The 72,089-nt window shown below is 36.1% G+C and overlaps 1 protein-coding gene across 1 annotated transcript; it reads left to right on the forward strand.

Annotated features, from left to right (window-relative positions):
- The first annotated feature begins 28,247 nt into the window (after nucleotides 1-28,247).
- LOC131183199 (uncharacterized) lies at nucleotides 28,248-38,545 on the forward strand. Its single transcript, XM_058153464.1, has 2 exons — nucleotides 28,248-28,910; nucleotides 38,420-38,545. Exons 1-2 carry the CDS (start codon nucleotides 28,248-28,250, stop codon nucleotides 38,543-38,545), a joined length of 789 nt encoding a protein of 262 aa, XP_058009447.1.
- Nucleotides 38,546-72,089: the final 33,544 nt, after the last annotated feature.

Below are 72,089 nucleotides of genomic sequence, written 5' to 3' on the forward strand. Positions count from 1 at the left end.
TCGATTATTTTTCTAAATGGGTCGAAGCGACATCATATGCTCACATTACACAGAACACATTTCTCAAATTCCTCAGAAATAATATCATCTGCCGGTATGGCCTCCCCAATGAAATCGTCACTGACAACACTAAGAATTTGAATGGTCCGAAGATTCAGAGATTATGTGATCAATACAAAATCCGACATCTCAATTCCTCACCATACCATCCCCAGATGAATGGAGCAGTGGAAGCTGAAAACAAAAATCTCAAGAGAATAATCCGGAAAATGACAGTCACTTATAAGGATTGGCATGATATGCTTCCCTACGCTCTTCACGCATATCGGACTTATGTAAGAACATCAACTGGGGCAACCCCATACTCACTGGTTTATGGGATGAAAGCTGTATTACCTATTGAGGTAGAAATTCCTTCTCTAAGAATTCTGAAAGAATCAGGGATTGATGAGTCAGAATGGATCCAGTCAAGGTTGGACCAATTAAATTTGCTAGATGAGAAGAGGCTAGCGGCGGCATGTCACGGGCAGTTATACCAAAGAAGAATGGCCAGGGCATTTAACAAAGGTGTTCGCCCATGTGAATTTCAACCAGGGGACCTAGTCCTGAAGAAAGTGCTTTCGAATCAAAACGATCCCCGGGGTAAATGGTCACCAACCTACGAGGGACCCTATGTGGTTAAAAAAGCATTTTCTGGTGGGGCCCTGATCTTGACCCACATTGACAGCGAAGAATTTCCAAGACCTGTGAATGCTGACACCGTCAAAAGATACTATGCCTAAAAAAAAAAAAAAAAGGTAGGGGTGAAAACCCGAAAGGGCGCTCCTAGCAAAATGTGCGAAAGAATGTGAAAACCCTAAAAGGGCGCTTTCTGTAAAATGAGTAAGGGATGAAAACCCGAAAGGGCGTCCTGAAAGAGCGAGCCAAAAAAAAAAAAATCTAGGGGTGAAAACCCGAAAGGGCATCCCAAGAACCAAAAGGGAGAAATAAGGAACGGGGCATGAAACCGATGATGGAAATAAACCGTCATGACATGAGGCTTCAGAATACTTGAAATAATGGCAGTTAAGAGACTTCAAAGCTAACTACAAGAAATATGTGAGATCTATCCTTGTACCCTTTTCTTTGAAACTGTACCTTTGTTTCTTAAAACTATAATAAAGTCATACTTTCTTTGCTTTTATCTTTCCCGTATACTCACTCTTTAATATTGTCCTTCTTCAACCTCTTTATCTAATGGGCTATTAATCAGTTAAATTTTTGCCATAAGATTAGGATTTGAAAATTGATAACCTCACGTACTTTGCTATGAGATTTGCAGGAAATGACCTAAAAAAAAAAATAGAGGTGAAAACCTGGAAGGGCGCTTCTAGTCAAATGGGTGAAAGGAAAGTGAAAACCCGCAAGGGCGCTTTTCGTAAAATAAGAAGAAAGACGAGAACAGAAAAGGGGCATCCGAAGAAATGAGGTCGTAGGTCAAGTCTTGTAACTCGTCCTCCATTAATCATTGGCCTTCGAGATCCTGTTAAGTACACTTCGTCGTGGAGGAACTCCTCGTGTCGATATTAGACTTTCTTTGTAAGTTGATTTTAATTTTCTTGCATTTTAAATTTCCTGTTAATCAACCTCTGGTTCCTTGATCTAAGTTGATGTTAATTTTTTTGCATTTTAAATTTCCTGTCAATCAACCTCTGGTTCCTTGATCTAAGTTGATTTTAATTTTTCTGCATTTTAAATTTCCTGTTAATCAACCTCTGGTTCCTTGATCTAAGTTGATTTTAATTTTTCTGCATTTTAAATTTCCTGTCAATCAACCTCTGGTTCCTTGATCTAAGTTGATTTTAATTTTCCTGTCAATCAACCTCTGGTTCCTTGATCTAATTTGATTTTAATTTTCATGCATTTTAAATTTCCTGTCAATCAACCTCTGGTTCCTTGATCCAAGTTGATTTTAATTTTCCTGCATTTTAAATTTCCTGTCAATCAACCTCTGGTTCCTTGATCCAAGTTGATTTTAATTTTTCTGCATTTTAAATTTCCTGTCAATCAACCTCTGGTTCCTTGATCCAAGTTGATTTTAATTTTTCTGCATTTTAAATTTCCTGTCAATCAACCTCTGGTTCCTTGATCCAAGTTGATTTTAATTTTTCTGCATTTTAAATTTCCTGTCAATCAACCTCTGGTTCCTTGATCCAAGTTGATTTTAATTTTTCTGCATTTTAAATTTCCTGTCAATCAACCTCTGGTTCCTTGATCTAAGTTGATTTTAATTTTCCTGCATTTTAAATTTCCTGTCAATCAACCTCTGGTTCCTTGATCCAAGTTGATTTTAATTTTTCTGCATTTTAAATTTCCTGTTAATCAACCTCTGGTTCCTTGATCTAAGTTGATTTTAATTTTTCTGCATTTTAAATTTCCTGTCAATCAACCTCTGGTTCCTTGATTTAAGTTGATTTTAATTTCCTGTTAATCAACCTCTGGTTCTTTGATCTAAGTTGATTTTAATTTTTCTGCATTTTAAATTTCTTGTTAATCAATCTCTGGTTCCTTGACCCAAGTTGACTTTAATTTTTCAGCATTTAAATTCCTGGTACCAACCTCAACATTTCAATGCCCAATCGTCCAAAATATGGGTCTGAATCTTTACATAATCCCTACACGGAAAATTCTTTCCAGTAGGAATTATGTAAAGAGGGGCAGCTGTCGACACCATATTTTGGCCGATCCCCAAAATTAATAAACTTTGAAAGCCTCACCAATTGTCAAGTCTCCTAACCAGTCAATCACATTTTCGATCTCTCCTCAAAAGGAATCGAATCAATACTAATTACTCATATCATTTAAAGCCTCACCGATCTCTCAAACCAATTATTAAGTCTCCTGACTAGTCAATTACATTTCCGATCTCTCTTGTCAAACGAAATTGAACCAACACTAGATCTTTATGTCACCAGTCTTATTGCCGATCTCCCTATTAAAAGTTTGGGGATAATCGTCTAATAAAGTTAAGGTTCCAATCCGGTTTAATGATAATTCCGATCTTAAGTGTTCAAATTAGATTTCCAATTTTAATCAAGTCCCGTTTAGCGTTTGTTCTCAGCCGATCTCATGCTTACAACGTTTTCCGACCTTTTACACTTGGATTAATAATCACTTTTAGTTATCTTGACATGTTCAGACAATCAAGTGCTTATGCAATTCAGATACTTTCCGATCCCATCCATTCATTGAACAAAAGGGGAGCTTCATTTCATTTCAAATTAAAATTTATACAAGTTATTCAGCTAAAGGATCACCCCCAGCCTGTTCTACATTTTGTTCGCTTCCTCTCTCACCTTCAGCCTCCTCCTCGCTATCCTCAGCTTCGTCCTGAGGAGCCAGATCCACCATCCAAGAGAAGTCCTCCTCGGGAAACCGCTTCTTGAGCTCGGCCAAGAGATCCCCATGAGCGTTTATATAGGCACCGGCCTCCCTCGTCACTGCCTCTTCTTCTTTTGCTTTAAGCTCCTCAGTGAGGCGAGCGACTTCAGCAGCTCGGAGCGCCCGAACCTCCTCAAGAACATGAGCCTGCTCGGCCAGCTTTTCTTTGTAAAATTTCATCTGCCCCTCAATTTCAGATATGTAGTTTTGGGCGGATGAAAGTTGAGATCGGAGGGAAGTAGCTTCCTGACCCACCTTCTCGACATCCTGCCTCAAGCGGTGAGCCTTCTCCCAGATAATATGTTGGTTCACCAGACTCTCCACGCTCAGGCTCATGGTTTGCATCAGGATATCGTTGAGGCTGTTTGGGGTTAGCCTATCCCGATCTTCCCGAAGGCAGATGGAGGACCCCAAGACCTTAGCTGTAGGACGGAGTCCTTTGGCTCGGCAAAGGCCTCTGAAGGCTACTAGGATTCGCCATGAGTTCGGGTGAACTTGGGCTATGCACACTTGGTGAAATTTCAAAACTTCCTTGAAGAAGTCATCAAGAGGGAACCGCAGCCCAGCTTTTAGTTGCTGTTCGTATACCATGATCATATCATTCTCTTCGAAGAAGTGATCGGCTCGAAGATCGCCGTGACACTTAATGAGTTCGTATGAATCTGGCCGAATGTTATACTCTTGGCTGAACGACTGCAGGTCGGTTTCTTGAAGGATTGATGGTAGCTCATCCATGGGAAGGTTTTCTCTCCCTGAAGAATGTGTTTGCCTCGAGGATGCTGCTTGACCACTGGTTGGAATGGAGGTCCTAAGGGGATCAGATCGCCCACTTGTTCCGATTACCTCTACCTCATCTGACGACCACGAGACCTGAACGGAAAGGGGGCTTGCCGCTCTCTGACCCTCGGTGCCACTCAATTTCAAGGAAAAGAGGAAATTTAAACTAAAAGAAAGATCAAAACCCTTACCGGAGTGTGATCGGTGTCGGAAGAACTTGAAAAAATGAGAAGATTTTGGAATCGCTCGTGAAAGGCTAAAAATGACATAAGGGAACAACTGGCGGACTCATCCCCTATTTATACTAGTCTGAGCATTTAATGCTCACGGTGTCCCAAGCGGCACATCGGTTAGCGGGATTCACTAGCTTTTTCTGACACGCCTCACGAATATTCCAGAGATTCCATAATAAGGAGAGATCGGTGAATCGAGATGGATATTTTGAATCGCGGATCGGTTAAGGGTCGTTCAATTAGGAACCGGATCGGATAAACACATCAGAGATCGGAAAATAGTCAATGCAATGATAGTTGTGAAAATAAAATTTTATTTCTGAAAAGGTCAGATTACATCATTTGGGCGATCTCTAGAGATCGGATTACATTAAAAGTCGGATTACATCATTTGGGGCGGTCTCCAGAGATCGGATTACATTAAAGGTCCGATTACATCATAGGGGTGATCTTTAGAGATCGGTGGAACATCCTATCTAATAAAGGCCTATATCAAAACCTAGTCTCGTGGCTGAATCAAAAGATTTGTCTGGCCATAGACAGCGGATAGATGTACAGCTCAGAAGGGGTGATTATGACTCTCATGAGGATGGAGAATCATCTCCACTATCATCGAACATAACCGAGCTGTAGTCAGGACGCCCAATGTGGTGAGGAGCCAAATGAACTTCAAGGGGCAGTCACCGATGTTAAGGGGAATATTAGCAGTCTTCTCATCGGAAATCAGTTTGCCGACTATATTGGTCGAACGATTCGAGATCGACACGATCGAGGTCCTCGATCCAGGTCGGCAAATTAGTTCAGTTCTCTCACTGTCATCAAATGGAGTTATCGTAATTCTTTGATCACCAGGATCATAAATTTTCAGTCGAGGAATCAAAAGGACAATCGAAAAAAGATCAAAAGCAACTATCATGGCCAGGATTATTGCCAGAGCGGTTAGAACAGGAAATGTGAGAAGGAAGAGGAGAAAACCAAATGCAGAGGGGTTTCCCGTTGAAGGTATATATATAGGGAAAGTATGAGCATTTATTACAAGCAGAAAACGAAGCAGATGCCTCGGGAATCGAAGGAATGAATGCTTTGACTGAATCGGACCGGATAAAGGGGAAGACCAGAGTAGGAGAGGTCGGAAGAGGGGAGCCTGGCATGAGAGATCGGAAAAGGATTGTGTTAGAAAGATCGAAAGGGAAGGGTGGTCGAAAAACAAAGGGAATAAGACAACTTCCGCTAACAATTGTCATAATCAGAGCCGAGGTAGTTAAAGCGTCACAAACGAAATCTCTACCGCATGCCTCAGAATCACCCGCATTACTGACATTGTGCCAGAATATGTCATGACAGTGCTGTACATCTCAATCTCCACCATTGATCTTACTTGCAAGGACGAGCTCGGAGCCCTTGGATCAAAGAAGAAGACGACAAGATTGAGGCATTTTACTCCCAGCCCTCGGATCGCCCTGGACAAGAAAATTTGAGCCGTCAGATTAGAAGAGAAAAAGGACAAAAATTTCTGAAAAGGATCTCAGCCATTCATTCTGATTCTCTTTAATTCCCAAGTGTCTGATCATGTCCTTCAAAATCCAAACCTTCCATCTCCCTCAAAATGAATCCTGACCCTTCATGGGGAGCACCCAGTCCCTATAAATACCTGCATGAAAACTGTTCAAAGGAGGGACGAAAAAAAGGGTGGTAATTATAGTGGAAAGGCTCTGAAAATTGATTCAGTCTTGCTACTCTGCTATTTTTAAACTAGAAAGACCTTAGAAACCAGTTTTCTAAAGTATTTTCTTCGAAGAAATATTGGACACTGGAATTCCTGATTTTCAGTTTGTTCATTGCTCTGTGATACCCTTTCTTAAGTTTCAGCTCTGTTTTCACCACCTTTATATCCACTTTTATTTTCCGAAGCTCAATCTTATTCATTATCATTTCGGTTTGATTATATGCTAACTAGGCATTCGTCATTTCAAGGCAAGCATTAGTCTCCAGACCATTAGCCCGAAACTCTGCAACATTCGCTACTCCATAATTAGTTCAATAGGTTCAACTTCCTGCAGGTGAGTGTCCGAACCGTTGCCTTATCCAGTGTTCGCTTTTATTTTCTTTTTGCGCTCGTAATTTTTGTTAAAGTCTGTTTTATGTCAGAAGGTCCCACGTAGGTGGTTATTCTCATGAATTTATCTTTTGATGCAACAGTTCGTGTCATTTATTTATTCTTAGTCTTTTATTATCTCTTAATATAGGTGTTTTATTTACGAATTGCTTGTCTGAGTAGTTTGATAAAACATTGGTAACAGTGTCTTAACATAAAAGTTTTTTTAAAAATAAATGTTCGGATAATAAATCAGAGAGTTATGAAGTTGAATCACTAGACTAGCCCGAGAATATGACTGGGAAAAGGTGGGGGAGGTCGGAGTAAAATTGAGTTTCGGGATAGCAAATGAAATAGAGAAAATGTTGCCTGCCGAAAGGTATTGGTAAGGCGATCACATAGGAGGTCGGTAAAATTCAGTCTGATGTCCCCTATCTAGTCATGAGGTACCAATGAGTTAAAAGAAGCCTCATTCAGGTCCTTGGCATCGTTGGATGCCAGAACCCTTGGTCTTAGGCTCTTATGATGTGTAGCTGTAATCAAATTTCGGGAGGTCGGAAAAGTCCTTATCCGACTCCCATTCAAAATAAAGGAGATCGGAGGAGAGTTCTTATCCGATTCTCAATCAAAAATTTTAATAAATATTCAAAAGAGATCGGAGGAGAGTTCTTATCCTATTCTCAATCAAAAATTTTAATAAATATTTAAAAGAGATCGGAGGAGAGTTCTTATCCGATTCTCACTAAAAATGCTCATAAATATCTAAAAGAGATCGGAGGAGAGTTCTTATCCGATCTCCAATTGAAATTTTAATCTAAAAGAGATCGGAGGAGAGTTCTTATCCGATTCTCACTAAAAATTCTCATAAATATCTAAAAGAGATCGGAGGAGAGTTCTTATCCGATCTCCAATCGAAATTTTAATCTAAAAGAGATCGGATGAGAGTTCTTATCCGATTCTCAAATCGAATTCTAACAAATATGCAAAGTAATTCCACAAACGAAAACCGCAACACAACACCAATTCACTAAGGTTGTCTCATTTACTTATGTATCTGGGTAATCCGAATTAGTGAAAAATCAAATATTCCTTTTTATCAAAAGGATTAACATTTCCATTCGAACCCCCTTAACTATCAATTCTAATTTATAAAGAACGTAAGGTTAAATCTGCTCACCCTCATTGAGGGACGAGGTGGGGTGCCTAACACCTTCTCCACCCGTTTACGGACCCCGAACCTAGAATCTCTGTATTTGAAGTGGTTTCATTTTAATTTGCATTTCACAAATGGTTTTCTTTAATTTCCCTCAAAATTAAAGTGGCGACTCCTCACTCTTTCCCACTTCGGTGAGGGTTCGTCCAGGCGACCGCAAAATACCTTACGACAATTAGTAGAAATGACTTGGGTGGATATTGAAACACTTTAATTATGTGTTTCAGTTGGTAAGGAGCCATCCAGGGAATAAGAAAATGTTGGATCAAGTCAAGACTAATTAAAGAGGTTTGTGCACAACAACTAACTCTCTTTTGTTTTTCAAATTGAATTTGGCATTGAATGAGTTGTGAAAATAGTTATGGCCTTTATTATATTATTGAATACTTTGATTGACAAAAATTATGTGTTGCTAGCCCAATTTTAGAAAATTATTTGAATGAAATAAGATTGTGAATTGATGAATACTTTGATACTTGGAAAATTATTGAAATGGTTTGAAACCACAGTTGTCATGACTATATGTTTGAATTCCTCACTAGCTTGCCTACTGGGATGAATTGGATTGTATTCCCTCTCTGGCTGAAGTGTTGAGGTGTGTGCCAGTTGAAGACGAATTGAATGAGTACTCATATACATGTGCTAGCTAGCCTTTGCATTCTCCATTAGCTTTTGGTTATTGGGACGAATTGGATAATTGTGTCATGATCAAAATTGTGTGACTTTTCAAAATTCTTGTTCTATGATTTATGGAATAAAGTTTGGTTTATTTAAGTAATTTTCTAGCTTTAAAAATAAAGCATGATTTTATATGTGTTAATATTTTAATTGATTTAATTTACAAAATTATGATTATATTAATGTGTAAATTATTATTTCTTTAAGTTGTGCACCACTGAGTCTTTGACTCAATGATAGCTTATTTATACTATCGCAGGTAAAGAGGCAAATAAAGCAGTAGAGTAGACTGCTTGTGATATGGAGTGATCAGCATTTTGGAGTCATTACCGGGTATATAGATTATACCCTTGTAAATTTTCTTTTAATGTATATGTATCTGTGTGTATGTATATAATAGACTTGAGCAGTTGTATAAAGATTTTGGAATTTTTTTTTGGATCAGTGTAAATATTTGTAATGTAAACCTGTTATTTCTTATTAATCAAATGCTTAAGTTTCTTTTTAAAATTTTCAAATAATGAATTGCTTGAAATTGTGTTGTTGAGATTGAATTGTATTGAAAATATTGGAGATGTGGTTAAGACACATATATTGGGAGTGTTTTAACAGGTTTTTGAAGAACTGTTTTCTCAAATTATATATGGCACTCTGCCAAAATTTTTAGTAAAATTTTCGAGATTCCAAATTAATAAAAATTTGGCTCGTGACATAAACCTTAATTAAAGGCTTTTAATAAGTATTCAACATTACCTTACAATTTTAAAATGAATAGAAATTGGTTTAAAATCTCTTTTAGTATATTTAATGGATTGTAGGTAGGCAAAGTTCGGTAATTCATTAGATATACTACGGGATCATGTTATGCCTTACAGAGGGGTAAGGTGTGACAGGAATCCACCCTACATATAGGCCCAAAACAACCTTTTGTATCCCTACGGCCCAATACCAATGGATAGTCTTACCTTTTGGACTAAAAACAACCCCATCTTTATTCCAAAAGGCAATGACGAGAATCTTTGAACCCATTCTCCATAGTGCTCTTATTTATATTGATGATATTCTTTTGTTCTCAAAAGACATCTCGGTGCATAACAACTACTTTCTCAATTCCAGTCTATAGTTCACACTTATGGAATCATGTTATCGAAAAAGAAAAGCTCTTTGGCCCAGATAAATATTAATTTCCTTTGAATGCGATTTTGAGATGGAAAATATCAGCCGGGACCCCACATTGAGGAAGAATTATTGAAATTTCTTGACAAGGACCTCTCAGTCAAACAACTCCAACAATTTCTGAGTATAATCAATTACATCTAGAAATTTATTCCTCATGTTGTGGTCTAAACTAGCCACCTGTCAAAGATGCTGAAAAAGTCAGCCCCTCCTTAGGGATCAGAACAAACAAAAGCAGTAAAGGCCCTAAAACAAGTGGCTCATGAAGGAGCGGAAGTATGAAAAACATAAGTTTATATCATTAAATTCAAAATTTTTCATCTAGGGTCACATGCATCATGCAAGATTCATTTTTATCTATTTACAGCATATTAAAATACTTTTAACATATTTTTGGATCTATATTTGCTATTTAAAATTTTAGAATTAATAGATTAATTCATTAGAACGCTAGATTAAATCAAGAACAAGTGCACTAACCTTTTTGATGCACTGCAGTGTGTTTGGCACCTTTGGGATGCGCCTAGGACACCAGATGTTGTCCCTTTAGCTTGTCCACACTAAGATCACCAATGGCAGCCCCTTGAACAGCTTCTTAAGCCTTTTCAATCAATTAGAAAATTAGGTTTTGCCTTTTGAGAGATTACAAATGTATACAGGACACTAGAAACGATTTCTAGTATTTTTAATTCAAGAGAGTGTTGGCTATTCTCTTTGAATTAATGAGAGATGAAGAAGAAGAGAAGGGAGAGGTGCTTTGGGTGGTGGCACCAATGAGACAAATAGCAGATTGTATTTTTTTTTCTTTTCATCCTTTCCCTTATATAGCTAGGTCACCACTTAAAACCCTTGCCACATGTCACCTTCTTATTGACTCTTAGTTTAATTGACCCAATCACATTGTGCCAAGTGTCAAACTAAGATTTAATCTTGTCTTTGATAATCATACATGATTAAAAAACAATTGGCAAGCTTATGTGTAGTGCCATGTGTCACCATCTCATGGTGCCACGTGTCACCCTGTGAAATAACCAAAATACTCTTATGTCTTAATTTTGAGTTTGCAACCCAAAATAATTATTTCTCTTCTTCTAATCGATTTATATCAAATATAAATTAATTAATTGATCTCTATTAATTAATTTCTCATAATTAAATTCATATTTAAACACTTTAAATATAAATTTAACTTATATTATACATCCAATAACCTAGATTTGGTTTCAAGCCATGCTAGGGACTTTGCAATCTAATTGCAAACCAAACCTATTTAATTAATCAATTAAACTCTTTAATTAATTAATTAAATCATATTTAATTTGGTGATTACTTGTGTATGTGTGTGACTTACTAGGCTTATCACTAATTGACAATGAGACATGATATCAACTCTTAATATTATTAGAATTCTTTTTTACCATAATGATTTCTCTAAATCATTTTATGTAGCTCATAGACTATGGTTAACACCTAGCATCGCATGCCATAGCCACCCAATCAGTAATAAGGTATACCTTAAATGAACCTATAATCATATGTTACCATGCACTAGAATCTCTCTGCTACAAAATCCCAATTCAAGCTAGAGTCATAGTTTATGTCAAACCCTATTTGCTATGAATATTATGTTCTCTTTTAATTCCAGTTCTTGATTAAAAAGATTTTCTCACCAGAAACTCTTTTTTGATTAAATCTGTCTATCCTGGCCAGGAACTTGAAACATCAAGAACAATTAAATGAACATAGGATTTTATCCCTATTTACTTAGGGTAACAGATTCCATCTTGATCAACACCTACCTCCATATATAACTAGTAGGAGCCAACACATGCCCATATACCCATACACTGTACAATTATGAAAGCAGTATCAAACTCAAACCACCTATATACAAGATAACTATGCTATCTCAGGTCTAAAGATTATATGCACTGATATGATTTATGACAATGCATTGACAAGAGTAAACTCCATGTGCTTGTCATAAATATCACTGGTTTGACCTACTTATCATGTATAAGTGCCTCTCATGTTTGTTATATGGAATGAGACTCACCATTCCATCTTATTTACATCTCATATAAATAACTTGGGAACAAATATGATTACAAACTTTCTGGATAAGTCATGTCCTTATTATGAAGTATCCCCGATTGTGAACTAATTTATGATACTTTGTGCTAGAAATACCGTCACTCATATTCTTAACAACTTAAGAATAGAATTTCTAACAAAATATCGATGGACCTTTTCTATTACACATAAATATATTATGTAAACGGAAAAGTAAAAATGCCTTTTATTAATAAAACATGTACAAGATACATACTAAATGATATGCTCTAGGGCATACTACTAACAATCTCCCACTAGCACTAGAGCCATTCATTACAATATCTTAGACCCATCTTCTCAAGATATTAGTCTAGCTGAGTTTGTGACATAGGCTTAGTGAATGGATCAGCTGGATTTTCAGCTGATGCTCTTTTCTGCATGACTATATCGCCTCGCTCAACTATTTCTTTAATAATGTGGTAGCGCCTTTCTATGTGTTTGGATTTCTAGTGAGACTGGGGTTTCTTATATCCAAACATCTTTTTTTGTAGCATCTGATGCAACAATGTACTTAGCCTTTGTAGTGGAATCTGTAGTCGTACTCTGTTTGGAACTCTTTCAACTGACTGCACCTCCATTACAAATGAACACATACCTAGTGGTAGACTTTCTATCATCTATATCTGATTAGAAATCAAAATCATTATAACCATCCAATTGCAAGTCACCACCTCCATATATCAAGAATAAATTCTTAGTTCTTCTCAAGTACTTAAGGATATTCTTGACAGCTATCCAGTGTTCCAAACCTGGATTGGATTGATACCTGCTAGTCAAACTAATAGCATATGCAATATCCGGCCTAGTATACAATATTACATACATCAAACTTCCAATAACCGAAGCATATGGAATCCTAGCCATTTTATCTCTTTCTTCAGGTATCTTTGGAAACATCTCTTTGGAAAGGTGGATACCATGTCTCACGGTAACAATCCTCTCTTGGAATCAAGCATGTTAAACCTCTTTAGCACCTTTTCCAAGTATAAACTTTGGGATAAACCAATTATTCTTTTCACTATATCTCTATATATGTGAATCCCAAGAATATAGGTTGCCTCCCCTAAGTCTTTCGTGGAGAATGTATTTGACAATCATACCTTTACAGTTGTCAACATACCTGTGTCATTACCCATCAACAGAATATCATCCACATATAAGACAAGGAAAGTGATAGCATTATCACTAACCTTCTTATATACAAATGGCTCATCCTCATTTTTGATAAAACCAAATGACTTAATGGCTTCATCAAAACGGATGTTCCAACTCCTCGAAGCTTGTTCCAAAGCATAAATGGATCACTTTAGCTTGCGCACTTTAGAACCATCTTAGGATTCAAAACCCCTAGGTTGTTCCATGAAAATGTTTTCTTCAATGTATCCATTGAGAAAAGTTATTTTGACATTCATTTGTCAAATCTCATAATCATAGTATGCAGCTTTTGCTAATAGAATCCTAATTGATTTATGCATGGCAACAGCTAAGAAAGTCTCCTCATAGTCGATTCCTTGCCTTTGGCAAAACCCCTTCGCTACTAGCCTTGCTTTATAGGTCTCTACCTTTCCATCAGAACCAATTTTCTTCTTGAAAACCCATTTGTTCCCTATAGGTATAATACCTTCAGGTGGGTCAACAAGATCCCAAACTTGATTCTTATACATGGAATCAATCTCGGATTTCACAGCATCATTCCATTTTGAAGAGTCTATATCCGATATAGCTTCTTCATAGGTAAGTGGATCATCTCCATGATCAACTTCTTCATAAGTAGACAACTCTTGTTCCTCTTCATGAAGGAAACCATATCTCACTGGTGGGTGAGATACCCTGGTTGATCTACGAGGAACAGCTGTAGATGTTTCATCAATAGGTGTAGGTTGACTAGATGGATCTATATCCATCTGATCTATTGGTTGGTCAGAATTCTCCAATTCTAACTCTATTTGCCTTCCTTTGCCTCCTTCTTTAACAAACTGTTGTTCAAGAAATGTGACATTTCTACTTACCACAACCTTTTGTGATGTAGGTAAATAAATAATATCCAAAACTATCTTTTGGATATCTAACAAATCAACCCTTTTTTGATCTGGTTATCAATTTATCAGTGTTCAACTTTTTGATATAAACTGAACAACCCCAAATCTTAACATGTTTAAGACTTGATTTTCTCCCATGACATATATCATAAGGTGTGGAAGATACTGATTTAGATGGAATCCTATTCAGAATATACAAAGCTGATTCTAATGCAAATCCCCAAAAGGAGATTGGCATATCAGTATAGCTCATCATACTACATACCATATCTAATAAGGTACGATTTCTCCTTTCAGATACACCATTCAGATGTGGTGTTCCTGGAGGAGTTAGCTGGAAATAATGCCATGCTCTCTCAAGTATTCATCAAATTCAGTACTCAAGTATTCACCTCTACGATTTGATTGAAGAGCTTTAATACTTTTTCCTATTTGATTTTCCACTTCAGATTTAAATTCTTTTAACTTTTCAAAGGATTCATGTTTGTATTTCATCAAATACAAATACCCAAACCTTGATTTATTATCAGTAAAAGTAATAAAATAATGAAAAACATCTCTAGCCATTTCCTTAAATGGACCATATACATCACTATGTATTAGATCCAAAATATTTTTAGCTCTTAGTCCTTGTCTAACAAAGGGTGATCTAGTCATTTTGCCTTGAAGGCAGGATTCACAAGTTGAAGTAGGTCCAAAACCTAATGAGGATAAAATCCTTATTTTCTCTAGCTTTGTAATCCTATCTTCTATAACATGACCTAACCTTAAGTGCCAAATATATTTTGAACTTGAGTTGATTTTCATCATGGCATTGCATTCTATTAGATTGCTTTCATTAGACTTGTATTTAACATTATTATCTAGATAATAGAGTTCATCATGCATATAACCCAAACCAACATATTTATTTCCAAAATAAATATTGCAAACATCATTTATGAACTGAAATTCATAACCATCTCTAGTCAAACTAGATATAGAAATGATGTTCTTAAAAGGCATCAAGTACATGCAAAACCTTATTTAAATACAAAACATGTCCACACATGTATAAAGATTTAGATCCTATGGCTAAGGCTTCAATAGTTGAGCCATTGCCAACCCGAAGTCTAATTGTAACACCCCTTACCCGACTACAGTGTAGCCGAGCGAAGTGTACTACATTCGGTACCGAAGCACCCTATCTTGTCATACTTTATTATTTTAATAATTTGATTTCGTTATATTTTAATATCAATTATTTTTCCAGAGAGAAACCAATGGAGTTTCCCCTATTTTATTATCAGTTGACGTATTTCACTATTCACCTGCTTGAAATTTTCAGTAATATTTTATAATAAAAATATCATTCATGCTCATCATATTCATCTCGCATTCAATTCTTGTAATTCACATACTCAATTGTACAAATCTATTCATACTCAATTCATATGTAAACATTCTCAAATTACATAAGCAAATTTTTCAAATTTCCTTAATTTACATAATTTATAAAATAATTGTATAATTTCATAATTTACATGATCTACAAATTAATTACAGTTCCATTATCTATATTTCAACATACAATTCATAGTTTACATTACAAATAATAACTAATTATAATGTACAAAATACATAATATGATCTATATAGACTCTATCTACATACATTGCTGAGGAGGTGACAACCTTGTACACTTCTGATACTTCCGCAGATCTGGACTCTAAAATCTCCAGTCTAATGTCCACTGGGTTTTTATCTTCAGTACCTGCGCGAGGAAACAAATCCATCGCACTAAGCATTGCTGCTTAGTGGTGCAATAATATGACAAGAAATAATGTATACAAATAAAAATAATTGGAGCATATTTTTTATATTCAAGAATTTTACTGAGTTCATATGAAATTTGCCATACAGTACATTTTTCATCATTTATGTTGCTCTCCAGAATCACTTTTGTCATAAGTTTACAATAATCATTTATATAATGTACAAATAAATCTAAATATTTAGTTTATGTTTATTGTATTATGGAGGATGCATTTCTAATAATTACTTACGTTATGCTTATTTTGCTAGTCTTTCATTTACTCTCTTAATATTTTCTATGTGTTGTGGATCACTTCATAATAATTAAATTCTTAATACTAGTTTAATACCTTTCGGATTTTTTTCACTAATTTATTTAGTTTTTAATATTTTTAACTTATTTCAATAGTTTTTTTTCTCTGCCTAGGTAATCTATGATAGGCTGACTAAACTAGATAATGGGTCGTTGGCACTGGACACCGCGGTGTCTTAGGCCGTCATACCATGGGACACAGAACGTCAACCACGTATGTAGTCAGTATGGCTAAAAAGCCATGATAATACATAATCCGGCATAAAAGCCATGAATGTTGGCATAAAGCCATGAATACGGGCATAAAGCCATGAATACAGGCATAAAGCCTTTCACAGTACTGCTAAAATAATACCCTATTGGCATGCCAATCTATTCAATCTGACACACGTGTCTAGGCAATACATGGGCATATAGTACCATTAAGAGTTTATATGTTTCATCATTTCATTATATTTTTTGTTTATATTTTTATAGCATTCTAATTTTGTTTATAATGGAAACATAATTTCCAAATTCACATTTCTAGGTAATTTATGCATTCATCGTAATATTCATACTAATTACAATTCACATTCATTTAATCTCATATACTATTAACATTCAAAACATCTTTCCTTTCTCTCTTGATGAGAACTTAAATCCCAAATGACACTTTTATCACATTAATTCATTCAATAATATATTCATGTAAAGTACATTTCATACTTCAAGTTGTATTGCCAATATATTATGAACTCCATTGGTGTTAGGAGTATAAGTCTCAACAATCCATCTAGGTTAATTTCATTTCATATTCAAGTGGTATCACTTATGTTTTATTAGACTTACTAGTAATGGGAATACAAATCTTAACTATATACTCACATAACTTTAATGTTCATTAAGTCATTTAGGTGAATTACTATTTCTATTCCAAGTAATCCATGAATGGTTTATTGATTCCAAATTTCATACCTTAATTTCCTCTACCAATTTAGTTCTTATACTTTATGTCTTTGTACTACTATTTACATTACTATTCATTTAAATTATTGACTTTTTAATACATAATAAATTTATTGAACCTAAGTTCTCCAAGATACCACATTTTGCATTTTATTTTTGTTGGTATTGATTTCCAATACCATTTAAAAACTTATCTTATGTTATTCAAAATTTTCAGATTTCACACCCTAGGTTTACTGTTCCATTGGTCATTTGTACAGTAGGAATTTGATAAAATTGTCTTCATGAAAGTTGTTCCTTATTGTGTCTAGTTACATTTATTTTTTTCGAATCACTCCATTTGGAGTTTTGTAGCTCAAGTTATGGTCATTTAACCATAACTGGCTGGATTGACTGCACTGCAATTCTCAGGCAATTTGGTTCTACCAGATTTGGTGACCTAAGTTTAGTTGGCAATTTGACTAGGTTATGGTCAGAATTTGGATTTGTGTTCTTCATGAAAGTTGTAGGGATATGTCTCAAATTTCTGCTGATAAAATTTCAGATCAATTGAACTTTTCTACACTGAGATATGACCATTTGAATAAATACTATACATTTGGTCATTTTCTAGGGACAGCATGTTGGTCACCCAGATTAGAGTAATTTTTAGGTCAACTTGGTTTGGTTTTCTGGGCACAGTTTCTTCACCAATGTTGTACCATTATGTGTCTAGTTTCATATCCAATTGGCCTTGCACCAATTGAACCTATACAACTCCAGTTATAGCTGCCTAAACCTGCTGGACTCACACCCAGTCCTGCAGGTCACCGATGGCAGCATGCCTAAGCTCAACTCCAACATCCTTACTCACTTCAATTCCTCCTCACACACATTTAAATAGTCACTAATTGACCATTACAAGGTTAATATACCATTTCATGAGCAAATCCTAATTTTTTTTCACAAACTCTAATTTCCAAGTGTCCATTTCATGCTATATGCCATCTAACACATCCAACACACATAATCCAACATCTAACTCAAGTTTTCTCATCACAAACCACTTCTAAACAATTCAATTCATACAAATCAAAAAATCTCATCCTTCTCCCATGGCTGCTAATTTTCATACATACTTCAATATAATTATTTTGTTCAATTTTACAATAAATTCTCATCTAATTTGTTTTCCTAACAAAGATTAAAAAGAGAGGGAAGTAAGTATAGGCACTAACCTTTTTGAGCTTCACTTAACCTTGATTAAACCTCCCTAATCTCTTCTTCTTTGGCTGCCAATGGCTTTTTCTAGGTGAAAGATCAAGTTTTTGTGAAAGGACTTAGCAATTTTGGTAAACAAATGGAGAGGAAATTCAAGCTTTTAAGCTTGAAAATAGTGGAATGCAATGGCCATGGAGTTTCGGCTAGGTTGAGGAAGAAGGAGCAGAATAAATTTTTCAATTTTTGGTCCCATTTATCTCTTTTAATTAGTTCATTAATTGCTTGTCTAATAGTGATTGGTAGATAATATTTTAATGACATTATATGATGTCATGATTAGGTATTTGTTTTCATTTTCTTTTTCTTTCTTTTTTACTCATTTCCAATTCAATTTTTAGCAATATTTATTCATATTTTAGATCATAATAGTTATTTACTTAACTGGACAAGTCGGTCAAAAATCATCTCCGAAGATGAAATGACCAAAATGCCCTCCGTTTGGCTTATTGAGCCAAAAATGTCTGTACCGATCGAAAAATTTTTCTAAACCTTTTCTTGGCATTCTAATGCCATAGAAACCTCAATGACTCTTCTCTGGAGTCCCAAAAATTATTTCATGAATTTTCTCCTGGGTTTAGAGCTTCTAGTTGCAAAGACCGCAACTTCCCACTGGGTTACCCATCGCTAGGGCACCGGCTCATTTAACTTGGTTGTATTTTATTTCTAAAATTTTTTTCTAAATTTTTCTTATTAATATTTGAGTTATTTATGACTCCTCACTCTAGTCTAAATATTTTTTTCTAGACGTTCTAGCTGTCTATTTTTGAGGTTATGCATCGATTACCGACAGTTGAATAAAGTGACTGTGAAGAATAAATATCTGTTGCCTAAAATTGACGATCTGTTTGATTAGTTGAAGGGAGCAGGAGTATTTTCTAAAATTGATCTTAGATCAGGGTATCATCAGTTGAGGGTGAATGATGCAGATATGCCAAAGACTGCATTCAGGACCCGGTATGGGCATTATGAGTTTCTGGTGATGCCCTTTAGCCTAACAAATGCACCAGCAGCATTCATGGACCTTATGAACCGTATCTTCCATCCATACTTAGATCGGTTCGTAGTGGTCTTTATTGATGATATTTTGGTGTATTCCAAGATCAGGGAAGAACATGATGAGCATTTGAGGATTATTCTGTAAACCCTGAGAGAAAAGAAGTTGTATGCTAAGTTGTCCAAGTGTGACTTCTGGTTAAATGAGATTGCATTCCTTGGACACATAGTGTCAGCTGATGGGATTAGAGTGGATCCCAAGAAAATAGAAGCAGTGATGGAATGGAAGCCTCCCAGAAATACAATTGAGGTCAGAAGTTTCTTGGGGCTAGCTGGGTATTATAGAAGATTTGTGAAAGGATTTTCTTTAATAGCTGCTCCAATGACCAAGTTGTTACACAAGAATGTCAGATTTGATTGGAATGACAAGTGTCAGGCTAGTTTTGAGAAGTTAAAGGCTATGTTAACAGATGCACCAGTGTTAATACAGCTAGTGTCGGGAAAAAACTTTGTGGTCTACAGTGATGCCTCTCATAATGGGTTAGGGTGTGTATTGATGCAAGAGGGAAAGGTGGTCGCTTATGCTTCCAGGCAGCTGAGGCCACATGAACAGAATTACCCTACCCATGATCTAGAGCTTGCAGCAATTATCTTCGCACTGAAGATATAGAGGCACTACTTATATGTTGAAAAGTGCTACATTTATACAGACCACAAAAGCCTGAAATACTTGCTAACCCAGGAGCTCAACCTTAGACAGAGGTGATGGATTGAGTTCCTGAAGGACTATGATTGTGTGATTGATTACCATCCTGGGAAGGCAAATGCAGTTGCTGATGCTTTAAGCAGAAAATCCATCACAGCTTTGAGATCATTGAATGCCCGTCTATCCTTAGCTCAAGATGGAGCTATTTTGGCTGAGTTGCAAGTGAGGCCAAACCTGCTACAATAGATTTTAGATGGGCAGAAGGTAGATGAGAAGCTAAAAGCTATTTTGAGTAAAATCTCAGACGGGAAAGAAACTGACTATGAGGTGAAAGCATGTGGGTGTCTGTACTATAAAGGAAGAGTATGTGTACCATATGATGGGGAATTGAAAGCCAGTACTCTGAAAGAGGCACATACTAGTGTTTATGCTATGCACCCAGGAAGTACAAAAATGTATCATGATCTGAAGCTTCATTATTGGTGGCCTGGTATGAAGAAGGACATAGCTGACTATATGACTAAATGCTTGGCATGTTAGCAAGTCAAGGTAGAACATCAAGTTCCATCGGGTTTGCTACAGCCTATACACATACCTAAATGGAAATGGGATCGGGTCACCATGGATTTTGTAAGTGGTCTCCTCTCACCCAGAAGAAGCATAATGCAATATGGGTGATAGTAGATAGATTGACGAAGTCAGCACATTTTCTGCTAGTTAAGACTGACTACTCATTGGAGAAGTTAGTAGAATTGTATATCAGTGAGATAGTTAGATTACATGGAATTTCACTTTCCATCATATCTGATCGAGACCCAAGGTTTATAATGAGATTCTAGAAGAAGTTGCATGAATCCTTGGGTACACAACTCCACTTCAGCACAGTTTTCCATCTTCAGACGGATGGGCAATCAGAAAGAGTAATCTAGGTAAACAATTGAAACCAATTGAACTAATACAAATATTGAACCGAAATGATAATACTAACATGAAATATATGTTAGGTCCTTGAGGATATGCTGAGGAGTTGTGTCATTGAGTTTAAGGAAAGTTGGGATAGATACCTCCCACTGGCAAAATTTGCATACAATAATAGCTACCAAGCTAGCATCCAAATGGCCCCATATGAAGCACTGTATGGGAGGAAATGTAGAACTCCAGTGTACTGGACTGAATTGGGTGAAGATAAACTAGTAGGGCCAGACCTGGTGAAACAGACTGAGGAGAAGGTAAAGCTAATCAAAGCCAATCTGAAGGTTGCCTCAGACAGACAAAAATCTTATGCCGACCTAAAGAGAAAAGAAATAGAATATACGGTTGGCGACAAAGTGTTTCTCAAGGTGTCACCGTGGAAGAAGGTACTGAGGTTTGGAAGAGAAGGTAAGTTAAGCCCTAAGTTCATTGGCCCATATGAAGTCATTGAACGTGTGGGTCCAGTGGCCTACAGGCTAGCTTTACCACCAGAGCTGCACAAGATCCATAATGTGTTCCATGTGTCTATGCTAAGAAGATACCGCTCAGATCCTTCACATGTCATCTCCATGGAAGAAATTGAAGTACAACTGGATTTGACATATGAAGAAGAACCCATAAGGATCATGGCTCGGGAAGTGAAAGAGTTGAGGAATAAGCAGATTCCACTGGTGAAAGTGCTTTGGAGGCATCACAACACTGAGGAGGCAACTTAGGAAAGTGAAGAGACGATGAGGCAACAGTTCTCTCAACTGTTTGCATCAGGTAAATTTCGAGGATGAAAATTAAATTAGAAGGGAAGAGTTGTAACATTGTAACTATAGCAATTCCGTACATTCTACTGTTCCAGTGATCGGTGTCTGTCCGGACAGCTAGAATGTATGGAAAAACATTTAAACTAAAGTGAGGAGCCATAATTAACTCAAATATTAATAAGAAAAATTTAGGAAAAATTTTAGAAATAATATACAACCAAGTTAAATGAGCTAGTGCCCTAGCAATGGGTAACCCAGTGGGAAGTTGCGGTTCTCACAACTAGGAGCCCTAGACCTGGGGAAAAATTCATAAAATAATTTTTAAGACTCCAAAGAAGAGTCATTGAGGGTTCTATGGTATTAGAATGCCAAGAAAATGCGTAGAAAAATTTTTCAATCCGTATAGATAATTTTGGTCTATTAAGCCAAACGGAGGGCATTTTGCTCATTTCGATCATTTCACCTTCAGAGGTGATTTTTGGCCGACTTGTCCAGTTAAGTAAATAATTATTATGACATAAAATATGAATAAATATCGCTAAAAATTAAATTGAAAATGAGTAGAGAAGAGAAGAAAAGAAAATGAAAGAAAATGCTAATTATGACATCATATGATGTCATTAAACACTTACTCACCAATCCCCATTAGATAACCACTTAATTAACTAATAAAAGAGGATAAATGAGACCAAAAATGGGAAAAGCAATATGCTCCTTTCTTCCTCAACATTTCAGCCATAACCCATTTTCCCTTTCACCCAAACCTCCATGAAAGCTCTACCAAAGCTTCATAACTCACCAAATCTCACCCCAAAACCCTAAACAGCCTTCACAAAAATTAACCCCTACATCAAGAGCAAGGTTTTGATTATCATAAAGTAAAGAAATTCCAAGGTTTATACAAGCCAATAAAGAGACCAAAGAGGTTAGTGCATGTTAATTACTTAATCTTGTTTATTTCTTAAAATTTAGTTTGAATATGAATAAATAATTAAGAAATTGAGATAAATCATGTGTGAAATTGAGAATGGAATTTTGACCAACTTTATGGGAGTGGTAGTTGATGGTTTTGATGGATTTAAAATGGCTTAGAAATGGTGTTGATGTGTAGACATAAATTTGAAATGGATTACTATGCCTAATTGACATGTGCTGTGTGAACCTTGAATTGGAGCTAGGGTTTGGACACAAAAACTTGGATCTTGTTCATGTGTTGGTGAATGAAAGTTTAAATGGTCAATTAGTGACCATTTGGCTGTGTATGATGAAGAATTGAAGTGAGTTGAGGCTTGGCATTTGTGTATGGGTGAGCTCCCTTAGCTGACCTGCAGCACTAAGCATGAGTCCAGCAGGTTTGGGCAGTTATAAACGGAGTTGTAGAGGTTCAATTGGTGCAAGGCCAATTGAACATGAAAATAGACACATAATGGCACAACTTTGATATAGAACCTTACCCAGAAAACCAAACTAGGTTGACCTAAAAATTGCCCTAATCCAGGTGACCTGCATTCTACCTGGGCAAAATGACTAAATGAACAGTGTTTATTCATTTGGTCATAACTCAGTGTATAAAGGTCCAATTGACTTGATATTTTACCAGAAGAAAGTTGAGACATAGACCTACAACTTGCTTGAAGAACACAAATCCAAATTCTAACCATAATCTAGTCAAATTGCCAACCAAACTTAGGTTACCAAATCTGCCAGAACCAGTTTTGCCCAAAATTTTGGATTCTGTCCAATCCGGCCAATTATGGGGTTTAGGCCATAACTTGAGCTAAAAAACTCAAAATGGAGTGATTCAAAAAAGGAAATGTAACTAGACAAAATAAGGAACAACTTTCATGAAGACAATTTTGCCAAATTCCTACTGTACAAATGACCAATGGAACAGTAAATATGAGGCTTAAAATCTGAAAATTTTGAATACCTAATACTAAGCTTAGAAATGGTATTGGCAATCAATACCAACAATTTTAGAATGCAAAATATGATATGTTGGGAGTATTAGAACCAATGTACCTATTGTCTATGCAAAAGTCAACATTTTAGTTGACTAATGAAATAAATAGTAACACCTAAACTTAAATTTCAAGAATTGTAAAGTTTAAAAGTGTAACATGCCCTAGTACACCTAGCAAGATTAGTTTGGATAGGTTGGCATGCCAATAGGGTTCAGTTAGCAGTACTGCACATGGCATTATGCCATTCTGTGATTTCGTGGCTTTTAGCCATTCTATCATTATGTTGATACTTGGCCTTGTGCCTAATGTTATCTGACTTATTAGGCATTACATTGCACTGGAGATACATATGTGACCGATGGTGTGACGGCCCGAGGTACTTGATACCCAGTGCCAGTTTACCCGTTTATCTAGTCCAGTCATCCAGTATAGGTGACTTGGGCAACCAAAAATGAAAGCGGATAAATTTAATGAAATTATGAATATAACAAATACAAAATAATTAAGATTACCAATAATGAACGAAAAATTGTTTGCATAAGACATCAGAACATGCACTGCATATTTATTTTCTGTTATTTCTTTTCATTTTATTATTGGCACCACTAAGCATTATTGCTTAGCGCATTGCTTTTTGCCACGCGTAGGTTCTGGAGAGACCGACTGAGAGCCCAGTTGACCACAAACTGGGTGAGACCTCCTGCAACTCTGCATAGTGTCTGTGTCACCTCACCGTCATCAGTGCATTGGTAGGACACTAAGTTTTATTTTGATATTTTGTAATTAACTTTTACTTTCTCCTGTGCAATTGAAACTCATGTAATGTATTTTAGTATTGATGTAAATTATGAAAATTGTGTTTATGAATGAACTAGTGAATATTTATTTATGACTTTTATATGAATTTCATATGAAATGAATGAATGAGAATGGGAGTATATATGAGAAATATTGGGATTTTGTTGATGAAATGGAGTTTGGATTGATTGAAAATTTTGGAAGTATTTTTCATAGGTTCCGAAGAACTGTTTTATCCATTTTTAGTCAGCACTCTGCTGGATTTTCTATAAAATTTTCGGAACCTCAAATAAATTATAATTTCAATAAATGACTTAAATGAATTATATTTCATAAATTGTACTTCATAACTATGAAAAAAATAAATTAGGAAGAATAAAAAAATGATTGAATTAAAATAGGGTGTTCCGGTACACTGCGTGGCATATCTTGCTCGACTACACTGTAAACGGGTAAGGGGTGTCACACCCGATGTGAGTATCACGGTGGAGCAGTAGGGCATTCAACTGATAACTGTGGAGCTCCCCAGGGAAGAGTATAGGCCCTGATCATAAATGAGTGGTTAAAAATTAAGGGAAATGGCTCTCTTCCCAACGTCACTTCAAACCCATTGCCTAATCATGGTATAGGCAATGGCGTGAATATGATAGAGCCTTCGGATGAAAGATCAATTTTGGAGGTAGATCAGCTGATTCCTTATTTCGATGAGATCTTTACAATGGTGGTAAGAGAGGGATATTTATGCCCTCAGGCGTCTAAGCCAGAAAGTGATACAGGATGCCCCTACCATGGAGGAGCAACCGATCATGAGGTGTACAACTGTGATGAATTTCGATAGGAAGTTTGAAGATTGTTGTGGCTCAAAACTTTGAGATGTCAGCGGAGGTCAAGGATGGAGGGAAAAGTGAATACCGCCAGATTTGGCCAAGATGCCCCTGCCTCCAACCCAAGATTAATCTTTTCTGCTCCCAACACACCAACACCACCAATAACAATCATCCGAACCCCGCCTCAACTCCCAGTCACCAACACCCATGCAGTGCCTTGGAACTACAACCTCCAAGTATTTACTCAAGGCGCATCCAACAGCACTCTAATTCCTTCCCTCAACCATACCCACACTCAACCCATTACCCCTCCTAAGCCATGCTTTGCTCCTCGCAAGCATTTTAAAATGACCTACACAGGACCCTCCAACAATAATTCTCCCCAACCAAACCCAAAACTTGTTACAACCAGTAACTCCCTCCCACAAGATCAGGAAGTAGAATTTATAACCCAGAGTGGGAGATGTTACGAAAATGATGAGGCTGAAAAGAAGAAGGGGAAAGTAAAAATGGGAGAGCCACAAGAAATTATGGAGGAAAGGGCTGTGAGGGTTGAGAAAGGGGAAGCTGTAGAAAAAAAAGAAGAGGAGGAACTGATACTACAAATAATGAAACAGAGTGAATATGATATCATCGAGCAACTGAGAAAAACCCCCACTCGAATTTCCTTGTTGTCACTAATTTTGTGCTCGAAAGTGCATAGCCATACCTTGCAAAAAGTTCTGAACCAGGCCTTTGTAAACCCCGATGTCACACTGGCGCAATTTGAGAAAATAGTTGGGCAAATTCAGGCGTCCAGTTTTGTCACTTTCTCTGAAGATGAGATAGACCCGGCTGGTTTGAAGCATGCCAAAGCTTTGCATGTGACAGTCAAGTGTAAAGGGTGCATAGTTGCCAAAGTCTTAATTGATAATGGATCTGCCCTCAATGTCTTACCTAATGCCACCTTGGCAAGGCTACCTATTCACCCATCAAACATACTCCAAATAGCCATGGTGGTATGAGCCTTTGACGGTACAAAGAGGGAGGTACTTGGGGACATCAATTTACCGCTTCAGATCAGGGCATGCACTTTCAACGTCACTTTCCAAGTAATGGATATCGAGCTTGCATACACTATATTGTTGGGGAGACCCTGGATCCATTCAGTAAACGCCATTCTTTCGACTTTGAATCAGAGGATCAAGTACATCATGGGCGGCAAAATCATCACAGTGAAAGGGGAGGAAGCTATGCTAGTCACCAAGCCTCAATCGGTTCCTTATGTGGAAACAACCGAAAGATTCTTGGAAAGTTCTTTCCAAGCACTGGAATTACAAGGAACTACCCCGAGGGATGAAGGGGCTGCGGCTATGGTTGCGAAGGTGATGTTAAGAAGCGGCTATGAGAAGGGCAAGGGATTGGGCGCCGCGTTACAGGGGATTGTCAAACCTGTATCGGCTATCCAGAAGATCGGTCGCTTTGGCTTGGGATATGAGGAAGATGCTCTTATGGATGGGAAATTCTAGAGGAGGAAAATGCTCCGAGATCAAAGGTTTGACTGAAAAGTTGGGAAAGTGAAAGTTGTCCCAAAAATCACAAATGTTTTTACCAAACCAATCATTCAGAATCCAGAAGAAAGTGAAGAGTCTCCTGAGGAACCATCCATCGATGTCATACAACTTAACTTCCTGTCCGAGGTACTGATTTCACCAATCGCTGAGGGGTAAGAGCTTGATAATTGGGAATCAGAATATACCCCATGCTTAATCTCGAGTAAAGTGCATTTTGTTATCAACACTTGATCATTCTGTCCATGGTGACAAATGTAATCCTGTAAATGGACCCTTTTTTTTATGATAAAAGTATTAATGAATTAATAGAGCATTTTGTGTCCAATTCACTTTTCCTTTCACCATTAAAATCAATTTTTTTAACATACTTCACTTTCATTTCTTCAGGACCATTGACCAATTCACACCTAATAATTTAATTGACTCAGAAGTTCCTTATGTTAACTTTAAAACTCCCATAACTGCTATTGGTTCAAGTGATTCTGAAGAAGAACCTGTTGAAGAATGGGGTGAAAGAGATGAACCTTCCCTGGTGCCTTGTGGGGATGAAACACACACCATAAATCTGGGGACTGAGGAAATAAAGAGGGAACTTAAGGTCATGAATAACAGAGAATTAGAGAGTATGGTCAGTTTGCTCAAGGAATTCCTGGATGTATTCTCGTGGAGCTATGATGACATGCCCGGATTGGATCCTAAGATAGTAATGCACAAGATCCCCCTGATTCCTGGGACGATTCCAGTGAAACAGAAGTTAAGAAGCATGAAGCCCAACACATCGCTCAAGGTTAGGGATGAAGTCAAAAAGCAGTATGATGCTGGATTCCTGGAAATGGTCAAATACCCTCAGTGGATAGCTAATGTTGTCCCAGTAATGAAGAAGGATGGAAGAGTCAGGGTATGTGTTGATTACAGGGATCTCAATAAGGCAAGCTTGAAGGATGATTTTCCTCTCCCACATATAGATGTGCTGGTAGATAATGCTGCAGGGCTGGGATGATGTTCATGTATCGACAGGACATCGGGGTATAACCAAATCCCCATGGATGAAGAGGACAAAGACAAAACTACTTTTATCACCCAGTGGGGGGTATTTTGCTATCGGGTCATGCCCTTTGGGTTAAAGAATGCCGGAGCTACCTATCAACACGCCATGGTCACATTATTCCATGACATGATGCACAAGGAAGTGGAAGTGTATGTGGATGATATGATTATCAAATCCAGAGAGGGAGAAAGTCATGTATAGGTGTTGAGAAAGGTGTTCAAAAGGCTCAGGAAGAATCAACTGAAGCTGAACCCAGCTAAGTGGGTGTTTGGGGCCAGGTCTGGTAAGCTATTGGGATTCATAGTAAGCGAGAAGGGAATAAAAGTGGATCCAGACAAAGTTCAAGCCATTCAAGAAATGCCATCCCCAAAGACAGAAAGGGAGGTGCATAGTTTCCTGGGAAAGCTGAACTACATCTCCAGGTTTATCTCCAACCTCACTGCTAAAGCTAAGCCCATTTTTAAACTGCTCAAGAAGAATAACACCACTCAGTGGGATCAAGTTTGTTAACAGGCTTTTGAAAAGATTAAATAGTACCTGTCAAATCCGCTGATATTGGTTCCTTCGGTGATGGGAAAGTCATTGATTCTGTACATAGGGGTTCAGCAGAGCTCGATGGGTTGTGTTTTGGGGCAGCACGATGACACAGGGCGAAAGGAAAGAGCCATTTACTATTTGAGTAAGAAATTCAACGATTACGAGTCGAAGTACTCATTCCTAGAGAAAACTTATTGCGCATTGGCCTGGACGGTAAATCGACTCAAGCACTACATGTTGGATCATAAGACATGGCTTATTTCCAGGATGGACCTAATCAAGTATGTATTTCAAAATCCATTCGTGCCAGGGAGGATAGCAAAATGGCAGATCATACACTCTCATTATGACATTGTCTACATGACCAAGAAGGCAGTGAAAGAAAGCATGATTGCTGATCTCCTAGTGGAAAACCCTATCCAGGATTATGAAGCCCTAGATTTTGAATTCCCCGATGAGTATGTTAATGAAGTCGACAACGATGACAAAGAACCAACTGACATATGGGAAATGTATTTCGACGGAGCGATCAAATTGTCCGGTAATGGGATTGGAGCAGTTTTGGCATCCCCAGATAGAAAACACTTCCCAATAGCTATCAAGCTGAGGTTCGACTGCACCAATAACATTGCAGAGTATGAAGCCTATATGATGGGTTTACAGGCTGCCATCGAGATGAAGATCAAGAAGTTAGAGGTGTACGGAGATTCAGCCTTGATCATTTACCAAGTCAAAGGAGAATGGCAAACTAAAGACCTGAAACTGATCCCGTATCAAAAGTTGTTAGTAGTATGCCCTATAGCATATCATTTAGTATGTATCTTATACATATTTTTATTAATAAAAGGCATTTCCACTTTTCTGTTTACATAATATATTTATGTGTAATAGAAAAGGTCCATTGATATTTTGTTAGAAATTTTATTCTTAAGTTGTTAAGAATATGAGTGACAGTATTTCTAGTACAAAGTATCATAAATAGGTTCACAATCGAGGATACTTCATAATAAGGACATGACTTATCTAGAAAGATTGTATTCATGTTTGTTACCAAGTTATTTATATGAGATATAAATAAGATAGAATGGTGAGTCTCATGCCATATAGCAAACATGATAGGCACTTATAAATGATAAGTAGGCCGAACCAGTGACACTTATGACAAGCACATGGAGTTTACTCTTGTCAATGTTTTGTCATAAATCATATCAGTGCATATAATCTTTAGACCTGAGATAGCACAGTTATCTTGTATATAGGTAGTTTGAGTTTGATACTGCTTTCATACTTGTACTGTGTATGGCTATATGGGCATGTGTTGGCTCCTACTAGTTATATATGGAGGTAGGTGTTGATCAAGATGGAATCTGTTCCTCTAAGTAAAAAGAGATAAAATCCTATGGTCATTTAATTGTTCTTGATGTTTCAAGTTCCTGGCCAGGACAGATAGATTTAATCAGAAAAGAGTTTCTGAAGAGAAAATCTTTTTAATCAAGAACTGGAATTAAAAGAGAATATAATATTCATAGCAAATGGAGTTTGAAATAAACCATAACTCCAGCTTTAGTTGGGATTTTGTAACAGAGAGATTCTAGTGCATGATAACATATGATTATAGGTTCATTTAAGGTAAACCTTATTACTAATTGGGTGTTCATGGCATGCTATGCTAGGTGTTAACCATATTCTATGAGGTGCATAAAATGATTTAGAGAAATCATTTATGGTAAAAAAGAGTTCTGATGATATTAAGAGTTGATATCATGTCTCATTGCCAATTAGTGATGAGCCTAGTAAGTCACACACATACACAAGTTATCACCTATTTAAATATGATTTAATTAATTAATTAAAGAGTTTAATTGATTAATTAAATAGGTTTGGTTTGCAATTAGATTGCAAAGTCCTTTGCATGACTTGAAACCAAATCTAGATTATTGGATGTATAGTATAAGTTAAATTTATATTTAAAGTATTTAAATATGAATTTAATTAATGAGAAATTAATTAATAGAGATTAATTAATTAATTTATATTTGATATAAATTAATTAGAAGAAGAGAAATAATTATTTTGGGTTAAGAACTCAAAATTAAGACATAGGGGCATTTTGGTCATTTCGCAGTGTGACACGTGACACCATGAAATGGTGACACATGGCATTACACATAAGCTTGCCAAATGTCTTTTAATCATGTAAGATGATTAAAATTAAGATTAAATATAGGTTTGACACTTGGCACAATGTGATTGGGTCACTTAAACCTAGAGCTAATCAAAGGGTGACATGTGGCAAGGGTTTAATGTGTTAACCTAGCTATATAAGTGCTGTTATGAGAAAATAAAATACAACCAGCAGCCACACTCCTTTGTCATGCCATTTTGAAGCTCTGCCTCTCTTCCTCTTCATCTCTCATCAATTCAAAGAGATTAGCCATCAATCTCTTGAATTAAAAATACTAGAAATTGTTTCTACTGTCCTGTTTACATCTCTAATCTCTTAAAAGGCAGAACTTGAATTTATAATTTATAGAAAAAGCTTTAGAAGCTATTCAAGGGCTGCCATAGGTGTTCTTGGTGTAGACAAGCTAGAGGGACAACATCTGGTGTCCTAAAGACGAATCTCAAAGGCACAGACACGCTGCAGTGCATCAAAAGATTGGTGTAATCGTTCTTGATTTAATCTAGGGTTCTAAAATTATTTTGATTAATTTAAAAATCTTAAATGGCAAATACAGATCCAAAAACATATTAAAAGAGTTTTAATATGTTGTTTATCATTGAAATCAAATAGATAAAAATAAATCTTGCATGATGCATGTGACCCTAGGTGAAAATTTTGAATTCAATGGCATAAACTTGTGTTTTTCACGCTTCCGTTCCTTCAAAAGTATCTCCTAGAACTAATCAAGAAATTTTAAGAGATTTCCTTCACTCACCTCAACCATGACAAGAACCAATTCACCGATGCCTTAGCCACTCTAGTTGTCATGGCTCATATGGAAGAGGGACAGACAATGCTGGTGTTATAGATCAAAGTAAGGAGTGAGCCGGCGTACTGCTGTATGATCGAAGAAGAAACAAATGATAAAACCTGGTATCATGACATCTAGCTCTACATCAAAACCAGGGTATATCCTCTCGGGGTAAGCAGAAATGAAAGAAGGATGATCAGGAGATTAGCACTGGGATACTTCCCCAGTAGGGAAATTTTTTACAAAAGGAGCTCCAATGGTGAATTGTTGAGATGCATGAATGCAAAAGAAGCAAGGAGGATCCTTTTTGGAACTCATGAGGGGAATTGTGCTACTCACTCCAATGGGCATATGATGGCTAAGCAAATCATGAGACGGGGTTACTTCTGGTCTACTTTGGAAAAAAACTACATTGAGTACTTTCGGAAGTGTCATAAATGTCAAATCTATGCTGATCCGATAAATGTCCCACCTCATTAGCTTTTTAATCTTGTCTCGCCTTGGCCTTTTGCAACGTGGGGCATCGACATAATTGGTCCTATTAATCCCAAGGCATCTAATGGGCACAGGTTTATCTTGGTGGCTATTGACTACTTTTCCAAATGGGTTAAGGCAACGTCATATGCTCATATCATGCAAAATACATTCCTCAAATTTTTTAAGAATAATATCATCTATCGATACAACCTTCCCAGTAAAATTGTCACTGACAATGCCAAGAATTTAAATGGCCGAAAGATTTGAAATTTGTGTGACCAGTATAAAATCCGGCATCTCAATTCTTCACCATACCATCCCTAAATGAACGGAATGGTAGAAGCCATTAACAAAAACCTCAAGAAAATAATCAAGAAAATGACCGTCACTTATAGAGATTGGCATGATATGCTTCCCTTCGCCCTTCATGCTTATCGAACCTCCATGAGAACATTAACTGGGGCAACTCCATACTCATTGGTCTACGAGATGGAAGCTGTTTTACCTATAGAAGTGGAGATTCCCTCCCTGAGAATTCTGAAAGAGTTAGGAATCGACGAGTCAGAATGGATTTAATCGAGGTTAGATCAGCTGACTCTAATAAATGAGAAAAGACTAGCGGCAGTATGCCATGGACAATTGTACCAAAGGAGAATGGCTAGAGCATTTAATAAGGACGTTCGCCCGTGCGAATTCTAATTGGGAGATCTAGTTTTGAAAAAATCCTGCTAAATTAAAATGATCCTCGGGGCAAATGGTCACCAACTTATGAGGGACCCTATGTGGTTAAAAAGGCATTTTCTGGCAGTGCACTGATCTTGACTCATGTGGACGGCGAAGAATTCCCAAGGCCCGTGAATGTAGATTCTGTCAAAAGATATTATGCCTAAAAAAAAAGTGTAGGAGTGAAAACCTGTAATACCCTCACTGTAGCAATTCCGTGCATTCTATTGTTCCAGTGACCGGTGTCAATCCGGACAGCTAGAACATCTAGAAAAATATTTAGACTAGAGTGAGGAATCATAAATAACTCAAATAATAATAAGAAAAATTTAGGAAAAATTTTTGAAATAAAATACAACAAAGTTAAATGAGCTGGTGCCTGGTGATGGGTAACCCAGTGGAAAGTTGCGGTCTTCGCAACTAGAAGCCCTAAACCTGGGAGAAAATTCATGAAATAATTTTTAGGACTCCAGAGAAGAGTCATTGAGGTTTCTATTGCATTAGAATGCCAAGAAAAGGTTTAGGGAAATTTTTCGATTGGTACAGACGATTTTGGCTCAATAAGCCAAACGGAGGGCATTTTGGTCATTTGGGTCATTTCGTCTTCTGAGATGATTTTTGACTGACTTGTCCAGTTAAGTAAATAATTATTATGATCTAAAATATGAATAAATATTGCTAAAAATTAAATTGAAAATGAGTAGAAAAGAAAGAAAAAGAAAATGAAAACAAATACCTAATTATGACATCATATGATATCATTAAAAACTTATCCACCAATCACCATTCAACAAGCTTACATAAAATAAATTAAAAGAGATAAAAGAGACCAAAAATTGATAAACAATCTATATCTTCAACCTTTGGGCAGCCAAAAACGTAGAGAGAGAGGAAAAAAAACTCCATGGAAGCTTGATCAAGCTTGAGCTAACCCACCCAAATCACCCCAAAACCCTAGCTTCCCTTCACAAATATTTACCCTTACACCTAGAGCAAGTCTTTGGCAGCAAAAAGAAAGAGAAAAAGAAGAGTTCTAAAGCTTTGGAAATTAGCTAAATCAAGGTTAGTGCCTATACTTACTTCTCTCTCTTTTTAATCTTTGTTAGGAAGACAAATTAAATGAGAATTTATTGTAGAATTGAACAAAACAATTGTATTGAAGTATGTATGAGAATTGGTAGCCATGGGAGAAGGATGAGATTTTTTTATTTGTATGAATTAAATTGTTTAGAAGTAGTTTGTGATGAGAAAACTTGAGCTAGATGTTGAATTATGTGTGTTGGATGTGTTAGATGGCATGGATAGCATGAAATGGACACTTTGGAAATTAGGGTTTGTGAAAAATTATGTAATGGTATATTAACATTGTAATGGTCAACTAGTGACCATTTGAATATGTGTGAGGAGGAATTGAAGTGAGTAAGGATAATAGAGTTGAGCTTAGGCAAGCTGCCCTTGGTGACCTGCAGGACTGGGTGTGAGTCCAACGGGTTTTGGCAGCTATAACTAGAGTTGTATAGGTTCAATTGGTGCAAAGCTCATTGTACATGAAACTAGACACATAATGGCACAACTTTGGTGAAGAAACCCTGCTCAGAAAACCAAACCAAGTTGACCTTAAAATTACCCTAATCTAGGTGACCAACATGTTGTCCCTGGAAAATGACCAAATGAACAATATTTGTTCAAATGGTCATAACTCAGTGTAGAAAAGTTTAATTGATCTGATATTTTACCAGTAGAAAGCTGAGACATAGCCCTACAACTTTCATGAAGAATGAAAATTCAAATTCTAACCATAACCTAGTCAAATTGCTAACCAAACTTAGGTTACCAAATCTGACAAAACCAAATTGCCCAGAAATTCTGGGTATAGGTCAATCCAGCCAGTTATGGTAAAATGACCATAACTTAAGTTACAAAACTCCAAATAGAGTGATTCAAAAAAAGAAATGTAGCTAGACACAATAAGGAACAACTTTCATGAAGAAAATTTTGTCAAATTCCTGCTGTACAAATAACCAATGGAATAGTAAACCTAGGATATGAAATCTAAAAATTTTGAATAATATAAGATAAGCTTTGAAATGGTATTGAAAATCAATACCAACAAAAATAAAATGCAAAATGTGGTATCTTGGTGAACTTAGGTTGAATAAATTTATTATGTATTAAAAAGTCAACAATTTGAGTGAATAGTAATATGAATAGTAATACAAAGACACAAAGTGTAAGAACTAAATTGGTAGAAGAAATTAAAGTATGAAATTTGGAATTCATAAAATGTTCATGGATTACTTGGAATAAAAATAGTAATTTACCTAAATGACTTAATGAACATTTAAGTTATGTGAGTATATAGTTAAGATTTGTATTTCCATTACTAGTAAGTCTAATAAAATATAAGTGATACCACTTGAATATAAAATGAAATTAACCTAGATGGATTGTTGAGACTTATACTCCCAACACCAATGGAGTTCATAATATATTAGCAATATAACTTGAAGTATGAAATGTACTTTGCATGAATAGATTATTGAATGAATAAATATGATAAAAGTGTCATTTGGGATTTAGGTTCCCATCAAGAGAGAAAGGAAAGATATTTTGAATGTGAATGGTACATGAGATTAAATGAATGTGAATTGTAATTAGTATAAATATTACGATGAATGCATAAATTACCTAGAAATGTGAATTTGGAAATTATGTTTCCATTATAAACAAAATTAGAATGTTATAAAAATATAAACAAAAAATATAATGAAATAATGAAACATACAAACTCTTAATGGTACTATGTGCCCATGTATTACCTAGACACGTGTGTCAGATTGGATAGATTGTCATGCCAATAGAGTATTATTTTAGCAGTACTGTGAAAGGCTTTATGCTTGTATTCATGGCTTTATGCCCACACTCATGGCTTTATGCCCGCATTCATGGCTTTATGCCCGCACTCATGGCTTTTATGCCCAATTATGTGTTATTATGGCTTTTTAGTCATACTGACTGCATACGTGGTTGACGTTCTGCGTCCCATGGTATAACGGCCCGAGGCACCGCGGTGTCTAGTGCCAATGACCTGTTATCCAGTTTAGTCAGCCTGTCATAGGTTACCTGGGCAGAGAAAAAAATTTATTGAAATAAGTTAAAAATATTAGAAACCAAATAAATCAGTGAGAAAAATCCGAAAGGTATTAAACTAGTATTAAGAATTTAATTATTATGAAATGATCCACAATACAGAGAAAATATTAAGAGAGTAAATGAAAGACTAGCAAAATAAGCATAACGTAAGTAATTATTAGAAATGCATCCTCCATAATAATATAAACATAAACTAAATATTTAGATTTATTTGTACATTATATAAATGATTATTATAAACTTATGACAGAAGAGATTCTAGAGAGCAACATAAATGACGAAAAATATACTGTATGACAAATTTCATATGAACCCAATAAAATTCTTGAGTATAAAAAATATGCTCCAATTATTTTTATTTGTATACATTATTTCTTGTTATATTATTGCACCACTAAGCAACAATTCTTAGCGCGATGGATTTGTTTCCTCGCGCAGGTACTGAAGTTAAAGCCCAGGGAATACTAAATAGAGATTTTGGAGTCTGATCTGCAGAGTATTCAAGGTTGTCACCTCCTCAGCAATGCATGTGGATAGGGCCCATATAGATCATATTATGTATTTTGTACATTATAATTAATTATTATTTATAATGTAAACTATGAATTGTATGTTGAAATATAGATTATGGAACTGTAATTAATTTGTAGATCATATAAATTATGAAATTATGTAATTATTTTGTAAAATATGCATATTAAGGAAATTTAAAAATTTTGCTTATGTAATTTGAGAATGTTTACATATGAATTGAGTATGAATAGATTTGTACAAATGAGTATGTGAATTACAAGAATTGAATGTGAGATGAATATGATGAGCATGAATGATATTTTTATTGTAAAATATTATTGAAAATTTCAAGTAGGTGAATAGTAAAATACGTCAACTGATAATAAAATAGGAAAAACTCCTCTGGTTTCTCCGTAGAAAAATAATTGATATTAAAATATAACGAGATCAAATTATTAAAATAATAAAGTAAGACAAGATAGGGTGCTCCGGCACCGAATGTAGCACGCCTTGCTCGGCTACACTGTAGTCGGGTGTGGGGTATTACAAAACCCGAAAGGGCGCTCCCAACAAAATGTGTGAAAGAGAGTGAAAACCCGCAATGGCACTTTTCTGCAAAATAAGTGAGGAGCCAAAACCCGAAAGGGCATTTCAGAAAAGTGAGTGAAAAGAGGAAATTGTAGGCCAAGCCTTGGGACTCATTCTAACCCTCTTTATTTATCATCTATCTTTGGGACCGTGTTAAGTACATTCTGATTGGAGGAACATCTTGTGTCAAATTTGCTTTGTTTTGTCAAGTTTAATTTCCTGTTATCAACCTCTGGTTCCTTGATCCAAGTTAATTTTAATTTTCAGCATTTTAATTTCATATCATCAACCTCTGGTTCCTTGATCTAAGTTAATTTTAATCTTCAGCATTTAAATTTCCTGTTATCAACCTCTGGTTCCTTGATCCAAGTTGATTTTAATTTTCAGCATTTAATTTCATGTCATCAACCTCTGGTTCCTTGATCCAAGTTGATTTTAATCTTCAGCATTTAAATTTCCTGTTATCAACCTTTGGTTCCTTGATCCAAGTTGATTTTAATTTCCAGCATTTAATTTCATGTCATCAACCTCTAGTTCCTTGATCCAAGTTGATTTTAATCTTCAGCATTTAAATTTCCTGTTATCAACCTCTAGTTCCTTGATCCAAGTTGATTTTAATTTCCAGCATTTAATTTCATGTCATCAACCACTGGTTCCTTGATCCAAGTTGATTTTAATCTTCAGCATTTAAATTTCCTGTTATCAAACTCTGGTTCCTTGATCCAAGTTGATTTTAATTTCTAGCATTTAATTTCATGTCATCAACCACTAGTTCCTTGATCTAAGTTGATTTTAATCTTCAGCATTTAAATTTCTTGTTATCAACCTCTGGTTCCTTGATCCAAGTTTATTTTAATTTCTAGTATTTAATTTCATGTCATCAACCTCTGGTTCATTGATCCAAGTTGATTTTAATCTTCAGCATTTAAATTTCCTATTATCAACCTCTAGTTCCTTGGTCCAAGTTGATTTTAATTTTTAGCATTTAATTTCATGTCATAAACCTCTGGTTCCTTGATCTAAGTTGATTTTAATCTTCAGTATTTTAATTTCCTGTTATCAACCTCTGGTTCCTTGATCCAAGTTGATTTTAATTTCTAGCATTTAATTTCATGTCATCAACCTTTGGTTCCTTGATCTAAGTTTATTTTAATTTTCAACATTTTAATTTCCTGTTATCAACCTCTGGTTCCTTGATCCAAGTTGATTTTAATTTTTAGCATTTTAATTTCATGTCATCAACCTCTGGTTCCTTGATCCAAGTTGATTTTAATTTTTAGCATTTTAATTTCCTGTTATCAACCTCTGGTTCCTTGATCCAAGTTGATTTTAATTTTCAGCATTTTAATTTCATGTCATCAACCTCTTGTTCCTAGATCCAAGTTGATTTTAATTTTCAGTATTTAAATTTCTGGGTTTAAGATCCAAGTTGATTTTACTTTTCGGCATTTTAATTTTCATCATTTAATTTTCGTCATTGATCTCTGGTTCTAATATCCCAACCGCCTAAAATATGGGTCCAAATCTTTACATAATTCCTATACAAGAGAATTTCATTCTCTTTAATAGAAATTATGTAAAGAGGGGCAGCTGTAAACACCATATTCTAGCTGACCTCCTAAGTCAAGGAACTTTTAAACTTTTAACTTTATTATCCACTCTCAATCGATGTCCCCAATCACAAATAGCTTTTTCAGACTCACCGATTGCTCGTCCCTGGAACAAACCAATCTCATGCTTAAGTTAGATGGCTTTCTGATCTCTTGGTCTTTGCAGATGAGTTCGAGACAATATCGGGTCTCCAGACCATCCAATCTAGCCTACCAATGTTTGCCAATCTTTCTGTGTACAAATATCGCAGAGCTTCACTTGACTAATGTCGTGGTTGGGCTTCTCGCATGAATGTCCCCAATATTCCTTAAAATGAAATTAAGGTTTTTATCTGGTCTAATAATGGTTCCGTTCCGATCTTAAAAGTTCAAGTCAATGTCAAATCTCTGTAATTCTAATATTTTAAGGTTTCATTCGGTATTTGGTCATGACTTAGTCTGATCTTATGTTCACGTATAATGTTTTTCCGATCTCTTATCTTCTGATTAATAGTCGCTTTCAAGTTTATGTTCAAACTACATTCAATCAAATAAATACTCAGGTAATGTGGTTTGCACGCTTTCCGATCTCATCAAGAAATTGAGCAAACAAAAAACTTCTATTCATTTCAAGATAAAATGTACAAGTCATTCAGCAGGAGGGTTTCCCCCAGCCTACTCCCCGGGTACATTATCATTTCTCTCATCCTCTCCCTCTCTCTCGGGCTCCTCCTTGCTCTCCTCCTCACCCCTTGGGATAAGATCCACCATCTAGGAGAAGTCTTCCTCAGGATAGGGCCTCTTGAGCTCGGCCAGAAGATCGCCATGAGCATTCATATAAGCACCTGCTTCCCTCGTCACGGCCTCTTCTTCCTTCACTCTGATATCCTCGGTAAGGCGAGTGACATCGGCAATTCAGAGGGCCTGAGCTTCTTCGAGTTCCCACTCCAGTTCGGCTATCTTATCCTCATAAGATTTCATCCGACCCTCAACCTTGGCAATGTAGTCCTGAGCAGACGATAGTTGGGATTTGGTGGAAGCCGCGTCTTGGACTGCCTTCAGAATTTCCTGCCTTAAGACATGAGCCTTTTCTCTAATTATATGTTGATTCACAAGGCTCTCTATGCTCAAGCTCATTGTCTAAGCTAGGAGATCATCAATGCTATCCGGGGTCAGCCTGTTCCGATCGTCCTAGAAGCAGATGATGGCACCCAAAACTTTAGCCAGGCCAGGATTCCCCCGAACTGAGCGGTTCTTCTCTAGGGAATGAATGAGGACCTGGGTGCTATGAGAGAGGGTCCTCACAGCAGGTTAGGAAGACCCTCCTTCCTCGCTTGAAGAAATTGGCGGAGGTAGCGGTTCATTTTATCGAGGAAGGGGAGGAGCGATCTCTATTTTTGGGATCGGCTGTCCTGAAGGTCGAGACGAAGAGCCTGGCACTTCTGCCGAGTCTAGCCCTGGCGTCTGGGATACCGCAGTAATCTTCATTTCTCTCACCTTTTAGGCAACCTCTCTTTTTTGCTTGTGGCTCTCCTTTGCGCCCTCGCCTTCAGCCATACTTGTACGGAAAATAAGTTAGTGAGATCACCTAAGTCAGGAGGCTAAAGATTCAAGTTATACCGATCCTAGGTCCGAGGTCAAAGAGCTACAGTTCATAGTCTTCATTGGTGATCATCTACATTAGCCACCACTTCAGTTCGGCCATAACGGCATCCAGACATGAATACTTGTGAGTGGCCACCTGATCCTTCAATTCCTTTACCATGATGTCCTCGTCTCTATTTAGGGTGATCTTCTTGGGAATTAAAGGGACCAGGTACTGCCAACTCCATGGGATACCCTCGAAGCCATTCGGAATCTTGCTTCTCAATATAAAGAACCGGTTCTTCCAATTCTTTAATGAAGAAGGGAGATCGGTAAAAAGCCCACAGTGTGGCTTGGCTTGGAAAAACCAGTACTCATTGTCCTTTCGATGAGTGAGCCTATGCAACTCAGCAAAAACCTTTGCTATAGGCTCGAGCTTTTTGGCTCAGTATAAATGTTTAAAAGCCACCAGAATCTGCTATGAGTTCGGGTGTACTTGGGCTACACATACATAGAATTCGTCTAAGGGAAACCGAAGCCCAGCTTTCAATTGTTCTTCATAAACCATGATCACGTCGTTTTCGTCAAAGAAATGATCAGCTTGGAGATCGGCATGACATCTAATAAGCTCGAAGGAGTCAGTCCGAAGGTTGTACTCTTGACTGATGGACTGCATATCAGTTTCTTGGAGGACCGATGGTAAATCATCTATGGAAAGATTTTCTTTCCTTGAAGAAGATGCCTGTTTTGATTGGGTCGCTCGACCGTGGGCTAAGGCAGAGGTTGTAGTAGGTTCAGGTCACCCACTCGGCCTGACCACCTCAACTTCATCTGACGTCCACGAGATATGAACGGAAGGCGGGCTCGTAGCTCTCTAACCGTTGGTACAGCTCATTTTCAGAAAAAAAAAAAAAAAAAAAAAAAAAAAGAAATCAACCGAGAAAAGATTGAAACCCTTATCGGAGTATAAATTGGTGCCTGAAAACTTTAGAAATTGAGAGGAAATGCTGAAATAGCTTGGGTAAGCTCTGAAACGACATAAGGAAACAAATGACTCACCTCTCGCCTATTTATACTCATCTGAGCATTAAATGCTCATGAAGTCCCAAGTGACGCATCAATTAGCGGAACCAAGCCGCCACCTTGACACATCGCAAGAAGGTTCCAGAAACATAATAAAAAATTGGATAAATGAGATCAGTTAACTAAGGTCATCAAATTGAATAAATTTCCAAACTTACTGATAGTCGAATGGCGATTCGTCTAGGGATCAGATCGGATACAATTATTAGAGATCGGAAAAATAACTAATGAAATAACAAAACAAAAAAATTTAAATAAAAATTTCATTTTATTTTCAAAAGATCGAATTACATCATTTGGGCTATCTCAAAAGATCGGATTATATCATTTGGGCGATCTCTCAAAATCAGTACTACATTCTACTAAGCTTAAGACTACTCCGAGGCCTAGAATGCAGGCCTATGTCAAAGCCTAGTCTTGTGACTTAATCAAAAGATGTGTTTGATCAGAAAGCCAGCCATAAATGTTGGATAGATGTGCAGCTCAGATAGGGTGACTATGACTCTCATGATATTGAGCGGAGTCATCACTGATGTCATGGACCAGAATCGAGCTGCAGTCGGGACGCCCGATATGGTTGGGAGCCAAATGAACTTCAAAAAGCAGTCACCGATATCAAGATTGAAATTAGCAGTCCTCTTGTTCGAGATCGGTCTACTGATTATACCGATAGATCGATTTGAGATCGACACGGCCGTCATTTTCAATCTTGATCAGTAAATTAGTCTGGTTTCCTCACTGTCATTAGATGACATTCTCATAGCTCTCCGATCGCCGGGGTCATAAATTTTTAGGTGAGGGACGAAGGAAATAGTCGGAAAAAGATCAAAATGGCCATTATAATTAGAATTATCACCGAAAAAGCTAGAATTGGGGAAGGGCTGCATTGAAAATAAACTGAAAATGGAAAAGTGAGGTGTGAAGACGATTTCCCATTACTACATATATATAGGGCCTTGGCATTTATTGCAGACAAAACCCAAAGCGGATGTATCGGTAACTAGAGAATTTATTGCTTTGACCAATGCAAAGCTAGATAGAGGGAAAGACCAGGAATGAGACAGATCAGGAAATAGGAAGGGACTCGATGCAAGAGATAGAGATCGGAAAAGGTGATGGTCGTAACGGGAAGATTGGAAGAAACAGGAGATGACCTATAGAGATCGGGGAACGTAGAGGGGTTAAATAACTTCCAATTGACTCTCTTCATCGTTAGATCCGAGTTAGTTAAAGCATTTGCAGACATGATCAGATCCTTACCACGCATTTGATTTGCAAGGACGCCCTCCTAGCCGCTAGATGCCAAAGTAGTTAAAGCAGCCCCGTACATCCCTATCTCCACCGTTGAACATAATCGTAAGGATGAATCTGGAGCCCTCGGATCAAAAGCAAATGATAGATTCAGCACCTTTTATTCCCAGCCTTTGGATCCATTTTGTAAGGCAGGACCCTGAGCCGTTGGATTACGAGGAGAGAGGACGGATATTCTGAACGGAATCTCGACCCTCCATTTTAATTCTCTTTAATTCTCAGACATTAGATTATGTCCTTTTGAATCTGAGCCCTTCGTCTCCCCTTGGTAAGATCCTAACCCTTCATCATGGGTGCCCGTTCCCTATAAATACTTGCATGCAATACTGTAGAGGAGTGTAACACCCTCACTGTAGCAACTCCGTACATTCTATCGTCTGACCTGTCGGTCGGTCCGACAAACTAAAACATCCGAAAAATATTTAAACTAAAGTCAGGAACCATAATTAACTCAAATATTAATAAGAAAAATTTAGTAAAAATTTTAGAAATAAAATGCAACTAAGTCAAATGAGCCTGTGCCTGCGATGGGTAACTGAGGTAAGTTGCGGTTCTGCAACGAGAGCCCTAGACCGGAAAAATTCATAAAATAATTTTTGGGACTCCAGAGAAGGGTCATTGAGGTTCCTATGGCATTAGAATGCCAAGAAAATATTTAGAAAAATTTTTCAATCGGTACAGACAATTTTAACCCGTTAAGCCAAACGGAGGGCATTTTGGTCATTTCGCCTTCAGAGACGATTTTTGGCCGACTTGTCCAGTTGAGTAAATAATTATTATGACATAAAATATGAATTAATGTTGATGAAAAATTAATTTGAAGTTAGTAGAAGAGAAAAGAAAAGAAAATACAATAAAATGCCAATTATGACATATTATGAGGTCATTTAAAATTGCCTACCAATCACAATTAAGTAACCATCAAATTAAATAATAAAAAGAGTCAAAAGAGACCAAAGAATTAAAAAGCAAACAGCAGCCCTTCTTCTCCTTCAAAAACGTTTTTGACCTCCTCCCTCACTCCTCCATTAACAAACTTTCTAAAGCTTCAATTTCCATGCTTTCCTCACCCCAAAACCCTAAGTCCCTTCACTAAAAACTGGTCTCTACCTCTTGGGAAGTGTTTGGCAGCCTAGAAAGAGAAAGAAAGTGAAGATTAACTTGGGAAAATTCTGCCCTACAAGAGGTTAGTGCACATATAAACTTAAAACTCTTTAATCCCATGCTAGAGACTTGAAACAAGTATGAATTTGTAACTTAAATGAATAAAAGTTATGTATATGTCCACCATGATTTTTGGCAGCCCTAAAGAAGGAACATGATTGAGTGTCTTGATGGACTTAGAGTGAACTAGAGAGTATGTTTAAATATATATATATATATATATATATATATGTAAGGAATGAAAGTGATTAATTAAGGTAGTTGTGAAAATTTATAATGGAAATTAGGGTTTTGAGGTGTGAAACTTGGATTTAGCTTATGAAATTGTGAAAGAACATTATAAGGGTCAATTAGTGACCATTTGAGGTAAGTTGACCATAATTTGAAGTGCATTAGAGGGATGCAAACTGAATTGGTAGGCTGCCTAGGGTAACCAGTAGGGAGGCTGTGATTCTAACCCACTTGGACTGCCATATCTTTGGCTGTGTGGGTTCAATTGGTGATTGGCCAATTGGACATTAAACTAGGCTTATAATGGCACATTTTTTCTGAAGAAACCATGCCCAAAAGACCAAAGCAAGAGGACCAAAAGTTGGCCCCAATCCGGATACCCTGCAACAGCACCTGCAGAAATGACCAAATGAACAGTAACTGTTCATTTGGCCATAACTCACTGTAGATATGAACAATTGACCTGAAATATTTACAGCAACAAGATATGATATAGACAAACAACTTTCATGAAGAACATCACCCGAAATTATGCCATTAACCCATTCAAATTATTGAACAAAGTTGAGTTATCAAACCTGCAACTCTGCAGATTTACATTTGAACAGTAATGTTTGGATGGCTATAACTCTCTCTAGAAAACTTGGATTTAGGCGATTCTTGAACCGATGGAAACCTAAGGCATGTTAGAACATTTCATATGAAGAAAGTTAGACCAAATTATGAACTTAACTTGGTCAAATTACTGACCAAAGTTGGACCAAAATCTGCCAAAACCCAAAATTTCAGCAGAATGAGACTGTGAACAGTAAACTTATTTTGGCCATAACTTGAGCTACAAAACTCCAAATGGAGTGATTCAAAAAAAGAAATTCAACAAGACAAAATAAGAAACAACTTTCATGTTTACCATTTCCTCAAATTCCCACTATAACAGTGCTTAATGGAATAGTAAAGTTAAGCTTCAAAAACTGAAAATTTTGTTTCCCTTGGTTTAAGCCTAGAAATGATAATGGTGATCACTTCCAACAAGTTTTAAATGAAAAATGTGGTATGTTTGAAGTGCCAAAGTCAATGTACCTACTTTCTATGCAAAAGTCAACTTTCTTGTTGACCAATGAAATGAATAGTGACACCAAAAGTTGAAATTCAAAGATTGAAGAATTTTAAAGTATCAAATGCCCTAGTATACCTAACAAGATTGGTTTGGATAGTTTGGCATGCCAATAGGGTATTGTTTTAGCAGTACTGCGAAAGGCTTTATGCCTGTATTCATGGCTTTATACCCGTATTCATGGCTTTTATGCCCGTATTCATGGCTTTTATGCCCGATTATGTGATATCATGGCCTTTTAGCCATACTGACTGCATACGTGGTAGACGTTCTGTGTCCCATGGTATGACGGCCCGAGGCACCGCGGTGTCCAGTGCCAACGACCCGTTATCGATCCGATCGTCGAAGATAGGTTACTTGGGCATGGAAAAGTATAACTGTAATTGAACTAATTGTTAAAGAAAATACGAAAATTAAATATCAGGAATGATTATGATAGAATACAAAGAAACTCAAGATCATGAAGAAAATAATTAACAAAAGGCATGAAGAAGTTAATATCATAAAACGTAATTAGCCCTCGACTAAACATTAAGTTGGTAATTATTCATTTCTTATGAACACAATAGCAAGGAAATTATTATTTTTATTTGCATATTATATTTTCTTGTATTATTGGCACCACTAAGCTTTATGCTTAGCGCATCGCTTTTGCAACGCGTAGGTACTGAAGATTTGGACAGAGGGCCCGGTAGACCACAGATTGGGTAAGGCCATTCACAGTTCTGCATATCGTCCGTGTCATCTCAACTTCCACAGTGCATTGGTAGGACACTAGGTGTCATTTTGGTATTTTGTAACTAAATTTTCATTTTCTCATATGTAGTTAAACTTATGAAATGTATTTTGATGATTATGTAAATAATGAGAATTGTGTTTGTAAAGGGAAAAGTGAATGTTTATATGAATGGTTGAGAAATGAATGGTTGAAAAATGTTGACATTTTGATAAATGGAATTGAGATGATTGAATATGAATATAGGAAGTGTTTTTCACAGGTTCCGAAGAACGGTTTTCTCCATTTTTAGCCGGTATTTTGTCGAATTTTCTATAAAATTCTCGGAACCTCAAATAAATTATAATTTCGATAAATGGCTTAAATAAATTATATTTCACAAGTTATATTCAAAAGGAAGAATAAAAATGAATTAAGATAAAATAGAGTGCTCGGCACACTGAGTGGCATAACTTGCTCGGCTACACTGTAGTCGGGTAAGGGATGTCACAAGGAGGACGAAAATGAGAAGGTGGTGATTATAGTGGAAAGACTTTGAAATTTGATTCAGTCTTTCTACTTGCCATTCTGAGCTTTCGAAGTGTTGAGAAACTTTAGAAACCATTTTTCTTAAGTATTTCACTAAAAGGAGCTCTAAGTTCTGAAACTTCCATTTTCAGTTTCTGTGCAACCATCTTTACTTCACCTCATTCCCACCGCTCTAGTATCTAGCATTGCCTTCCGAGTTGAACTTCATTCTGACCTATTCCCATTACTTCGGGCAAGTTCGAGTCCTTCGGCCATCAGCTTTCATCTCTACAAGATTTGTGGATTCCGGAGTCAGCTCATCTGTCTCCTCAACTTCCCACAGGTAAGCGTCCAAATTGTCATTTTGTCGAACATCCTTGTTTTGTTTTCTCCAATTTTCTTTTGAAATTTCTTTTATATCCAGTCGCACTAAATCTCAAAATAGATTATATAGGCCAATAGTTATTTTCTGTGTCTTCTTTTATTTCATTCACAAATTCCATTTGTAGTCATTTAGTTTCCATTTCCTTCGAAAGTAGACGTTCAAGTCACAGGAAACTTGTAAATACTCAAAAGAATATAGGCAGGGGTGTTTCGACATAAGAGTTTTCGGTCTAAAAAAAAATAAAAATGACAAAGGAAGATAGGTTTAGCATAGGTCGGATAGGTTAGAAATAAGAATAGGTCAAATAAACAAGTTATGAGATCGGGCCTCGGAATGAACCCGGGCAATAAGACAATAGATTGGAAATTAGGATAAATTGGGATCCTGGGAGAGTGATTAAAAAGAGATTGAATATCGCAAATCAAAGAGTTCGGATAAAGCGATCTTGTGGGAGATAGGCAAGTAGTTTGGTCTTCTATCCACCATCTGGTCGTAAGGTCCCATAGGCTAAGAAAAGCTTTACATGGGTCTCTTGTGTCTTCGATACTTTATTCCCATAAAAGGGGTCAAGAAGGACCCTTTACCAGAATCCTTAGTTCAAAGTTCTTACAAAACGCAATTCTAATAAACACATCAAGAGTTCGAGGGAAGAGTTCTTACACGAACTCAGTCTAATTTTTAATGTAATACATTAAGAGATCAGGGAAGAGTTCTTACCCAAGCTCGGCTTAATTTTTAAACATAATATATTAAGAGATAGGGGGAGAGTTCTTACCCGAGCTCAGTTTAAATGCAATAAATTAAAGAAATCGGGGGAGAGTTCTTACTCGAGTTCTCAACTTAAATTCTTAAATACACTAAGAGACTGGGGGAGAGTTCTTATTTGAATTCTTGGCCAAAAATATTAATAAAATATGTGGAGATCGGAGGAGAGTTCTTATCCGAAATCTCCCGCTTAAATTTTTAACCGAATACACTAAGAGATCGGGGGAGAGTTCTTACCAAAATTCTTGACCAAAAATCTTAATAAAATATATGGAGATCGGAGAAGAGTTTTTATCCGAAATCTCCTGCTTAAATTTTTAAATGAATATATTAAGAGATCGAAAGAGAGTTTTCTTAACTTAAATCCAAATTAAAACATCACAACATCAATATGCGAATTAATCCCCAACAAAAAATCCATTACATAATAACTATTCACTGAAGGGTCATCTCATGTACTTGTGTTATTGGGCAATCCTAAATAGTGAAATATCAAATATTCCTTTTATTCATATAAAGGATTAACATCGTCATTATAACCCCTAATTATCAATTTTAATTTATAAAGAGCATAATATTAAATCTACTTACCCTCGTTGACGGACGAGGTGGGGTGCCTAACACTTTCCCCACCCGTATACGGACCCCGAACCTAGAATCTCTATTTTCAAAGTGGTTTTTAATTTATTTTTAAAAATGGTTTTCTTTAATTTCCCTTAAAGTTAAAGTGGCGACTCCTCACTTTTCTCACTTCGGTGAGAATTCATCCGGCGACCTCAAAAACCCTTGCGACAAGTGGAAACACTTTCCTTTGCCTTTTTCAACTTTAGCCTTTATTTTCTGTTTGGCTATCTTCTTAGAAGATCTTGGAACTTGAGGTTTCTTTTTCTTATTGCCCTTCTTCTTGTTGGACTTTCCAACAGAGGAAGATGTAATCAAAGCTACCTCTTTTCCTTTATTGCCCGGCATATTATTTTGGGCAATAACTAGCATATTGAGTAAACTAGCTAAGGTGCATTCCTGTTTAGTCATATGAAAATTTATCACAAAATTCCCAAATGACTCAAGAAGGAACTGAAGGATCAAATTCGTCTGCAGTTGGAAATCCATGTTAAAGTCAAGATGTTCCAGCTGCTCAATCAGCCGAATCATCTTGTAGATATGATCCCCAACATTCTGTCCCTCAGACATCCTCATGCGGAACAACTGTCTAGATATCTCATACCTAGCATTCCTGCTGTGCTCACCATACAACTCTTATAGGTGAAGGAGGATCTCACTCACACTTTGCATGTTCTCATGCTGCTTCTATAACTCATTACTCATAGAAGCAAGCATGTAACACTTGGCTCTCATATCGTGCTCCTTCTACTTGTCCAAAGTTTCATGTTCCTTATGAGTGGCCTCTAGAGGTAAGGAACCAGGAACATTTGAGTTTAGAACATATCCGATATGTTCAAGGTTCAAGACAAGTTTCAAATTTCTTAGCCATTCAGAGAGATTAGGTCTTGTTAACCTATTGCGATCAAGTATGCTTGCAAGGATATTGGATGGTGGTGGTTGTGGTGTGCTCATTATTATCAGAAAATTAACTGCAGAAAATAACCAGATTAATTAGTAAATGTAACATGTATTTAACCAAAATGATTGTGGTCTTTTAATCAAATTGGTCCTCCTACTAATTTAACGAATCCTACGCTTCCAAAGTAGAAAACGGAAATCCTAGTTGGATGGATTTCTAGTGGGTGATTGAATTTTTATAATTCTATTGATCATCCTCGGGCACATCCATTATTGGAATTACAATAAACTATAAGTGAGCAACTCCTTGCCCATCACATCTCATGTGAGGTTCAATCCTTTAACCTAGCCCCTAATGCTCAAAATCTGAGGCACATCCATTATTGACTTATCTTGCATTAGTTAAGTTGATCCCATTGAGCTAGTAAATATGTAAATAATTTTAATGTCCTTAGGCACATCCATTATTGGCCACCAAACCATTTGCATATTTACAACATCTAATGCTTAATAATTATTCTTAAGAAAATCTCTTAAATTAATTGCATCATATGCAAGTATTTAAAATTTCTTAAAATAATTGCCTCAATGGAGGGCCCATGTTATAATTACATTAATTATACCATTTCCAACTTAATCATTTGTTTGGAAGATTTTGTGGCCATCCTAATTACTGTCCACCTTACCCCTCTGTAAGGCATGACATGTTCTCGTAGACTACCTAATGAACTACCGAACTTCACCTACCGATAACTCATTAAGTACCCTACAAGGGATTTTAAAACAATTTTCTTACATTTTAGATGTGGTGAGCATTTTGATAGGAATTAAAATTATTTATTCAAAGCTTAATTACTAGTAAAAATTTTTGTTCATTTTAATTTTGTCGCAAATTTTATAAAAATTTTGCGACAAAATTAAAATGTATAAAAATTTCGCAAATTTTATAAAAATTTTGACAAAGTTTCGTCTATATTTTAAGAAAAAAATTCTTCAAATACCTGAGAAAAACACTTCCAATAAATTTTTCACAATTCCCAACCTCCAAATAATCTCAAGTCAACTTAATTCAATCCACTTCAAAATAATTTCACAATCCAATCAAAGTTTATCATCTCAAAATATTTCATTACTTCATTCACAATGCATAAAGTATGAAATTCACAAGTACAAATCTTAATTTACAAAAAGAAGTTCCAAAAATAATATTATTATAATTTATTATACAACTGCTCAACTTTACATCGATACATAAAACATTGCAATATTTACATCAAAATAACTACAAGGGTATAAAACAATACCCGTACAAAAATATCAGTGTAGTCCTTAATATCAGTAGTAGCTCACTCTGCTGCCTTCTCCTTGCTCTTATCTGCGACAGCAAAATAAGCTATCGCTGAGTATAAAAATACTCAGTGGTGCACAATAAAAATTTTAAATACAATACATAAACCATTCATTAACAAAACACAATTTAAATATTTCTCAACCACATTTCACAAATTATCAAAACTCATAATATCATAATTTAGTCAAATAATTTAATAAATAGAGTGTTGCCAAGTCATACACAACTTAAGCCATGACACAAAATTTTCGATCAATGCCGTGTTGTACACCACGACAAAGCAATCTACAAACCCATTAATCGAAATCAATACGGGAGGTGGCTAGCTAACTAATGAGTACTCATTCGATCTACAACCTCAACTGGTAAACCAAAGAGGGAGGAAAATAATCGTTCTCACCCCATAAATGGAGGAGGAATAATAAGGCATTGTCATGCTAAGTGTGAATAAAAAATCTATTTCAAACATTTTATTCAAATAATTCATAAGGAATCCGATAGATTTCCAAAGTCATAGTTTCATTCACAAAGTGGCAACACAATTCATTATTAACACAAAATTTTCATAAATCATACCAAATCAATTTTTCAATGACAAAATACTCAAATAAGGTTTATTGTGCACAAACCTGACGTGAGTCATCTCTAGGCCTTGACTCTGTCTCTCAGACCTTCTAAGTCTTTTTCAGCTGAAACACACAGTTTCACAGTGTTTCAGTACCATAACTTAACACAAATCCAAAAATAAATTCAATTTCACTTTTATCTAGCTTATATCTGTTAAACTCGATGTTCTTGAAATTCTTATGTTTTGGGTTACTATTCACTATACTATTCAAGTCAAATTATTGACTTTCTAAGGCTTAATAGGTATGGGAACTCCAACTTTACCCACATACCACATTTTGGTCATCAAACTTGTTGGTTTTGGTCATTTTCTCAAAACTTAAGTCTTTTAGGCAAAATTGCCAATTTCCAGTTTTGGTGCCTTAGGTTGTACTGTTCCATTAGTCACTTTACTGTTAGAATTTGGCAAAACTTTCTTCATAGAAGATGTTCCCTAATGTCTTAAGTTTATTCTCCTTCTTGAATCACCCCAATTGGAGTTTTGTAGCTCAAGTTATAGCCATTTGAACCATGGCTATCGGATAGGATTCAACCCAGAATTCTGGGCAATTTTTAGTGCTGGCAGTTTTGGGTCACCAACTTGGGGTGGCCAAATGACTTGGTTAATGTCATAATTTGAGTTTATGTTCTTCATAAAAGTTTTAGTTCTATAAAAATTTCAGGTCATTTAGACCTGCCTACCTCAAGTTATGACCAAATGAACAAACACTATTCATTTGGTCAGTTTGTACAGGGCAAACTGCAATTTTCCAACTTTGGTCAATTTGTTCACTAGGTTTTAGTCACTTTTTGGGCATGCTTCCTAAATGAAAATTGTGTCATTTAGTGTCTATTTTCATTCCTAATTGGTCTTATACCAATTGGACTTGTAAAATTTCAGTTTTGGTCCTTTAAAGAAAACCTAGTCATGCTGCTAGTAGCATGACCACACTCAATCCGAATTTGGCTTTGATTCAAACACTTTTAACACACTTAATTAGGTCACAAATGACCATTTCTCACTTCACATTAAGTCAAAGACATCATTTACAAGTTTCTCACATTTTTGTCTCAAACCCTAAGTGTCCCAAAACCCTAACTTACTAACTTGTTGCATTTAACCACATTTAAGCATACCAATCTCATTAGCACATCCATACAAACTTGCCTACCATTTAATTTCAATCAAAACTCAAATATATGCATAGTAATCCAAGCTGGCTGAAATTTAATTTAGTCCCTCAACAAATTTTTCTTTTCATTTTAAGTTTATTTCTATGTTCTTGATGCTATACACACACTAATTAAACTAAAAATTTGAAGTTTGCATTACTAACCTTAGGTGAAGTCTTTGATCTTCACTTCCTCTCAATTTTCTTCAATTCTTCTCCTTCTAATCTTCCTTCCAAGATTTGCTAATAATTTTTCTTCAAGAAAATTAAAGGATTTATGGTGGAATTAATGTCTAGAAAGCTTAAAAATAAGCTTTCACGGAGGAAAATTTTGAGAGAGAACTTGGGAGAGAGAGAGGCGGCAACACTAGGAAAGAAGATGACCTTGTTTTTTTTTTTTTTTTTCTTTTCTTTTATCTTTTTATGTCTTAGGAAGACCCAAAAATCCATTTAATCAAATTATTAATTATGGGATTTATGGCATCATGCATGATGTCATATCCCTACACCTTTTTCATTTTCTCTTCTTTTTTTTATTTATTTTTCTATTAGTTCTTTAATTTAATTCTCGATTCTAAAATTTTCCTTTCTCCGATTTTATTTGACAGTTAGGTCAGGAGTCAGCTCTCGAGGTCAATTGACCAAATTGCCCCTCGTTGGTTCAACCCGGTTTGTAAATATTTCAATATCTCTCTAACTTTATTATTTGACTGGCTTAACAGTTCTTTTTCATGATTTTCTCTTTTCCACTGTGTTCGTAATGGTCCTAAGGACCGCGGCGTCACATTTTACGGTTCGAAATTTGAGTTTAAAATGACTTCGCAGTCCTTCCTTAGAATGTCACCCATCACTGTGACTCTCGGCTTGTTTAACTTCTTATGTTCTGTTTTTCTTGTTTATACTTAACTAATTGGCAATTACTAATTATTTGTGTTTATGGCTTATTTAGTTGTCTTAGATGTGGTTCTAATCCCCTTAATTGTCTGGACCGATACCGATCACCGGAACAGTGAGATCTACCAGGCTATGCAAACGAGGGTGTTACAATTCTCCCCCCCCCCCCCCCTAAATAAATTTCGTCTCAAAATTTTACCTGGCATCAATCTCTGAACAGCTGTGGGTGTTGTCTGTTCATGTCCTCTTCTCGTTCCCAAGTAGCCTCCTGGCCCGAATGATGGTTCCACAGCACTTTTACCAACGGTATTTGCTTGTTCCGTAGCTGCTTCACCTCATAAGCCAGAATCTCTATGGGTTCCTCCTCATATGTGAGGTCTGGATTCACTTTAATTTCCTTTACTGGTAGTACATGAGATGGGTCAGATCGATACCTCCTCAACATAGACACATGGAAGACATTATGTATCTTCTCCAACTCTGGAGGTAGTGCCAAATGATATGCCAAAGGACCCACTCTTTCCAGAACCTCATATGGCCCAATGAAGCGAGAACTCAGTTTCCCCTTTCTGCCGAATCTCATAATTCTCTTCTAAGGAGAAACTTTGAGGAAAACTTTCTCACCCACTGCATACTCAATATCCCTTCTTTTCAAATCAATGTAGGACTTCTGACGGTCTGATGCACCGTCAGAAGTCGATCTCTGATCACCCTGATTTTCTCTTCAGTCTGCTGAACAATTTCGAATCCAATCATCTTTCTTTCACCCACGTCATCCCAACACAACGGGGTTTTACATTTTCTGCCATACAAAGCTTCATATGGAGGCATCCCAATGCTTGATTGGTAGCTGTAGTTGTAAGCAAACTCAATCAAAGGCAAGTGTGTATCCCAACTGCCCTCAAACTCAATCACACAAGCCCATAGCATGTCCTCCAAGATTTGAATTACCCTCTCAGACTGGCCATCTGTCTGTGGGTGGAATGCAGTACTGAAGTTCAATCTAGTTCCTAGGGCTCTCTGAAGACTACCCCAGAATCTAGAAGTGAACTTAGGATCTCTGTCTGATACAATGGATACTGGCACTCCATGAAGTCTCACAATCTCATCGATATACAACCTGGCCAATCTGTCTAAACTGTAGCCCATTCGAACTGGCAGAAAATGAGCAGACTTAGTCAGTCTGTTGACAATGACCCATACTGCATCATGACTCTTCTATGTCTTTGGAAGTCCCATCACAAAATCCATCGTTATTCTTTCCCATTTCCATTCTAGTACTGGTAGTGGATGTAATAATCCAGTGGGTACTTAATGCTCTGCCTTTACTTGCTGACAAGTTAGGCATTTAGAAACAAACTCTGCCACATCTCTTTTCATACCCATCCACCAGTAATGCTCCTTTAGCCCTCTATACATTTTTGTACCACCAGGGTGCATTGCAAAAGGAGACTCATGTGCTTCTTTCAAAATGATCTGTCTCAAATCAACATCATTAGGAACACACATTATGCCCTGGTGTAGCAGTAAACCATCATCTCTGATTGAGAATTCTGGTTTCTTTCCCTGCCAAACTTCTTCCAATAGCTTCTGATACCTTTCATCATTCTGAGCAGCCATTCTGATCTGATCAATCAACACTGGCTGTACATGCCATGCAACTGCTGTCTATCCCTCATAATTAATCTCTAAGCTGGCATGCAATGATCTTAACTCATGTACCAAAGACAAAGGAATAACCCGTAGACTTGCCATAGTCTTGCGACTTAGGGCATCAGCCACAACATTAGCTTTCCCTAGCTGATAGTCTATCAGACAATCATAGTCTTTTATTAGCTCTAACCATCTCCTCTGTCTCAAATTCAACTCTTTCTGGGTGCCCAAATACTTCAAACTCTTATGATCTTTGTAGATGTAGCACTTCTCCCCATACAAATAATGTCTCCAGATCTCAAGAGCGGACACAATGGCTGCAAGCTCCAAATCATGTGTCGAATAATTCCTCTCATACAGTTTCAGCTAGCGTGATGCATAGGCAATGACATTCCGATCTTGTATCAACACACAACCTAGCCCATTATGAGAAGTATCGCTATAAACTGTATATTCTTTACCCGGTGTAGGTAAAGTCAGGACTGGAGCCTCATTCAAACATCTCTTCAATTCATCAAAATTCTATTGGCATTTGTTCATCCACTGAAATTTCACATCCTTTCTAAGCAGCTTGGTCAATGGAGATGCCAACATGGAGAATCCCTTCACAAATCTACGGTAGTATCCAGCTAAACCCAGAAAACTGTGAATCTCTGTGACATTTCTGGGTGGTCTCCAATTAAGGACAGCTTCTATCTTACTTGGATCTACCTTGATACCCTCTTCCGATACTACATGCCCCAAGAAAGATATTTTGTTCAGCCAAAATTCACACTTCGACAATTTGGCATATAGCTGTTTCTCCCTCAAAGTCTACAGTACAATCCACAGATGTCTATCATGCTCTTCTGCGTTCCTCGAATAGACCAATATATCATCAATAAATACCACAACAAACTGGTCGATGGTCTGAAGATAGTGTTCATCAGATCCATAAAAGCAGTCGAAGCATTAGTTAACCCGAATGGCATGACCAAGAACTCATAATGGCCATAGCGGGTTCTAAAGGCAGTTTTAGAAATTCTCTGCTCTTGTACTTTCAGCTAATAATAACCTGATCTCAGGTCAATTTTGGAGAACACAGCTGCACCCCTCAACTGATCAAACAAGTCATCAATATGGGGCAAAGGATATATGTTCTTTATTGTCACCTTATTCAACTGCTGATAGTCAATGCATAACCGGAGAATGCCATCCTTCTTCTTTACAAATAACACTGGCGCTCCCCAAGGTGACACACTAGGGTGGATAAAGCCCTTGTCAAGCAGCTCTTGCAACTACACTTTTAATTCTATTAGTTCTGCTGATGCCATTCTGTATGGCGTTATGGAGATTGGGTCCACACCAGGCATAACATCAATTTCAAACTGCACTTCTCTTTCTGGAGGTAATCCTGGCAATTCATCAGGAAATACATCCGGAAAGTCACATACAGTAGGAATGTCCCTCAGTGCTGGACTCCCCACTTGGGTGTCTATCACATGTGCTAAGTACGCCTCACACCCTTTCCTAATCATTTTTCTGGCCAGTGCAGCTGAAATGATGTTTGAAGGTAATAACTGCCTCTCCCCATGTATTACTACATCACCATATTGAGGAAGACCAAAAGTGACTGTCTTTAGTCTACAGTCAATCATCGCATGATGCCTGGCTAACCAATCCATGCCCAAGATAATGTCATAATCTCTGAAGGGCATTTCAATCAAATCAGACAAAAAAGTGTGTCCTTGGATCACCAAAGGACAATCCCTATATAATTTATTTACCCTGACCTCCTGGCCTAATGGACTGAAGGGACGGAAGCGTGAAAAACACAAGTTTATACCATTGAATTCAAAAATTTTTCACCTAAGGTCACATGCATCATGCAAGATTTATTTTTATCTATTTGATTTCAATGATAAACAACATATTAAAACTCTTTTAATATGTTTTTGGATCTGTATTTGCCATTTAAGATTTTAAAATTAATCAGATTAATTTTAGAACCCTAGATTAAATCAAGAACGATTACACTAACCTCTTGATGCAACTGCGGCGTGCCTTTGTGATTCGTCTTGAGACACGGATGTTGTCCCTCTAGCTTGTCCACACCAAGAACACCTATGGCAGCCCTTGAACAGCTTCTAAAGCCTTTTCTATTAATTAGAAATTCAAGTTTTGCCTTTTAAGAGATTAGAGATATAAACAGGACACTAGAAACAATTTCTAGCGTTCTTAGTTCAAGAGATTGATGGCTAATCTCTTTGAATTGATGAGAGATGAAGAAGAATAGAGGGAGGGCTGCAAAATGGAGTGACCAAGGAGTGTGGCTGCTGGTTGTATTTTATTTTCTCATAACAACACTTAAATAGCTAGGTTAACACATTAAACCCTTGCCACATGTCACCCTTTGATTAGCTCTAGGTTTAAGTGACCCAATCACATTGTGCCAAGTGTCAAACCTATATTTAATCTTGATTTTAATCATCTTACATGATTAAAAAAAAAAAGGCAAGCTTATGTGTTATGCCATGTGTCACCATCTCATGGTGCCACGTGTCACACTGCAAAATGACCAAAATGCCCCTGTGTCTTAATTTTGAGTTCTCAACCCAAAATAATTATTTTTCTTCTTCTAATTAGTTTATATCAAATATAAATTAATTAATTAATCTCTATAAATTAATTTCTCATTAATTAAATTCATATTTAAACACTTTAAATATAAATTTAACTTATATTATACATCCAACAATCTAGATTTGGTTTCAAGTCATGCTAGGGACTTTGCAAACTAATTGCAAACCAAACCTATTTAATTAATCAATTAAACTCTTTAATTAATTAATTAAATCATATTTAATTAGGTGATAACTTGTGTATGTGTGTGACTTACTAGCCTCATCACTAATTGGCAATGAGACATGATATCAACTCTTAATATCATCAGAACTCTTTCTTACCATAAATGATTTCTCTAAATCATTTTATGAACCTCATAGACCATGGTTAACACCTAGCATAGCATGCCATGGCCACCCAATTAGTAATAAGGTTTACCTTAAATGAACCTATTAGTGATGAGGCATGCTATGCTAGGTGTTAACCATGGTCTATGAGGTTCATAAAATGATTTAGAGAAATCATTTATGGTAAGAAAGAGTTCTGATGATATTAAGAGTTGATATCATGTCTCATTGCCAATTAGTGATGAGCTTAGTAAGTCACACACATACACAAGTTATCACCTATTTAATATGATTTAATTAATTAATTAAAGAGTTTAATTGATTAATTAAATAGGTTTGGTTTGCAATTAAATTGCAAAGTCCCTAGCATGACTTGAAACCAAATCTAGATTATTGGATGTATAGTATAAGTTAAATTTATATTTAAAGTGTTTGAATATGAATTTAATTAATGAGAAATTAATTAATAGAGATTAATTAATTAATTTATATTTGATATAAATTAATTAGAAGAAGAAAAATAATTATTTTGGGTTGAGAACTCAAAATTAAGACACAGGGGCATTTTGGTCATTTTGCAAAGGTGACACGTGGCAACATGATATGGTGACACATTGCATAACACATAATCTTGCATATTGTTTTTTTATCTTGTAAGTTGATTAAAATCAAGATTACATATAGGTTTGACACTTGGCACAATGTGATTGGGTCACTTAAACCTAGAGCTAATCAAAGGGTGACATGTGGCAAGGGTTTAATGTGTTAACCTAGCTATTTAAGTGTTGTTATGAGAAAACAAAATACAACCAGCAGCCACACTCCTTTGTCACGCCATTTTGCAGCCCTCCCTCTATTCTTCTTCATCTCTCATCAATTCAAAGAGATTAGCCATCAATCTCTTGAATTAAGAACGCTAGAAATTGTTTCTAGTGTCCTGTTTACATCTCTAATCTCTTAAAAGGCAGAACTTGAATTTCTAATTAATAGAAAAGGCTTTAGAAGCTGTTCAAGGGCTGCCATAGGTGTTCTTGGTGTGGACAAGCTAGAGGGACAACATCCGTGTCCTCAAGACGATCTCAAAGCGCAGACACGCCGCAAAGGCATCAAGAGGTTAGTGTAATCGTTCTTGATTTAATCTAGGGTTCTAAAATTAATCTAATTAATTTTAAAATCTTAAATGGCAAATACAGATCCAAAAACATATTAAAAGAGTTTTAATATGCTGTTTATTATTGAATTCAAATTGATAAAAATAAATCTTGCATGATGCATGTGACCCTAGGTGAAAATTTTTGAATTCAATGGTATAAACTTGTGTTTTTCACGCTTTCATTCCTTCAATTGGTATCAGAGCCCCTATATTTGCCATTTAGATTGTTGATTAAATAATTTAATTGTGTGTTTGATCATGAGATCAAAAGATTATTGCTGGTTGCAAAGCAAGGAGTGGCGGCATGCTTGATGAACTCCAACATGGTGCGCATGGCTTGGGAAGATCATGGTGCGCATGGTTGTTATTGAATTCTGCAATTGTTGCATGATGAATGGTTCATCATATGACTAATTAAAATGTTTAATTAGAATTTTAACCACACAATTAAATTATGATTCAAATCAGAATTTTAAAAATTGTTTGAATGTGATTCAAATCTGAATTTTAAAAGTTGTTTGAATGTGATTCAAATCTGAATTTTTAAAGTTGTTTGAATCATATTTAAATCTGATTTTTTAAAATTGTTTGAATAAAATTCAGATCTGATTTTTTAAAAAATGTTTGAATATGATTCAAATCTGATTTTTTAAAAAATGATTGAATGTGATTCAAATCTGAATTTTTAAAGTTGTTTGAATGTGATTCAAATCTGAATTTTTAAATTTGTTTGAATGAGATTCAAATCTGAATTTTTAAATTTATTTGAATCATATTCAAATCTGGATTTTTAAGTTAAATATGAGATATTCAATTTAATTTAAGTATGTATGTTTTATTTAATTGTTAAATAGTGATATGCATGATGGATGATCATGGACTATAAAAGACCAATGTGATTGGATTTATTTCTTTTATGTTTCTTTGGGATTGTAAATTAATTAATTTATTTTAATTTATTTTGGGCATGTATTATTAAGTTTGTAATAATTTTTGAGTTGTAATTTCATTTATTTAAGTTCTTGTAAATTCGCCTTGGTATGCCAAGGATTACTATGTAATATTGGATTGCAAGAAGTTCAAGGAGCTCAAGAGCATTGGTGGGACCAGTGGGAGGAATTCAAGATCAAGTGTTGATTATGTACTCCTTCAGCAACTCTTGAAAAATGAATGAATGAAATGCACCTAGGAATGCCCTGATTCAATTCTTGGTGGCTCAGAATTGAATCCCTTAGAAAGTCCATGATCATACCATATTTACTGCTTATCCATGAATACATGAGATGTATGGGAATGTATGCAATTATATGATATATGCATGCTAAATGGATAATGTGCAAAGTGAGACCTTAATAGTAATTAGAATGACTATAAAATCTTCCAAACAAATGATTAGGTTGGAAATGCTATAATTAAAGTAATTATAACATAGGCCCTCCATTGGGGTAATTATTTTAAGAAATTTTAAATAGTTGCATGAGATGCAATTAATTTAAGAGATTTTCTTAAGAATAATTATTAAGCATGAGATGTTGTAAATATGTAAATGGTTTAGTGACCAATATTGGATGTACCTGAGGACATTAAAATTATTTACATAATTACTGGCTCAATGGGATCAACTTAACTAATGCAAGATAAGTCAATAATGGATGTACCTGAGATTTTGAGCATTAGGGGCTAGGTAAAGGATTGAACCTCACATGAGATGTGATGGGCAAGGAGTTGCTCACTTATAGTTTATTGTAATTCCAATAACGGATGTACCTGAGGATGATCAATAGAATTATAAGAATTCAATCACCCACTAGAAATCCATCCAACTAGGATTTCCGTTTTCTACTTTGGAAGTGTAGGATTCGCTAAGTTAGTGGGAGGACCAATTTGATTAAAAGACCATAATCATTTTGGTTAATTACATGATACATTTACTAATTAATCTGGTTATTTTCCGCAGTTAATTTTCTGATAAAAATGAGCACAAAACAACCACCACCATCCAATATCCTTGCAAGCATGCTTGATCACAATAGGTTGACAGGACCAAATCTGTCTGATTGGCTAAGAAATTTGAAGCTTGTCCTGAACCTTGAACATATAGGATATGTTCTAGATTCAAATGTTCCTGGTCCCTTACCTCCAGAGGCCGCACAAGAGGAACATGAAACTTTGGACAAGTGGAAGGAGCATGATATGAGAGCTAAGTGTTACATGCTTGCTTCCATGAGTAATGAGTTACAGAAGCAACATGAGAACATGCAGAGTGCGAGTGAGATCCTCCTTCACCTATAAGAGTTGTATGGTGAGCACAGCAGGAATACTAGGTATGAGATATCTAGACAGCTATTCCGTATGAGGATGTCTGAGGGACAGAATGTTGGGGATCATGTCCACAAGATGATTCGGCTGATTGAGCAGTTGGAACATCTTGACTTCAACATGGATTTCCAACTACAAACGGATTTGATCTTTCAGTCCCTTCCTGAGCCTTTTGGGAATTTTGTGACAAATTTCCATATGACTAAACAGGAATGCACCTTAGCTGGTTTACTCAACATGCTGGTTATTGCCCAAAAGAATATGCCGGCAATAAAGGAAAAGAGGTAGCTTTGATTGCATCTTCTTCTGCTGGAAAGTCCAACAAGAAGGAGGGCAATAAGAATAAGAAACCTCAAATTCCTGGTCCTTCCAAGAAAATAACTAAACAGAAAAGGACGACTAAAGCTGATGGAGGCAAAGGAAAGTGCTTCCACTGCCAACAAAAAAAAAAAAATATTTCCATTACCAACAGGAAAGTGTTTCCATTGCCAATAAGAAAGTGTTTCTACTGGACAGAGTATAGCAATCTAAATGAATGCAATGCCATGGTGAAAACCAACTCAAGTTCAAAATATTTTTGGCACTTAAGGTTATGTCATGTTGCAGAAGATAGGATTGCAAAACTGGAGAAAATGGGGATTCTATCCTCATTGGGCTCTGAGCCTACTTCAACTTGTGAATCTTGCCTTCAGGGTAAAATGACTAGATCACCCTTTGTTGGACAAGGGCTAAGAGCTGAAAATATTTTGGAGCTAATACATAGTGATGTATGTGATCCATTTAAAGAAATGGCTAGAGGGGGTTTTCATTATTTTATTACCTTTACTGATGATAAATCAAGGTTTGGGTATTTGTATTTGATGAAATACAAACATGAATCTTTTGAAAAGTTCAAAGAATTTAAATCTGAAATAGAAAATCAAACAAGAAAGAATATTAAAGCTCTTCGATCAGATCGTGGAGGTGAATATTTGAGTACTGAATTTGATGAATACTTGAGAGAGCATGGCATTGTTTCTCAGCTGACTCCTCCAGGAACGCCACAGCTGAATGGTGTATCTGAAAGGAGAAATCGTACCCTATTGGATATGGTACGTAGTATGATGAGCTATACTGATATGCCAATCTTCTTTTGGGGATTTGCATTAGAATCATCTTTGTATATTCTGAATAGGATTCCATCAAAATCAGTTTCTTCCACACCTTATGAGATATGGCATGGAAGAAAACCAAGTCTTAAGCATGTTAAGATTTGGGGTTGTCCAGCTTATATCAAAAACCTGAACACTGATAAATTGGAGACCAGATCAGAAAAATGTCGATTTGTTGGATATCCAAAAGATAATTTTGTATATTATTTTTATTTGCCCACTTCACAAAAGGTTGTGATAAAAAGAGATGCCTCATTTCTTGAACAACAGTTTGTTCAAGAAGGAGGCAAAGGAAGGCAAATAGAGTTAGAATTGGAGAATTCTGACCAACCAACAGATCAGATGGATATAGATCCATCTAGTCAACCAATACCCGTTGATGAAACATCTACAGCTGTTCCTCGTAGAACAACCAGGGTATCTCACCCACCAGTGAGATATGGTTTTCTTCATGAAGAAGAACAAGAGTTGTCTACTCATGAAGAAGTAGGTCATGGAGATGATCCACTTACCTATGAAGAAACTATATCAGATATAGACTCTTTAAAATGGATTGATGCTATGAAATCCGAGATTGATTCCATGTATAAGAATCAAGTTTGGGATCTTGTTGACCCACCTGAAGGTATTATACCTATAGGGAACAAATGGGTTTTCAAGAAGAAAATTGGTTCTGATGGAAAGGTGGAGACCTATAAGGCAAGGCTAGTAGCGAAAGGGTTTCGCCAAAGGCAAGGAATCGACTATGAGGAGACTTTCTCGCCTGTTGCCATGCTTCAATCAATTAGGATTTTACTAGCAATAGCTGCATACTATGATTATGAGATTTGGCAGATGGATGTCAAAACAGCTTTTCTCAATGGATACATTGAAGAAAACATTTTCATGGAACAACCTAGGGGATTTGAATCCCAAGATGGTTCCAAGATATGCAAGCTAAAGGGATCCATTTATGGGTTGAAACAAGCTTCGAGGAGTTGGAACATCCGTTTTGATGAAGCCATTAAATCCTTTGGTTTTATCAAAAATGAGGATGAGACCATGTGTGTATAAGAAGGTTAGTGACAGTGCTATCACTTTCCTTGTCTTATATGTGGATGACATACTGTTGATGGGTAATGACACAGGTATGTTGACGACTATAAAGGTATGGTTGTCAAATACATTCTCCATGAAAGACTTAGGGGAGGCAACCTATATTCTTGGGATTCGCATCTATAGAGATAGAGCGAAAAGAATAATTGGTTTATCCCAAAGTCTATACTTTGAAAAGGTGTTAAAGAGGTTTAACATGCTTGATTCCAAGAGAGGATTGTTACCAGTGAGACATGGTATCCATCTTACCAAAAAGATGTCTCCAAAGACACCTGAAGAAAGAGATAAGATGGCCAGGATTCCATATGCTTCGGCTATTGGAAGTTTAATGTATGCAATGTTGTGTACTAGGCCGGATATCGCATATCTTTATTAGTTTGACTAGCGGTATCAATCCAATCGAGTTTGGAACCTTTGGATAGGTCAAGAATATTCTTAAATAATTTAGAAGAAAAAAGTATTTATTCTTGATTTAATGAGTTGGATACTTGCAATAGGATGGTTATACTGATAATTATTTAAAATAATATATCGATGATAGAAAGTCTACCTCTGGATATGTGTTCATTTGTAATAGAGGTGCAGTCAGTTGGAAGAGTTCCAAACAGAGCACGACTGCAGATTCCACTACAGAGGCTGAGTATATTGCTGCATCAGATGCTCCAAAAGAAGCTGTTTGGATAAAAAAGTTCGTGATAGAACTTACAGTAGTTCCTTCCATTGAGTCAGCAGTTCCACTACACTGTGACAATAATGGAACAGTCATACAGGCTAAGGAACTAAGGTCTCACCAGAAATCCAAACACATAGAAAGGCGCTACCACATTATCAGAGAAATAGTTGGGCGAGGCGATGTAGCCATGCAGAAAATAGCATCAGCCGAAAATCCAGCTGATCCATTCACTAAGCCTATGTCACGACTCGATTAGACCGACATCTTGAGAAGATAGGTCTAAGATATTGTAATGAATGGCTCTAGTGCTAGTGGGAGATTGTTAGTAGTATGCCCTAGAGCATATCATTTAGTATGTATCTTGTACATATTTTTATTAATAAAAGGCATTTCAACTTTTCCGTTTACATAATATATTTATGTGTAATAGAAAAGGTCCATTGATATTTTGTTAGAAATATTATTCTTAAGTTGTTAAGAATATGAGTGACAATATTTCTAGCACGAAGTATCATAAATAAGTTCATAATCGAGGATACTTCATAATAAGGACATGACTTATCCAGAAAGATTGTATTCATGTTTGTTCCCAAGTTATTTATATGAGATATAAATAAGATGGAATGGTGAGTCTCATGCCATATAACAAACATGATAGGCACTTATAAATGATAAATAGGCCGAACCAGTGACACTTATGACAAGCACATGGAGTTTACTCTTGTCAATGTTTTGTCATAAATCATATCAGTGCATATAATCTTTAGACCTGAGATAGCACAGTTATCTTGTATATAGGTAGTTTGAGTTTTATACTGCTTTCATACTTGTACTGTGTATGGGTATATGGGCATGTGTTGGCTCCTACTAGTTATATATGGAGGTAGGTGTTGATCAAGATGGAATCTGTTCCTCTAAGTAAATAGAGATAAAATCCTATGTTCATTTAATTGTTCTTGATGTTTCAAGTTCTTGGCAGAGACAGATAGATTTATTCAGAAAAGAGTTTCTGATGAGAAAATCTTTTTAATCAAGAACTGGAATTAAAAGAGAACATAATATTCATAGCAAATGGAGTTTGACATAAGCCATGACTCCAGCTTGAGTTGGGATTTTATAACAGAGAGATTCTAGTGCATGGTAACATATGATTATAGGTTCATTTAAGGTAAACCTTATTACTAATTGGGTGGCCATGGCATGCTATGCTAGGTGTTAACCATGGTCCATGAGGTTCATAAAATGATTTAGAGAAATCATTTATGGTAAGAAAGAGTTCTGATGATATTAAGAGTTGATATCATGTCTCATTGCCAATTAGTGATGAGCCTAGTAAGTCACACACATACACAAGTTATCACCTATTTAAATATGATTTAATTAATTAATTAAAGAGTTTAATTGATTAATTAAATAGGTTTGGTTTGCAATTAAATTGCAAAGTCCCTAGCATGACTTGAAACCAAATCTAGATTATTGGATGTATAGTACAAGTTAAATTTATATTTAAAGTGTTTAAATATGAATTTAATTAATGAGAAATTAATTAATAGAGATTAATTAATTAATTTATATTTGATATAAATTAATTAGAAGAAGAAAAATAATTATTTTGAGTTGAGAACTCAAAATTATGACACAGGGGCATTTTGGTCATTTTACAGTGTGACATGTGGCACCATGAGATGGTGACACATGGCATAACACATAAGCTTTCCAAATGTTTTTTTAATCATGTAAGATGATTAAAATCAAGATTACATATAGGTTTGACACTTGGCACAATGTGATTGGGTCACTTAAACCTAGAACTAATCAAAGGGTGACATGTGGCAAGGGTTTAATGTGTTAACCTAGCTATTTAAGTGTTGTTATGAGAAAACAAAATACAACCAGCAGCCACACTCCTTTGTCACGCCATTTTGCAGCCCTCCCTCTATTCTTCTTCATCTCTCATCAATTCAAAGAGATTAGCCATCAATCTCTTGAATTAAGAACGCTAGAAATTGTTTCTAGTGTCCTGTTTACATCTCTAATCTCTTAAAAGGCAGAACTTGAATTTCTAATTAATAGAAAAGGCTTTAGAAGCTGTTCAAGGGCTGCCATAGGTGTTCTTGGTGTGGACAAGCTAGAGGGACAACATCTGGTGTCCTGAAGACGAATCTCAAAGGCAGACACTGCGATTGCATCAAGAGGTTAGTGTAATCGTTCTTGATTTAATCTAGGGTTCTAAAATTAATCTGATTAATTTTAAAATCTTAAATGGCAAATACAGATCCAAAAACATATTAAAAGAGTTTTAATATGTTGTTTATCATTGAAATCAAATAGATAAAAATAAATCTTGCATGATGCATGTGACCCTAGGTGAAAATTTATGAATTCAATGGTATAAACTTGTGTTTTTTACGCTTCCGTTCCTTCACTCAGGTGCTTGTCCAGTAGTCTTTTCAGTTTTCTCTTTCTCTTGTGTACCCTTCTTCACTGCCCCTTCTGATTCTATCCTTTCTTATTCCAGGGTCTGTGAGATCAACTCAGAGAAATTCTGATGTCGGAAACCCACAACTTGCATTCTTAGATTCGACCTTAACCTAGCCTCAAACCTCTTACATCTATCTTTGGGGGTGGAAACTAAGCTTCCAGTGTAGTGGCTCAGTCGAGAGAAGTCTCTCTCATATTCTGCTATGGTTCTGTCTCCTTGTTTCAAACTAAAAAATTCTTATAACTTCATATCCACATATGCATCGGGGACCCACTTCTGTTGAAACTCCCTCAAAAAGTCTGACCAAGTAAGGACTAGAGGTTCTACCAGGCTGTGGGGGATGGTCTTCCACCATTCATACGCATCCCCTTACAACAAGGAAACAGAATACTTGAACTTTAGCTCTTGTGCACACTATAGCTTCCTAAAAACCCATTCCATTCGCTCTAACCACTGTTCTGCCCCCAGTGGATCCACAGTGCCCTTAAACTCGGTGGCCCCAAATTTCATCAATTTTTGATATTGCCGAGCTGAGGGCTGTGATTGTGCTATAGGTTCTTGCATCTGAGCTTGGGGTGGCACATTTCCCGCCATTTGCTGGAAAAACGCAGCCATCTGCTGTACAAACTAAGTAGGAAACTGCGTTGCTGGAGTAGGAGCTGGAGTGGCTGACCCACTCACGTTCTGGAGTGCTGGGGCTTCCCCTTGAACCTCAGCCTCAACAGATTGTTCCACGGAATGATCTCCTTCTTCCATTCCATTTTCCCAAAATTTCTACTTCCTAAGATCAAACACAAGGAGGTTGACCTCCGTTAGTGCATATTTATGATGTAAATATATCATATGTATCAATTAAACACACTTGAGCAGTTGTACTTATCAAAGAAATATTCATACACATAGTCAAAATTTATTGAAAAACCATGCTCTGATACCACTAAAACATGTTACACCTTACCCCTCTGTAAGGCATGACAAGTTCCCATAGACTACCTAATGAACTACCGAACTTCACCTACCGATAACTCATTAAGTACCCTACAAGGGATTTTAAAACAATTTTCTTACATTTTGAATGTGGTGAGCATTTTGGTAGGAATTAAAATTATTTATTCAAAGCTTAATTACTAGTAAAAATTTTTGTCCATTTTAATTTTTCCACAAATTTTATAAAAATTTTGACAGAGTTCCGTCTATATTTTGAGAAAATAGTTCTTCAAATACCTGAGAAAAATACTTCCAATAAATTTTTCACAATTCCCAACCTCCAAATAATCTCAAGTCAACTCAATTCAATCCACTTCAAAATAATTTCACAATCCAATCAAAATTTATCATCTCAAAATATTTCATTACTTCATTCACAATGCATAAAGTATGAAATTCACAAGTACAAATCTTAATTTACAAAAAGAAGTTCAAAAAATAATATTATTACAATTTATTATACAACTGCTCAACTTTACATCGATACATAAAACAATGCAATATTTACATCAAAATAACTATAAGGTATAAAAAAATACCCGTACAAAAATATCAGTGTAGTTCTCAATATCAGTAGCAGCTCACTCTGCTGCCTTCTCCTTGCTCTTATCTGCGACAGCAAAATAAGCTATCGCTGAGTATAAAAATACTCAGTGGTGCACAATAAAAATTTTAAATACAATACATAAACCATTCATTAACAAAACACAATTTAAATATTTCTCAACCACATTTCACAAATTATCAAAACTGATAATATCATAATTTAGTCAAATAATTTAATAAATACAGTGTTTCCAAGTCATACACAACTTAAGTCATGACACAAAATTTCCAATCAATGCCGTGTTGTACACCACAACAAAGCAATCTACAACCCCACTAATCGAAATCAATGAGGGAGGTGGCTAGCTAGTTAATGAGTACTCATTCGATCTACAACCTCAACTGGTAAACCAGAGAGGGAGGAAAATAATCGATCTCACCCCATAAATGGAGGAGGAATAATAAGGCACTGTCATGCTAAGTGTGAATAAAAAATCTATTTCAAACATTTTATTCAAATAATTCATAAGGAATCCGATAGATTTCCAAAGTCATAGTTTCATTCACAAAGTGGCAACACAATTCATTATTAACACAAAATTTTCATAAATCATACCAAATCAATTTTTCAATGACAAAATACTCAAATAAGGTTTATTGTGCACAAATCTAACGTGAGTCGCCTTAGGCCTTGACTCAGTCTCTCAGACCTTCCAAGTCTTTTTCAGCTGAAACACACAGTTTCACAGTGTTTCAATACCATAACTTAGCACAAATCCAAAAATAAATTCAATTTCACTTTTATCTAGCTTATATCTGTTAAACTCGACGTTCTTAAAATTTTTATGTTTCGAGTTACTATTCACTATACTATTCAAGTCAAATTGTTGACTTTCTAAGGCTTAATAGGTATGGGAACTCCAACTTTACTCACATACCACATTTTGGTCATCAAACTTGTTGGTTTTGGTCATTTTCTCAAAACTTAAGTCTTTTAGACAAAATTTCCAATTTTCAGTTTTGGTGCCTTAGGTTGTACTGTTATATTAGTCACTTTACTGTTAGAATTTGATAAAACTTTCTTCATAGAAGATGTTCCCTAATGTCTTAAGTTTATTCTTCTTTTTGAATCACCCCAATTGGAGTTTTTTAGCTCAAGTTATAGCCATTTGAACTTCAACCCAGAATTCTGGGCAATTTTTGGTGCTGGCAGTTTTGGGTCACCAACTTGGGGTGGTCAAATGACTTGGTTAATGGCATAATTTGGGTTTGTGTTCTTCATGAAAGTTTTAGGTATATATCTCATCTAATCACTGGTAAAATGTCAGGTCATTTAGACCTTCCTAGCTCAAGTTATGAATGAACGAACACTTTTTATTTGGTCAGTTTGTACAGGGCAGACTGCAATTTTCCAACTTTGGTCAATTTGTTCACTAGGTTTTAGTTACTTTTTGGGCATGCTTCCTAAATGAAAATTGTGTCATTTAGTGTCTATTTTTATTCCCAATTGGTCTCATACCAATTGGACTTGTAAAATTTCATTTTTGGTCCTTCAAAGATAACCTGGTCATGCTACTAGCAGCATGACCACACTCAATCCGAATTTGGCTTTGATTCAAACACTTCTAACACACTTAATTAGGTCACAAATGACCATTTCTCACTTCATATTAGGTCAAAGACACCATTTACAAGATTCTCACATTTTTGTCTTAAACCCTAAGTGTCCCAAACCCTAACTTATTAACTGGTTGCATTTAACCACATTTAAGCATACCAATCTCATTAGCACATCCATACAAACTTGCCTACCATTTAATTTCAATCAAAACTCAAATATATGCATAGTAAATATATGCATAGTAATCCAAGCTGGCCGAAATTTAATTTAGTCCCTCAACAAATTTTTCTTTTCATTTTAAGTTTATTTATATGTTCTTGATGTTATACACACACTAATTAAACTAAAAATTTGAAGTTTGCATTACTAACCTTAGGTGAAGTCTTTGATCTTCACTTCCTCTCAATTTTCTTCAATTCTTCTCCTTCTAATCTTCCTTCCAAGATTTTCTTATAATTTTTCTTCAAGAAAATTAAAGGATTTATGGTGGAATTAATGTTTAGAAAGCTTAAAAATAAGCTTTCATGGAGGAAAATTTTGAGAGAGAACTTGGGAGAGAGAGAGAGGCGGCAACACTAGGGAAGAAGATGACCTTGTTTTTTTTTTTTCTTTTCTTTTCTTTTATCTTTTTATGTCTTAGGAAGACCCAAAAATCCATTTAATCAAATTATTAATTATGGGATTTATGGCATCATGCATGATGTCATATCCCTACACCTTTTTCATTTTCTCTTCTTTTTTTTATTTATTTTTTTATTAGTTATTTAATTTAATTCTCGATTCTGAAATTTTCCTTTCTCCGATTTTATTTGACAGTTAGGTCAGGAGTCAGCTCTCGGGGTCAATTGACCAAATTGCCCCTCGCCGGTTCAACCCGGTTTGCAAATAATTCAATATTTCTTCCGGCTCCCTGACCTAATTATTTGACTGGTTTAATAGTTCTTTTTCATGATTTTCTCTTTTCCACTGTGTTCGTAATGGTCCTTAGGACCGCGGCGTCACATTTACGGTTCAAAATTTGAGTTTAAAACGACTTCACAGTCCTTCCTGAGAAGGTTACCCATTGCTGTGACTCTCGGCTCGTTTAACTTATTATGTTCTGTTTTTCTTGTTTATACTTAACTAATTAGAATTACTAATTATTTGTGTTTATGGCTTATTTAGTTATCTTAGATGTGGTTCTAATCCCCTTAATTGTCTGGACTGACACCGGTCACCGGAACAGTGAGATCTACCAGGCTATGCAAACGGGGGTGTTACAATTACTATTAAGGTCTCACTTTGCACATTATCCAATTAGCATGTATATATCATATACTTGCATACATTCCCATACATCTCATGCATTCATGGATAATTAATATGGAATGATCATGGACTTTCTAAGGGATTCAATTCTGAGCCACCAAGAATTGAATTAGGACATTCCTAGGTGCATTTCATTCATTCATATTACAAGAGTTGCTGAAGGAGTACACAATCAACACTTAATCTTGAATTCCTCCCACTGGTCCCACCAATGCTCCTGAACTCCTTAATCTTCTTGTAATCCAATTATATAGTAATCTTTGGCATACCAAAGCGAATTTGTAAGAACTAAATAAATGAAATTACAACCCAAAAATATTACAACCTCTATAATACATGCCTAAAATAAATTAATTAATTTACAACCCAAAGAAATATAAAAGAAATAAATCCAATTACATTAGTCTTTTATTGTCCATGATCATCCATCATGCATATCACTATTTAACAATTAAATGAAACATACATACTTAAATTAAATTGAATATCTCATATTCAACTTAAAAATCAAGATTTGAATATGATTCAAACAAATTTAAAAATTCAGATTTGAATCACATTCAAACAAATTTAAAAATTCAGATTTGAATTAAAATTTAATTGTGTGATTAAAACTCCTAATTAAACACTTTAATTAGTCATGTGCCTCATTATGGGCCTTGAAACCAAGCCCACAAACAAACCCAAAAACCATGCGTATGGTTAAATGGATCAAACCATGCGCACAAATGATGCCTTCAGGCAAACCCAAAAACCATGCGTATGGTTAAATGGATCAAACCATGCGCACCAATGATGCCTTCATCATGCCGCCACCTTTTTCATTGCAACCAGCAATGATTTAATCATCTCATGATCAAATCACACAATTAAATCATATAATCAACAATATAAATGGCAAATATAGTGGCTCTGATACCAATTGAAGGAGCGGAAGCATGAAAAACATAAGTTTAGATCATTGAATTCAAAATTTTTCATCTAGGGTCACATGCTTCATGCAATATTCATTTTTATCTATTTGATTTCAATGATAAACAGCATATTAAAACTCTTTTAACATGTTTTCGGATCTACATTTTCTATTTAAGATTTTAGAATTAACAGATTAATTCATTAGAGCCCTAGATTAGATCAAGAACAAGTGCACTAACTTTTTTATGCACAGCAGTGTGTTTGGCACCTTTGGGATGTGCCTAGGACACCAGATGTTGTCCCTCTAGCTTGTCCACACCAAGATCACCAATGGCAGCCCCTTGAACAGCTTCTCAAGCCTTTCCAATCAATTAAAAAAATCAGGTTTTGCCTTTTAAGAGATTACAGATGTATACAGGACACTAGAAACGATTTCTAATATTTTTAATTCAAGAGAGTGTTGGTTATTTTCTTTTAATTGATGAGAGATGAAGAAGAAGATAAGGGAGAGGTGTTTTGGGTGGCAGCACCAATGAGACAAATAGTAGATTGTATTTTTTTTCTTTTCATCCTTTCCCT

Source organism: Hevea brasiliensis, chromosome 1, assembly GCF_030052815.1.
Source record: "Hevea brasiliensis isolate MT/VB/25A 57/8 chromosome 1, ASM3005281v1, whole genome shotgun sequence".
Lineage (NCBI taxonomy): Eukaryota > Viridiplantae > Streptophyta > Magnoliopsida > Malpighiales > Euphorbiaceae > Hevea > Hevea brasiliensis.

Excerpts from the sequence above, each read along its gene's own strand:
- LOC131183199 (XM_058153464.1), top strand. The coding sequence starts at position 28,248 with ATGGGAAAGTCATTGATTCTGTACATAGGGGTTCAGCAGAGCTCGATG. Across the intron at positions 28,911-38,419 it reads TGAAGATCAAGAAGTTAGAG|ATGAGTTCGAGACAATATCG; the intron begins GTGTACGGAGAT and ends TGGTCTTTGCAG.